At 46.0% G+C, this 72,089-nt stretch overlaps 2 protein-coding genes across 2 annotated transcripts; both read left to right on the forward strand.

The window, feature by feature from the left end:
• The first annotated feature begins 20,310 nt into the window (after positions 1 to 20,310).
• Positions 20,311 to 58,520, forward strand: LOC132897864 (interferon-induced very large GTPase 1-like). The gene is made up of 4 exons (XM_060939110.1): positions 20,311 to 20,357; positions 48,743 to 48,823; positions 52,948 to 53,025; positions 53,154 to 58,520. Exons 2-4 carry the CDS (start codon positions 48,758 to 48,760, stop codon positions 57,936 to 57,938), a joined length of 4,929 nt encoding a protein of 1,642 aa, XP_060795093.1. The 5' UTR covers positions 20,311 to 20,357; positions 48,743 to 48,757; the 3' UTR covers positions 57,939 to 58,520.
• LOC132897865 (general transcription factor II-I repeat domain-containing protein 2-like) lies at positions 33,355 to 42,782 on the forward strand. Its single transcript, XM_060939111.1, has 3 exons — positions 33,355 to 33,386; positions 41,850 to 42,011; positions 42,115 to 42,782. Exon 3 carries the CDS (start codon positions 42,201 to 42,203, stop codon positions 42,780 to 42,782), a length of 582 nt encoding a protein of 193 aa, XP_060795094.1. The 5' UTR covers positions 33,355 to 33,386; positions 41,850 to 42,011; positions 42,115 to 42,200.
• Positions 58,521 to 72,089: the final 13,569 nt, after the last annotated feature.

A 72,089-nucleotide genomic window follows, 5' to 3' on the forward strand; every position in this document is an offset into this window, starting at 1 on the left:
AGGCGCGTGCCCTTGTTGTACAGGTGGGCTTGCCGTTCCTGGGCCTGCCGCAAATTCTCCTGAGTTAGGTGGGTGAGCGTGTGGAGTTTTGCGCGCAGATCCATAACGTACTGAATTTCGTTTTTGCTCGGTGAAGGTCCCTCCTCCCAATTTTCCCACAGTACATCTAAGATGCCGCGCGGCTTACGCCCATATAATAATTCAAACGGGGAGAACCCCGTGGAGGCTTGGGGGACCTCTTGCACTGCAAACAACAAGGGTTCGAGCCACTTATCCCAGTTACGTGCGTCCTCACTTACGAATTTTTTGATAATATTCTTGAGGGTGCGGTTGAACCGTTCAACTAAACCGTCCGTCTGTGGGTGATAAACACTGGTGCAGATCGGCTTAATACCCAGTAGCCCATACAGTTCGCTCAGTGTTCGTGACATAAACGAGGTGCCTTGGTCAGTCAGAATCTCTTTCGGGATTCCAACCCGGGAGATGACGTGGAAGAGGGCCTCCGCAATACTGCGTGCTGAGATATTGCGAAGAGGCACCGCTTCCGGGTATCGCGTTGCATAGTCCACCAGAACCAATATAAAGCGGTACCCTCGTGTTGACCGATCTAATGGCCCGACGAGATCCATCCCAATCCTTTCGAACGGGGTCTCGATTAATGGTAGGGGGCGCAAGGGCGCTTTTGGAATGGCCGCTGGATTTACTAACTGGCATTCGCGGCACGCCGTACACCACTTACGGACGTCGCCGCGAATCCCCGGCCAATAGAATCGGGCCATTATCCGGGCGAGTGTCTTATCCTGCCCGAGGTGTTCAGCCATGGGATTAAAGTGAGCCGCCTGAAATACCAATTCCCGGCGGCTCTTTGGAATTAGCAATTGGGTGACTCGCTCTTTCGTCTGAGTGTCCTGCGTCACTCGGCATAACCTATCCTTCAAAATGGAAAAATAGGGGAAGGACGAGGTGGCGCCCGGTGGGAGCGTCTGACCATCGATTACTCTCACTTGGTCAAACGCGTGTCGCAGAGTCTCGTCTCACGATTGTTCCAGTGGGAAATCCGCAAGGGATTCCCCAATAGAAAGAGGAGGGGCCGGTGGCTCCTCACTCTGTCGCGGAGATGACGTAGACGGCTCTGCGACTGCAGCTCCAGCCAAAGCGACACCGGGACCCTCCCCTGTTAACCGGCAGGACCCACTCTTTATTAGGCGTGCCATTAAACCCCGAAATCCTGGCCAATCAGTCCCCAAAATCAAAGAGTGGGTAAGGCGAGGATTAACCGCCGCCTTCACTATCGATTTCTCCCCTCTGAAATGTATGTGGACCGACACCAATGGGTAGCTGTGAATATCCCCGTGCACACACAAAACCTTCACCCCTTGTGCTCCCCCCAATGCCTCGCCTTGCACCAGGCTTTGGCGGATTGAGGTCTGATTGCAACCTGAATCCACCAACGCCTGATATGTAGCCCCTTGTACACTTACTGGTATGCGATACGCTCCGGCCCGATCGAGGGCAGCCTCTGGCGCGTCGGGGATCCGCACCACCGCCCCCACTTCCATCGCTACACACTGTTGCTGCAGGTGGCCCGGTTCCCCGCAGCGCCAGCAAACCGGCCCGGGCCTTCCCTCTGCAGCTGTGCTCTGGGGCTCACTCACCTGAGGGGGGGGAGAGACAGACACAGAAGGGAGAAATGGGAGGGCACCACGGGTGCGGCGGGCGGGCTGGGGTGGAGCCGGCCCCCGCCTCCGCGGTGGGGGAATGGGGCGAGGACGGGACACGGGAGGAGGGGGGGGAGAAAGAGAGAGAGGAGAGGAGAAAGAAGATGCTGCCGTCTGCTGTCCTGCTGCCGGAACAGCCGCCAGATGATCCTCCGCCAGTCCCACGGCCTGATCCAGCGACGCCGGGCGGTGGCACTGGACCCACTCCGCGGTTCCAGCTGGTAAGCGGGCGATGAACTGTTCCAGCACCACCTGGTCGATGATTCCCTCGGCGTCGCGATCTTCGGCCCTCAGCCACCGCCAGCAGGCGTCCCGGAGCTGCTGGCCGAACGCGAACGGGCTGCCGACTTCCTCCATCCGCAGCGCGCGGAAGCGCTGGCGCTGCTGCTCCGGCGTGTGCCCCACGCGCTGGAGGACAGCCCGGCGAAGGTCGGCGTAGGCCAGCCTGCGGTCGGCGGGGAGCTGTAGTGCGGCCAGCTGCGCCTCTCCCGTCAGGAGGGGGAGGAGGCGCGCCGCACGCTGCTCCATCGGCCACCTTGAGGCTTCGGCGACCTGCTCGAACAATGTGATGAAGGCCTCGGGGTCGTCCTGCGGGCCCATCTTGGTCATGGTGAGGGGAGACGGGCCCGCGGCCGGGGCGCTGGTGGACCCCGCCGACGCGAGGAGACGCCGGAACGCCTCTCGATCTTCCTGCTGGGCCAGCACCAGGGCTTCAAAGCGGCGCTCCTGCTCCTTTCGGAGTGTGACGAGTGCCTGGTGCTGGCTCTGCTGAGCCGTGGCGAGGGCGTGGACCAAGTCCGCGAACGGGGAGGATTCCATGGGGCTGCTGGGTTGGTGCTCCACCTTATTCCCGGGTTTCGGCACCACTGTAGCGCGTATCGAGTGTGGGTGGAGCACAGAAGACGGCAGGACAGCGTTTGGAGGCAGACAGGTGATTTATTTTTACAACTTTTCAGTATAATCGCATTCATTCATTCACACGCACACACTTGTCTGGTCCCGGGTTGCGCTCCCTCTCCTCTCTCTCTGCCTCCTTAAATAGGGAGCGGTTACTGGGAAAACACACACACAAACACAGGTTAATTATCCTCAGGTGTCGCGATTCTGCCACTCACCTTCCCCGGCTCCACCCTCCTGTCACAGACCGGCGCTTGACCACACCCCCGCTGCCACAATAGTCTTCACACAGAACTAATAGCCCTACATTCTAATGTAATTTAAGATAATGAAATGTAAATAATGCCAATACTTCAGGTAGCTGAGCAATACACTCAGTTCAGTTCAGTTTTGACTTTTATGTCAGACAAAACTCCACAGTTATGATGGCACAGTTTTAGAATTGTTAAAGTAAATGTGTTGTGAGCCAAACTTACATTATAGGCAATGGTGAGAACACTCTGTTTCAGAGAATGCATGCAAATGGATCTCAATTCAAGACAGCCAGATAGACTGATGCCTTTACATTACTGCTCAGAATGTCTCTCCACATACAGACACACATAAATAACACACAAACTCCACACACAACACACAATCTCTCTCTCTCTCTCTCTCTCTCTCTCTCACACACACACACACTCACACTATTATTATAAGGTGTAATACTAAAGCTTACAATTCAGCAGTTCACACCCTTTCTGTCATGTGTATGCTGCAATGTAAATAATGCCAATACTTTAGGTAACTGGTACTTTAGGTATGTATACTCAGTTCAAGAGTTCACTACCTTTCTACTTTTATGTCAGATAAAACACCACAGTTAATGTGCCACAGTTTTAGAATTGTTAAAATAAATGTGTCCACCACCAAATCTATCCTTGCTTTGTTATTTATTTATTTAAGTTGTGCTGGTGGTGGTGTGTGTGTGTGTGTGTGTGTGGGGGCTTCAGTGCTGTCAGCCATGCTTGACCTCGGTATTTGAAAAATCCTGGCTACGGCCCTGATCAGGGGTTAATCTGTGTGTGTGTTTTGACCATTTTCTCCATTGTAGAATACTGTAGACATCAAAACTATGAAATAATATATGGAATTATGTGGTAAACAAAAAAGTGTGGAAGAAAATCTCTGACATTTTATATTCTTCAGCATATCCATCATTTACCGTGATGTCACTGTAGCAAATCCCTGATGTGGGTGGAGTACAGAAGCATGGCAAGCAGGAACTGAAGTTCTTACAAACTTTTATTTTTAACATAGATGTCAAGCTTTCCAGCTGACTCGCTCCCACACATGTGCACACACAGGCATTCTGGTCGGGAGCTTCTCTTTTCTCTGCTCTCCCCCTCCTTTTATGCTCCGTCCCTGTAACACACACACACACACACACACACACACACACACACACACACACACACACACACACACATATTAACTGACAGCAGGTGGAATGACTTAGCCACTTACCTTCCCCAACCCCACCCTCCATTCACAAACTGTCCCCGCTGCCACATGCCCCCACTGCCACATGCCCCCACCGCCCGACTCAAGCCGGGGAGTCATCCGGCCTGAAGCTGACTCCCCCCCCAAACAGGACAGGAAGTCCGCCACCACCATCTGTGCCCCCGGCCTGTGGATCACCTCGAACTTAAATGGCTGGAGGGCGAGATACCAACGGGTGATCCATGCACTGGCATCCTTCATGCGGTGGAGCCACTGGAGGGACATGTGGTCCGAACAGAGAGTGAAAGGGTGCCCCAGCAGGTAGTATCAGAGGGTGAGGACCACCCACTTGATGGCAAGACCCTCTTTCTTGATGGTGCTGTACCTGCTTTCCCGCATCGAGAGTTTCCAGCTGATGTACAGCATCGGGCATTCCTCACCCTCCACCTCCTGGGACAAAATGTCCCCCAGCCCTCTGTCTGATGCATCAGTCTGCAAAATAAAGGGGAGAGAGAAGTCACGGGAGTGCAAAAGTGGCCCCCCACACAGTGCAGCTTTTACCTCAGAGAAGGCCTGTTGGCACTGCTCCATCCACTGGACCTGATCTGGAGCCCCCTTTTTAGTGAGATCGGTTAGCGGGCTGGTGACGTCCAAATAATTAGGTATAAACCTACGATAATAGCCAGCCAGCCCCAGGAACCGTCTCACCTCCTTTTTGGTCTTGGGCCTCGGGCAGGCCGCAATTGCTGCAGTTTTGTTAATTTGGGGACGCACCTGCCCATGGCCCAAGTGGAACCCCAGATATTGTACTTCCACCCACCCAATTGCACACTTTTTCGGGTTAACTGTGAGGCCCGCTCGCCTCAGCGACTTTAGAATGGCCCTCAGGTGTTCCAGGTGCCGCAGCCAATCATGGCTGTAGATTATTATGTTGTCCAGATATGCGGCAGCGTGAGGGCGGAGGACCCTGCCCATAAGCCGCTGGAACGTACAGTAGCAGGCACCCCAAACAACCCAAAAGGGAGCATGACAAATTGGTGTAATCCAAACGGTGTGGAAAAGGCCGTTTTCTCTCGGGATAGAGGAGTCAAGGGGATCTGCCAATATCCCTTTGTTAAATCCGGTGTCAAATAAAAGCGAGCAGCGCCTAACCAATCAAGCAACATATCAATGCGAGGCATTGGGTATGCGTCAAATTTAGACACCATGTTGACCTTTCTATAGTCCACACAGAACCGGATCGACCTGACAGTCTTGGGAACCATGACCACTGGGCTGCTCCAGTCACTGTGGGACTCCTTGATTATGCCCATTTCGAGCATGGCCTTGAGTTTGTCCCGAACCACCTTTTTCTTGTGTTCGGGCAAGCAGTAAGGGCAGCTACGCACTACCGTCCCTGGGGCATTTTGATGTGGTGTTCTATGAAGTGGGTGCGGCCGGGTAGGGGCGAGAACATGTTGGAAAATTCCTTTTGCAACTTGACCACCTCCGTGAGTTGGGCCGGTGAGAGGTGGTCTCCTCAAGGGACTGGAGTGGTTCGAGATGTTATCTTTTTCACCTCCGGCCCCAGCTCCACCTTCTCCAGGACTACCGATGCCAATGCCATGGGGACCCCCTCATTCCAGTGTTTTAAAAGGTTGAGGTGGTAGATTTGCAATGCCCCACCCCTATTTGTTCGCCTCACTTCATAGTCGACGTCCCCAATTCGCCGTGTGACCTCGAAGGGCCTTTGCCACTTGGCAACTAATTTGGAGCTCGACGTGGGCAATAATACGAGCACTTTGTCTCCTGGTGTGAACTCTCTAAGGCACGTACCCCTGTCATCCAGCCGGATTTGACATTCTTGTGCCTGCCGCAAATTCTCCTGGGTTAGGTGCATGAGTGTGTGGAGTTTTGCATGCAGATCAAGAATGTACTGAATTTTGTTTTTGCTAGGCAAAAGTCCCTCCTCCCAATTTTCCCGTAGCATGTCCAGAATGCCATGCGGCTAATGCCCATATAATACTTCAAATGGAGAAAACCCCGTGGAGGCTTGCAGGACCCCTGGTACTGTGAATAACAGGGGCTCGAGCCACTTATCCCAATTACATGCATCTTCACTTACGAATTTCCAGATTATGTTCTTGAGTGTTTGGTTAAATCGCTCCACTAAGCCATCCGTTTGTAGGTGATAGACACTCGTGCGGATAGACTTAATCCCCAGTAACCCATACAACTCGCGCAGTGTGTGTGACATAAACGAAGTGCCTTGGTCTGTCAGGATTTCTTTCGGAATCCCAACCTGGGAGATAAAGCGGAAGAGCACTTCCGCAATACTGCATGCTGAGATATTGCGGAGAGGCACTGCTTCTGGATATTGCATTGCATAGTCCACCAGAACTAAAATAAAGCAATACCCCCGTGCTGACCAATCCAATGGCCCGACGAGATCCATCCCAATTCGCTCAAATGGGATCTTGATTAGAGGAAAAGGGCGCAAAGGTGCTTTTGGAGTGGCCACAGGATTTACTAAATGGCATTCACGGCATGCCACACACCACTGACAGACATCCCCATGAATCCCTGGCCAATAGAACCAGGCTATTATTTGGGCTAGTGTTTTATCTTGCCCTAAGTGTCCAGCCATGGGATTAAAGTGAGCTGCATGGAATACGAGTTCCCTATGGCTCTTTGGGATTAACAACTGGGTTATTCTTTCATTAGTTTGAGTGTCCTGCATCACTTGGTACAATCTATCTTTAATAATAGCAAAATAAGGGAAGATCGGTTCACTATTCTTAAATTCAAAATGTTTAAAATTCAGGGATATTATAGAATATAAAACTGCCTTAGTAATGTACAAAGTAAGGAATTATAAAGTACCAAGGAATATCCAAATAATGTTCTCAGATAGAGGGGGGGGGCTATAATTTTAGGGGGAAATTGAAATTTAAAATTCGCAGTGCTAGGACAACGTTAAAAATGTTCAGTATTTCTATTTGTGGAGTAAAGCTATGGAACAGTTTGAATGTGGAGCTCATGAAATGTACAACTATAAACCAGTTCAAAAAAAGGTATAAGGAACAGATCTTTATGAGGTATAGGGAGGAGGAATTACAATGACATTCTATTGATAATATAAGTTATGATATCCCGAGAGGCTGCGTCATCGAGGGGCGCTATGCCACACGCAGATGGCTCCAACTTCTGGCAGCTATAACTCCATCTGGTGGTGGAGTTAGGAACTGCACCCCTCAGCACACAACACGGCAGCACACCTGTGGCCAATGAGGGCCTAATGCGCAAGAGGGCTTTGTGAGAGCTCAAAAGCTCTCAGTGTGAAGGTGGAGGTAGAGGAGAGAGGTTCATGGACTCCCGTTGCTGAGTGGAACCTGCTGGGCGGAGTATTTGTTGGAAAGCTTATCTGGAATTCTTCCCTGAAGGATTTTGCACTGAGATACTTCCTTGTGTTACGGACGCTTGCTACTGGGCTGCCACCGGGCTAAAGACTACAGGGATTGTTGACTGGACTCAAAGTAAGGCAGAAGATTTTGGTTGTTCTGGGAAAAGGATATTGGGGTGAAGGAAACCTGCCTATAATTTTGTTGTTCTAAAGCCAGAGACATTATTTGAGTTTGACTTTTGGGAATCCAGCTTCATTTGAACATTGAACTTTGAGTTACCTTTCCTGTTTAATTTCCTGGCATCACATTAAAAATCTTGATTTATTTTAACCTTTTGCATCCTTGCACTGATTGAAGGGTCCCGCCGAGAGTCAGCCTGCCTCTTGTGATATCACATATGGTGGAGGATGTGGGCATTTCAATCAGCAACAATAGTGCATGTATGAGGAGGACACTGAACATTTGATTGCTCAATTTTCCCAGTTAACCATAGGCCCTCTGCACAACAAGATGGAGGAAATTTTGAAGACTCTTATTGCAGGCCAGCAAGCCCAAATGCAGGTGAGCGCGGCCTTCCTGGAGGAACAAAGGAAAGCCAACCAACTGAAGGCAGAGGAGTTGCAGCTACAGAAAAAGATGGCTGTTCGGAGCGTTGGCCCAATAAAGGCAAGTGATTTTATCTCTAGAATGGGGGTTACAGATGATGTTGAGGCATATTTGCACACCTTTGAAGCCACAGCCACTAGGGAAGGATGGCCCAAGGCACAGTGGGTTGGGCTGTTAGCCCCATTTTTAATGGGGGAATCATTAAACATTGTCCGAGACCTACCCCTGGACAAGACCACGAACTATGATGCCCTGAAGGCGGAGATCCTCAGCCGGCATGGGCTTACCAAGTTCGGTATGGCTCAACGCTTCCACAGCTGGACCTTTCAAGCTGACCAGGCTCCCTGTGCACAGATGGACGAGCTTTTCAGAATCACAAGGTGTTACGTGGATTTGTTATGTTTTTGTCAATGCCTTGTAATGCTTTTGCCGTTGGCTTGTGCTGCGCTCTCATTGTTTCCAGGTAGCCTATCCTGACTTTCCATGACCAGCTTTCCTATTGGTCTGCTGCAGCCAAGCCCTTATTTAAGGCCGCCCTTGTCAAGATGGTGGGGGCTCTCTCTGGTCGTTCGTTTGGGCAGACGCCGGCACACACGTTTCGCACCTTTTCTAATATTGTTTATTGTGTTAATTATTGCTTTAGTGTTGTTAGTTCTATTTTTGTTAGTCTTGTTACTTTGTATTCTTCGTTCCGTCCCAGGTGACTACTTTCCTCACGTTATTAGATCAGTTAGTGAGAGCAGGTAAGGTAGTGGACCGGAAGACCACATTTTTCTTTGCATCACGGCGCTTGTGCGGTGATGACTCGCGAGCGAGGGTATACTCTAAAATCTAGTCAGATAAATTGAGGTTTTCTTTTACTTTTTCCTGTATGCTCTGTCGTTAGTCACCTGGTCCTTTTTCTTTAGGGGTTTTTGCTTCTTGTTAATGTGTAACCATCTTTGAAGTAAAACAAAAGCTTTTTCCCCCTAAAGCGTGTCTTTGGTATTTGTTGTAGTGTCCATATTATTTCTTTCAAGTTGGACATTGTAACACAAGGAGATGGCTGGAACCTGAGAAAACCACAGCGGCTGCAGTTGTGGAGGCTGTTGTCGTGGATCACTACATTCGAGCCCTGCCATATGAGGCGAAGCGCTTCATCAGCCAACAAGCCCTAACCACAGCTGAACTGATGGTTGAAGCTGTGGAAAAGTACCAGGCCACAACCGAAATGCTCCGTGCTTCCAGGAAGGACTCCAGGATTGCGCCCCCACTGCTGACAGGGGGAGGCCACCCCTAAAAGCCCAAGGGGCCCAGGCTCCCCCCGATGGACCGAGGCGAAGCGGAAAACTGTCCCAAGGTCCAACAAATCAAAAGCAGAAACCCCCCTTCGAAAATCATGGACACCATGTCCTCCAGCCCAGCCACAGCCAGACCTGGCTATGCTCCAGGGGGAGCCAGAAGCCAGCCGGGTCCGGTTAGGATTCCTCATGAAGGTGACACCTGACAATGCTTCTGATGTGTGGGCAGGGGACGTCTGTCTTGGCAGTGTGGGAACCCGGTGGATGAGCCTATGCCCACCGCAGGGTCCTCCAGCTCACCCTCTGCCCAGCTGTTTGCATCACTCGTCAGGGCAGCAGACAGGCCCCCCGATCGACCCCCCACCTGCCCAGTGATGGTGAATTGCCATGATGTCAAGGCATTGTTAGATTCGGGTAGTCGGGTCACCTTGGTGCGTAAGGACCTGGTGGATCCATTGTGGCTGACCACGGACAAAGTTTTCCCAGTTTCCTGCATCCATGGGGACACCAAAGAGTACCCCACCGCTGAACTCAAAATGACCACCACCAGGGGGACTATACACACGAGGGTGGGAGTGGTTGATTCCCTCCCAGTTCCTGTTCTGATTGGGTGAGATTGCCCAATCTTCCACCTGCTGTGGAGAGAGGCCCAGCAGAGGCCAGCCTGGGTACCCTGCAGTCAGAGAGGTAAGACTCCTCCTGCAACCACACAAGTGCAACCCGCACCCCCGCTTTTGCCCTCGCAGGGATGACAGACACCCAGGCTGACACAGAGACTGGTCCGGAGACTGGAGAAGAGAATGGGGCCCCAGAAAGCTCTCTGAGCTCCGATGAGGAAGACACCCCAGGCATTGAGGAGCTTCCCCCTCTCACAGGCCAGTATGGCACTGCCCAGTTGCAGGATCCCACACTTGCAAATGCCTTAAGAAATGTGCAGGTGCTAGAGGGTGTGCTGGTAGGAGGTAGAGCAAGCCCTACATACCCCCATTTAGCCATTATACGGGGCCTACTGTATCAGGTGGCAAAGAAAGATGACAATGTGCTTGAACAGCTCCTTGTACCACAACCCCACTGGGCGACTGTGCTCAATCTGGCACACACACACATCCCCTGGGGGCCCACCTAGGTGTAGAGAAAACGAAAGAAAGGATCTTACAGCGTTTCTTCTGGCCAGGAGCGCACAAGGAAATGGAGAATTACTACCGTAGTTGCCCAGAGTGCCAGAAGGTGGTGCCTAAACCTCCATACCATAACCCGCTCATCCCCTTGCCAATTATTGATTCTCCTTTTGAGAGGATTGGACTGGATATAGTTGGTGTTAGGGTTTTGCTGGGATTCGAACCTGGTTAGTTGGTGTGATAATCCAGCAAACCCCCACTAGGCCACCAGGGGGATGACTCAAATGCAGAGGTGTGAGGCGGAAGTAGAAAAAGTATCAAAAGGTTTATTTATACTATATACACTCTATACAATCCAGGGCAAAACAAAAAACAAATAAAAAAAAAACCAAAGAGTATAATCCAACACTGGGGAGACAAAGGGAAAAATAAAATATCCAAAAGTTCAAAGTCCAAAAAGGAAAAGGCAAAAATGCAAAAGCTCAGAAGATCCAAAAACACAGTCACTACTAAATCCAAAAGAAAAGCAAAGTGCAAAACAAAGAACACAGTACAGAGGAAACTGGAGATAAACATAACAGCACAAAGACTCCGTGACAAGAGGACTGAACTCAGGGGGTATAAATACACAAACTAAATTGAACACAGGTGAAGATAATCAGGACTAAACAGGCAATTAACACAAACACAAAACACAGGAACAGTGGCGGCCTCTAGAGGCCAAAATAAACAAGACACGAAAAGGAAATAACAGCGGCCTCTAGAGGCCAAAACAGTCCTAGTCCTAACAGGACCCCCCCCCCAGGAGCGTCTCCTGACGTTCCCAGGTCGATCCGGATGGGCCGAATGGAAGTCCCGACACAGTTCTTTATCTAGGACATCCCGAGCAGGAACCCAGCAGCGCTCCTCAGGACCATAGCCCTCCCAGTCCACCAGATATTGCAACCCGCTGCGGACCCGGCGGGAGTCAAGCAGGTGATGCACAGTGAACACAGTCTGACCCTGGAAGATGCGGGGGGGGGGTTCCTAGGGGCAGGGGCATACATAGACGTCAGTACGGGCCGCAACAGGGAAACATGGAAAGTGGGGTTGATCTTCAGAGTCCAGGGCAACTGGAGCCGGTAGGAGACAGGGTTCACCCTGCGCACCACCTTGAAGGGGCCAATGTAGCGAGGAGCAAGCTTGCGGTTCTCCACCCGCAGCGGAAGGTCCTTAGTGGACAGCCAAACCCGCTGCCCAGGGCGGAAAGCATGTGCAGGTCTTCTATGGCGGTTGGCCTGAGTCTGGTTGGTTCTGGAGGTCTGTATGAGGGTCTTCCTGACCTTGCTCCAGGTCTTGCGACACCGTCTCACATATTGGTTGACCGAGGGCACCCCCACGTCCTCCTCCTGGTCTGGGAACAGAGGTGGCTGGAACCCGAATTGGCACTGGAATGGCGACAGCTTGGTGGCCGATGACTGCAGGGTGTTGTGGGCGTACTCTGCCCATGGCAGCCAGGTGCTCCACGATGTCGGGTTATCCATAGCCAGGCCTCACAGGGTGGTTTCCAGGTCCTGGTTGAGCCTCTCCGTCTGACCATTGGACTGTGGGTGAAACCCAGAGGAGAGGCTGGCAGTGGCTCCGATGACCTTGCAGAACCCGTGCCACACTCGGGAGGAGAACTGGGGCCCTCGGTCTGAGACGATGTCCTGTGGAAGACCAAAGACTCGGAAGACATGATTAAACATAAGTTTCGCTGTTTCAAGAGCAGAGGGGAGTTTGCACAGTGGTATGAAGCGGCAGGCCTTGGAGAATCTGTCAACCATGACCAAAATGACCGTGTTACCTTGTGACTCAGGGAGACCCGTGATGAAGTCGACTGCCATGTGGGACCAGGGATGCCGAGGAATGGTCAGAAGATGCAGGAGACCCTGGGGACGCTGTCGTGGGTTCTTGGTTCTGGTGCAAACCTCACAGGACAGGACAAATGACCTTACTTCCTTCTCCATGTTAGGCCACCAGAAGCGTCTTTTCAGGAAGTCTAGGGTCCTCCGAGCTCCCGGGTGGGAGGTGAGAGGTGAAGAGTAACCCCACTGGAGAACCTTGGCCCGGGCTTGATGTGGGACGTACAAGAGGCCCGGTGGCCCCGTCCCAGGACCGGGGTCCTGGCGTTGGGCTCGTCGGACAGCCTCCTCAATACCCCAGCGGACAGGGGCCACAATCCGAGACACAGGGATAATAGGCCCGACTTCATTCTCCCTGTTAGTGGCAGAGAACAGCCTGGACAGTGCGTCAGGTTTGGTGTTCTTGGAGCCGGGGCGGTACGAGAGGGTGAAGTCAAACCGACTGAAAAACAGGGCCCACCTAGCCTGTCGAGAGTTCAGTCTCTTGGCTTGCTGGAGGTACTCCAGGTTCTTGTGGTCAGTCCAAACCAGGAATGGATGTTGCGCTCCCTCCAGCCAGTGCCTCCACTCCTCAAGGGCCAGTTTGACCGCTAGCAGTTCTCGATCCCCCACATCGTACCGGGACTCCGCAGGACTCAGGCGGTGGGAGAAGTAAGCGCAGGGGTGCAGCTTTCCTTCCAAACATTGAGAGAGCACCGTGCCGACGCCACTGTCCGAGGCGTCCATCTCCACGATGAATGGTTGGGAGGTGTCCGGGAGGACCAGAATGGGTGCCGTGCAGAAGCAGTCCTTGAGGTCTTTGAATGCCTTTTCCACCTGAGGAGACCAGACATAAGATCCACCTGTCCCTTTGGTGAGGTCCGACATGGGTGCTGCTACAGAACTGAAGTTCCTGATGAACTTGCGGTAGAAGTTAGCAAATCCTAAAAACTGCTGAACCTCCTTAACGGACTTGGGAGCAGGCCAGTCCCGGACGGCCAGGGTCTTGGCAGGGTCCATTTGGAGTTGGCCTGTCCGTACAATAAATCCCAGAAAGGAGACCTCAGGAACATGAAATTCACATTTCTGGGCCTTGGCGAACAGATTGTTCTGTAGCAGCCTCTGGAGAACCTGGCGGACATGGTGGCGGTGCTCCTGCATGGTCTTGGAAAAGATAAGGATGTCGTCGAGGTAGACAAAAATGTACAGGTTAATCATGTCCCTTAAGACGTCGTTGATTAGGGCCTGAAAAACAGCTGGTGCGTTGGTGAGTCCGAAGGGCATCACCTGGTATTTGTAGTGCCCAAACGGGGTATTAAAGGCAGTCTTCCACTCGTCTCCCTGTCGGATATGGATGAGGTGGTATGCGTTCCGTAGGTCCAACTTGGTGAAGACGGTGGCACCTTGGAGCAGGTCGAAAGCAGTGGACATCAGCGGAAGGGGATATCGGTTGCGCACAGTGATCTTGTTCAGGCCCCTGTAGTCAATACATGGTCGGAGCCCCCCATCCTTCTTGCCGACAAAGAAGAAGCCGGCACCAGCAGGTAAGGTGGAGGGTCGAATGAACCCAGAGACCAGGGCATCTTTGAGGTATTCCTCCATGGCCTTGTGTTCTGGCTGAGAGAGGGAAAACAGTCTGCCACGAGGAGGGGTAGTCCCAGGGAGCAAGTCGATGGCACAGTCGTAGGCCCGGTGTGGAGGAAGAATGGCGGCCCTGCTCTTGCTGAATACCTCCTTGAGATCCCAGTACTCTGTGGGAACTTGAGATAACTCGGTGAGATCAGGGGGCTCGGCAGGAGACACAGGAGAGCTAGAGAGCAGACAAGAGGCATGGCATGCAGGGCCCCATTCCACAACCTGGCTTGTTACCCAGTCTATGCGAGGGTTGTGGCGAGTAAGCCAAGGAAGGCCTAGAATAACTGGGAACTCAGGTGAAGGAATCAGGTGCAGGGATATTTCTTCCTTGTGACCTTGAGACTGGAGGAAGACTGGAGAAGTAACTTGTGTGACTCTTCCATCACCTAACGCTTGGCCATCGAGGGCAGACACAGACAGTGGGACTTCAAGAGGTGCAGTCGGAATATTGATGCTTTGGGAGAAGTGAATATCCATAAAGTTCCCAGCCGCCCCTGAGTCTAACAAAGCTTGACAAGCGTGGACAGACTCACCCCAGGAGATGGAGACCAGGATGTAGATACCTTGGCCAGGGAGTCCGGGAGAGAGGGTAGGCCCCGTCACAACCCTCCCTCAGCTGGATGGGGCGGTCCTTTTCCCAAGAGTTCGGGACATGATGCTCGGAAGTGACCAGGCTTGCCACAGTAGATGCAGCACTTGTCCCTCCTTCTGCACTCCCTCTCAGATGCGGAGAGGCGAGTACGACCCACTTGCATGGGTTCTGGACAGTCACTGAAGGAGGTAGACGGTCTCCAGGTAGAGGTAGGGAGGCTGGGGGGGCTCAAGACTTGGCGGCGTTCTCTAATCCTGTTGTCCAGACGAATAGCATGTGAGATGAGAGTTTCGAGGTCACTTGGGCATCCAATAGAGGCCAGACCATCCTTGATGGGGTCAGACAGACCATGGTGGAAGGCTGACACCAGGGCAGTCTCGTTCCATCCACTTACTGCTGCGAGCGTCCGGAACGAGATGGCGTAATCTGCGACGCTTCCTCCTTGCCGGATGGACATGAGCTTTCAGGCTACGTCAGTACTAATGTCTGCCTGATCGAAGACCCTAAGCATCTCTTCAGAAAACAGCTGGAAATCAAGGCACTCAGGTCCCTGTCTCTGCCAGATAGCAGTAGCCCAGGCTCACGCCTTACCAGCTAATAAGGTTATCACAAAGGCAATCTTGCGGCGATCCGTAGTGTAGGTGGTAGGCTGAAGCTCAAAGGTGAGTTGACACTGGGTAAGGAACTCTCGGCACTCACTGTGCTTGCCGTCATACCTCTGTGGTGCAGGAAGGCTGGGTTCGCAAGGTGAAGAAGGCAGCATGGCAGGAGGCACTGGAGCAGGAGCAGGAGCTGGATCAGGATGAGGAGATGCAGGCAGAGATGTCAGCTGTGCCAGGGTATTCCCAATTTGCTGAAGCAGTTCCTCGTGGCGAGCAAGGGCCTCACGTTGGCTGGTGAGCGTACGTCCATGAGCGTCCATGGTCGCTCCAAAGCGTGTCAAAGCTGCCATAATTCCCTGAAGGTTGGCCGGGTAGACAGTTGAAGCAGCCTCTGCTGAGTCGGTCATGACGGAGTCTTTCTGTTAGAGTTTTGCTGGGATTCGAACCTGGTTAGTTGGTGTGATAATCCAGCAAACCCCCACTAGGCCACCAGGGGGATGACTCAAATGCAGAGGCATGAGGCAGAAGTAGAAAAAGTATCAAAAGGTTTATTTATACTATATACACTATATACAATCCAGGGCAAAAAAACAAGAGTATAATCCAACACTGGGGAGACAAAGGGAAAAATAAAATATCCAAAAGTTCAAAGTCCAGAAAAGGAAAAGGCAAAAATGCAAAAGCTCAGAAGATCCAAAAACACAGTCACTACTAAATCCAAAAGAAAAGCAAAGTGCAAAACAAAGAACACAGTACAGAGGAAACTGGAGATAAATATAACAGCACAAAGACTCCGTGACAAGAGGACTGAACTCAGGGGGTATAAATACACAAACTAAATTGAACACAGGTGAAGATAATCAGGACTAAACAGGCAATTAACACAAACACAAAACACAGGAACAGTGGCGGCCTCTAGAGGCCAAAATAAACAAGACACGAAAAGGAAATAACAGCAGCCTCTAGAGGCCAAAACAGTCCTAGTCCTAACAGTTGGGCCTTTACCAAAAAGCTCCAGGGGGCATCAGTACATTCTGGTCATCCTGGACTATGCGACCCGGTACCCTGAGGCCATCCCCCTAAGGAAGGCTACCTCCAAACAGATAGCCAAGGAGCTGTTCCTCCTCTCCACCAGTCTGGGGATTCCGAAGGAAATATTGATGGATCAGGGCACTCCATTCATGTCCAGGGTGATGAAAGAACTGTGTGCCCTGTTGAGAATCAAACAGCTGCGAACATCTGTCTACCAACCCCAGACAGACGGCTTGGTTGAGCGGTTTAACTGGACTCTGAAGTCCATGCTGAGGAAGGTGACGGAAGAGGATGGGCGGAACTGGGACCAGCTGCTGCCATACCTGCTGTTTGCAGTAAGAGAGGTACCCCAATCTTCTACTGGCTTTTCGCCTTGTGAATTGTTGCTTTCTTACAGACCCAGAGGGCTGCTGGACATTGCCAAGGAGGCTTGGGAGGAGCAACCCTGCAGGCAGCGGACCCTGATCGAGCATGTCGGGGCCATGAAGGAGAGAATGAGGGCTGTCTACCCAATAGTGCGTGAACACATGGAGACTGCTCAATGGCAACAGCAGGCCTCCTACAACCGACCTGCCCAGCCGAGAGAGTTTAAGCCGGGGGACAGAGTGCTGGTCCTGGTACCAACTGTGGAGTGTAAGTTCCTGGCAACCTGGCAAGGACCGTATGAGGTCATCGAGCAGGTAGGAGAAGTGAATTATGAGGTGAGACAGCCTGATAAAAGAAAACCTGAGCAAATATATCACGTTAACCTCTTGAAAAAATGGCATGCCAGAGAGGCGTTGTTCAGTTGGTTGCCCCCGACAGAGTCCAAAGAACCTGCCAGAGAGGAGGTTCAGGTGGGGCCAGGCCTATCCCCACACCAGTGGCAGATGACCCTAGAGCTGGTGGACCGCAACCGAGATGTCTTCTCCTCACTCCCTGGGCACACAGAGGTGGTCCAACACGAGATCCGCACCATCCCGGGCCGAACAGTGACCCAGCGTCCCTATCGTGTGCCGGAGGCTCGCAAGGTGGCTATCCAGGAGGAGGTGAGAAAGATGCTAGAGCTAGGAGTCATCGAAGAGTCCAAAAGTGCCTGGGCAAGCCCCATTGTCCTGGTTCCCAAACCAGATGGGTCGGTGAGATTTTGCAATGATTATCACAAATTGAATGAGGTGTTGGAGTTTGATTCATACCCCATGCCCCGTGTTGATGACTTAGTAGGCTCCTTAGGACACGCCCAATTCCTCACCACTCTGGACCTTACCAAAGGCTACTGGCAGGTGCCCCTGACCCCAGCGTCAAAGGAGAAGACGGCCTTTGCCACCCCAGACGGTCTCTACCAGTACACACGACTCCCATTTGGTCTGCATGGAGCACCGGCCATGTTCCAGCGCTTAATGGATCGGGTCCTGGCTCCCCACAAGAGGTATGCAGCTGCATTTCTAGATGATGTGGTCATTCAAAGTCCGGATTGGGACAGTCATTTACCCCGTGTACAAGCTGTGCTTGATTCCCTCAGAGATGCAGGCCTGATGGCAAACCCAAAAAAATGCAGACTGGCTTTTAGTGAAACCAATTACCTGGGGTACACCGTTGGCCGGGGACTAGTCAAGCCCCAGGAAGCGAAGCTGCGGGCCATACAGGACTGGCTGCAATCCCTCACCAAGAAGCAGGTGAGGTCGTTTCTGGGCCTAGCCGGTTACTACCGGCGGTTTATTGCCAATTTTGCCTCCATTGCTGCACCCCTGACAGATCTGACCACCAAACGGCACTCAAGGATGGTGAAGTGGAATCCCGCGGCAGAAGCAGCCTTCATTAACCTGAAGCAGGCCCTCTGCTCCAGTCCAGTTCTGGTGGCACCAGACTTCAAGCGGGAGTTCGTGGTGCAGACAGACACTTCAGAGGTGGGGCTGGGGGCTGTACTCGTGCAAGTACATGAAGGTGAGGAACATCCCATCCTGTATTTAAGCAGAAAGCTACTCTCCAGAGAGAAGAACTATTCTACGGTTGAAAAAGAGTGTCTCGCCATTACCTGGGCCCTGGAATCCCTGCGGTATTACCTCCTGGGCCAGCGGTTCACGGTGATCTCAGACCACGCCCCTCTGCAGTGGATGGCCAAGAACAAAAAGACAAAAAGTAGGGTTACCAGATGGTTTTTAAGCTTACAAGCGTTTAACTTCTCTGTTGTTCACAGGGCTGGCAGGCGCCATAGCAACTTGGATGCCCTGTCCCGGTGAGATGTCCTCTTCCCAACCTTCAGCCCGACGAGGACGCCGGTCCCAAGGGGGGGGATGTGATATCCCGAGAGGCTGCGTCGTCGAGGGGCGCTACGTCACATGCAGATGGCTCCAACTTCTGGCAGCTATAACTCCATCTGGTGGTGGAGTTAGGAACTGCATCCCTCAGCACACAACATGGCAGCACACCTGTGGCCAATGAGGGCCTAATGTGCAAGAGGGCTTTGTGAGAGCTCAAAAGCTCTCACTGTGAAGGTGGAGGTAGAGGAGAGAGGTTCATGGACTCCCGTTGCTGAGTGGAACCTGCTGGGCGGAGTATTTGTTGGAAAGCTTATCTGGAATTCTTCCCTGAAGGATTTTGCACTGAGATACTTCCTTGTGTTATAGACGCCTGTTACTGGGCTGCCACCGGGCTAAAGACTACAGGGATTGTTGACTGGACTCAAAGTAAGGCAGAAGATTTTGGTTGTTCTGGGAAAAGGATATTGGAGTGAAGGAAACCTGCCTATAATTTTGTTGTTCTAAAGCCAGAGACATTATTTGAGTTTGACTTTTGGGAATCCAGCTTCGTTTGAACATTGAACTTTGAGTTACCTTTCCTGTTTAATTTCCTGGCATCACATTAAAAATCTTGATTTATTTTAACCTTTTGCATCCTTGCACTGATTGAAGGGTCCCGCCGAGAGTCAGCCTGCCTCTCGTGATATCACAAAGTGTATATATGTGGGTATGGGTACATACGGATATATATTATATAAAATGTGAGTATATATATATATATATGCATAATTTATAATATATAAGCATAATATGCATAATTATAATATGGGTGTTTGTGTACGTATGGATATTTATAGTTATAGGTATGTGTATATGTGTATATGTATGTACTGTATATATGCATTGTATGTGTGTATATATGCATAACATAAGTATTTGCATATATATGATTTGATTCGGTCGATATTATACCATGTTGGTATGTCTTGGTATGTTGGTATGTTTTTTTTTGTTGATTTTGCTTTCTTTTGTATATATAGTTTATGATGGTGGAAAGTGACATTTGATTAGTGGTGATATAGAGGGTTAGGACTTGATAAGTTATTTACTTCTTCCTAATCCTTTCCGAACATTATTATGTTATTGCCTTGTGGCTATGCTATTCTGTTTGTTTATGATGATGTTTTGATGATTGCATTTTTTTATTTTTATTTTTTGTTGTTTTTTTTGTTTGTTTTTATATCTTCTTTACTGTTCGGAATAAATCAATCAATCAATCAATCAATCAATCAATCAATCAATCGGTGCCATGCTTGGCTGGAGAGTTTGACCATCCATCACTCTCACTTGGTCAAACGCATGCCGCAGAGTCTCATCTTGCGACTGCTCTAATGGGAAATCCCCAAGGGAATCCCCAAGAGAGGGAGGAGTGGGCTGCTCCTCACTCTGACGCAGTGCTGACGTAGACGGCTCTGTGACAGCTTCTCCAGTCAACGCCACACTGACCTTGAAAACATGGCAGCAAGCAGATGTCGCTGCAGATGTTCACACTGGAATGAAACTGTGGAGGAAAATTCTAAAAAAAATCTGCCCCTGAGTGATCCTCATAGAGGGACAATCATGTATTTCTTCTTAGTATAAGAATTATAAGAGCGTTTAGAAACAGGTAAAGGAGGTGCATTAAAATGTACCTCCTTTCTAGTCAGCTGGGATAGGCTCCAGCTTGCCTGTGACCCTGTAGAACAGGATAAAGCGGCTAGAAATAATGAGATGAGATTACATTACAGGCATTTCACAGATGCTTTAAACAGTGTCATGTGATTTCAGGGAAATCTCTTCTTCAAAGACCCAGGAATGCAGCACACCTGCGTTTCATTTGGAGGAAGCGCTTCAAGCAGCAGAGAGCAGAAATCTGAACTGCCTTTAGACAGGTAAATCCTTCATACTTCTGATAAACTGTAACACATCCATTTATTATGTACGTGTATCAGAGGTGGACAGTAACGAAGTACATTTACTTGAGTTCTGTACTTAAGTACACTTTGAGTATCTGTACTTTACTTGAGCATTTTTTTTTTGGCAACTTGTGATTTTAACTTCACTACATTTGAAAGACAAATATCGTACTTTTTATTCCACTACATTTCCGTCAAGGTCCTCGTTACTCGTTACTATGAAGTGGCTTTGGAACTGGATGTTTTTTTCTTTTCTAAAATGTGATTGGTTTTTTCGCAGGTGACACTGAGAGCCGATCAGTAATCACTAGGGCCACGTCACGTCCATAGACTGGATAAAATCAATATCAGTGATTTCTCCGCAGTATTATTTGAACACGATCAGTTGATGGCAGAATGGAAGGAGGCGGTTCTTCTGGAGAATGCACGCACTCATGGCCATACCTAGAACCCATGTTTCAGTTTTCTGAAAGGGTTAAAGATTTGTTTTAAATGTTTGTTTCATGGGCGGCACGGTGGTGTAGTGGTTAGCGCTGTCGCCTCACAGCAAGAAGATCCTGGGTTCGAGCCCTGGGGCCGGCGAGGGCCTTTCTGTGTGGAGTTTGCATGTTCTCCCCGTGTCCGCGTGGGTTTCCTCCGGGTGCTCCAGTTTCCCCCACAGTCCAAAGACATGCAGGTTAGGTTAACTGGTGACTCTAAATTGACCGTAGGTGTGAGTGTGAATGGTTGTCTGTGTCTATGTGTCAGCCCTGTGATGACCTGGCGACTTGTCCAGGGTGTACCCCGCCTTTCGCCCGTAGTCAGCTGGGATAGGCTCCAGCTTGCCTGCGACCCTGTAGAAGGATAAAGCGGCTAGAGATGATGAGATGAGATGTTTGTTTCATTTGCCTAAAACGAACCACATCACGGCCTACAAAAACTCACTGTCCGACCTGCGGAAGCATATTGAGGGATGTAAACGGTTTATTCCAAGAGAAAGCTTGCAGTGAAGTTGTCTGTGCTTTTAGAGCTAGCGATAATGTTGCAATCGCTGTGCAGTCTGGTTAGTCAAATGACTTTCTATGGATTTGCCCACCAAGTTGCCGTAGTCTTGTCCACAGCTAACGCTAACACATAGCTAGTTAACTTGGACACTGTTGGTTAGCATGTAAACATGGAGTTACGCTAACAGGAATAATGCTAACTTATCTGAAGTGATTTCAGAAATATGTTTTAGCATAATCTTGCCAAATAAACAGAATGTAAAAATCTTTATTTTCTAGTAGCATTAGCGACCCAATATGATTTCGAGTTTGAAAAGCGTTTGCTAGCATGTCAGGTGGAGCTCCACTGACTAGCTAGCTTAACATTAAGCCACCATGATTCCACAGGCAGATTCATATGTGCATGAATACATACACTTGTGTACGTGCGAGACCTGTGAGATGGACAGTATTGTACTAGTCAGTCACAAATTGTTGGCATTTTTTGTTTTGATGTCAGATGATGGTCTTGCACCTTTTTTTTTTGTCTTGCTTAAAGCAGTGTTGCTGTTGGGCCGTTATTAAGCTCGAGGTGTGGATCTGGGTTTTAATCTGGTTGGATTGTCACTTATTTTCTGAGGAAGCTGCATTTCCAGCTGTTCCACTGTCTTCCTGATTAACACACACATGCATGTGTGCACACTGCCAGAGCCGGGTCAGAACACTGCCAGAGCCGGGTCAGAACACTACCATGCTGCTTTGTGGGGGAGGGGAGGAGTGTGACAATTAAAAAAAAAAGATAACGGCTCTTTTTCAGTTTGGTTGTGTTTCATGTTGTAACGTTCTACCAGGCGTTTATTCTACAGGTTCTACAAGTTAGTCAGTGAATCCAGTCAGTTGTTTCAGAGACGTTAGGGTTTTGTAAGCGTTGTGGCAATAACACAACGATGCACTGACAGAAAATGTATTTTTAATACTTAAGTATTTTTAAAAGCAAATACTGCAGTACTTTAACTAAAGTAAAAATTTGACTGGACAACTTTCACTTGTATCAGAGTAACATTTGACCAGCGGGATCTGCACTTTGACTTCAGTAAAGTTGGGTTCTTTGTTCACCTCTGACGCGTATATGCATTATTTATGTGCCTAAAGAACTGCTGCAGGAAAAAGTTGTTCATCCCGAATATTGATTTGTTTTAATTTTTAGCGTTAACTGAATGTTAAATAAGTATTTTTTATATTCAGGATCATTTAATTCACTAATATTCAAAAAAGTATTTATATTACAGAATTTAAATGTTTGTACAGTGTGTGTGTGAGAGAGAGAGATCTATATAAATATCATAGAATGTAAGAGATATACCTCAGTGTTATTAGGGGTCAATAATCTCAGTACTGCATCTTAAATATTCTACTTAATTAATCAGTGTCATTTATTTTAAAAATTGAAATGATAAATGCAATATAAAACAGTAATGGACAAACTGGCAATAAATAACTAGAGAGAGATGGACCTGGAATACTGACTCATCTGAGCACAATGGACATTTATGTTGGTGTTGCTCAGCGTGCCTGCTCTCTTCCACTGCATCCATTTCAAAGGTAAAGTCTTCTGTCATGTCATGGGCAAGAGACGGATGTCAGTCTGGTGGTGGTAAATGTCACTGCAGAAGAGTTTATTAAAAGCCATGCAGGCAAACAATACAAATCTGCAGGAAAAACCATGAACAGTAAAGTTAAGGGTTTTTATTTGTCATGTAGCCTCCCACTCAACTCTAATGTGTTACAGAATTGTTATGGCCTACACCTGATAACCCCTTAAGCATGGGAGGCAAATTGGAGAGAGTCTACTAAAAATATTAAATTTGAGACGTGTCTACTTTAACTAGAGCATATGACCCTGACTTGGATGCCGAGAGGCCTAGTTAGCTGATTTTATAGCTATACCGTCACTGTGAGCTGACAGCCTCCCATGCATACCTTTCAACACACCATAGCCCAACCCGAACCACATTTATTGGACATAAAATACTGCAACTGCAGATCTACATTGCAACAACATGAAATGTTTAACACACAAACAGGCATCACCCCTTTAAAATGTCCTGGTGGCCCTTGAAATCAATAAAATAAAATAATACCTGACTTGATGCTCATGAGTGCTGATAAACTATCTGTTGCTATTAGTGTATTGTTCTGGTTGTTTTCCTCTACCCACAGTAATCCGAGCATTATGGCCACAAGCTCTACTGTGTATGCTGAAAGATGGTCTGTTGTTCTCCTTTTTATAGCTGTGCCATACTGTGGGATATATACTGCAGCACCAGTGCGTCCAGATTCAGGGCTCTTTGAACCATCTGTAAATATCAGTGTCTTACCTGGAAAGTGTTGTATGTAGCTTTGGACAATGTGACAAGCGGGCACTAGCTTGGACTTCTCTTTCATTTCCTTTTGTGGGTTCAGATCAACAGATGGCATCACAAACAGCCAGGGAGGGATCGCTGAAATTGGAACTGTTTTGCTGTACTGGTGACTGTGGACCTGCTTCACCTGGCTTGGCATTACCAGTCCATCCAAACCTGTAAAAGTTTGATTTGTTGTGTTCGCAGCACTCCTGCAGGATGGACTTTGTTGGGTGCAATTCATTGTGTCCCTGTAAGTTAACCCAGTATGCCAACATAAACTTAACTCTCCTAATATGTAATGGCATTTCTCCCATTTCTACCTGCGTAGCAGCTACTGGAGAGGTTTTGAATGCACCGCAGCATATTCTTAGGGCCTGTGCTTGCTCTACAGCTAATTTTTTAAGGTTGCTTTTTGTCGCTGACATATAGGCTACACACCCATAATCTAATGTTGCTCTCATGAGAGTGCCCAGTAAAGGTTTAGTCATGATGACCTTGCTGCCCCCCCGTCCCATCAAGCAATGCAAAAGATTGTTGATTTTCTTACATTTTCCTTTTGTTTGTTCTATATGCTGTCTCCTCATGAGTTTCTCATCAAAAATAACCCCAAGAAATCTAACCACTCTGACTTGCTCAAGTGTTTGACCATATAGTTTCGGTGAAAGTGATTTTTGCCATTTATGAATGAATGAATTTATTTTTATTTCGAACATGTATAAAAAATGTATGTAACTATTTGTACATACAAAAGAGAGAAAAACGAGAAATTAAAAAAAATAAATAAAATAACATAAAGAGCTAAGACATTACAAAACACTGCACATTGTTCGAAAAAGGAGTGGGAAGAAGTACAATACTTTTTTTAATTTCCCACCCCTTTTTAACTACCCCGAAATCCAAACTACATTAACCTTCATCCTACCAAGTGGGGTCCATCTGGACCCCGCACCTATATGTTTGTTTGCCATTTTAAAAATATGTGACATACTGCCTCACCGTTTTATGAATTTGTTGGAATTTATGTCTTAATTAAAACACTAAAGCACCGGAAGATCAGCTTTTTGCATTGTGAAGGTATAATTAATTTGTTACTGGGGTCCAACCGGACCCCAGAGTAAAGTTTATCCGTCTTTCATTTTATATTTGAATAGCACACTGAAAGTTAACTTCTTTTATTTCTTTTATGTTCCATAATGAAACTACCAAGGCATTCCTTCTTGGGGTCCGTGTGGACCCCACTGCTGCAATAAGCACAGGCTGCAAAACAAAAGCCCTAAATTATTTTACAATTACTTTTTTGTTTTAAATTCTGTAAGAAAAGACCTAAGTTGTAATCCAGAATGTTTTACAGCTGCATGAGCTGCAAAAATCATGTATATAATGCCAATTTTTTTTTGTGGTGCTATAATTTGCTACATGTATGCTAGTTATTGCAATATTATTGCAATGTTATTGCATTTATAATACATCATTGATATTCAGCCATAGTGGATTTTGTTCTTCAATAAAGTTATGTCTGTTTGCTGCATGGAATTGGTTCTTACTGCATTGATTTCAAGGTATTCCCTCCTGGGGTCCGTACGGACCCCGCCTGGTAGTTTGTGTATGTAAAATTGGCTGGTAGGATGAAGGTTAAGTGTGTTCTTTATGCCTTGGGCCCTTTAGTGTATTGCTGTTATTAATACAAGATGTTCTGAACAAAAGTTATCTGGTGATTTTGTCTTTATAAGCTTTAATTTTAAAGAAAAGTATTGGGGTCCAAACGGACCCCACATGGTAAGATTAAGGTGTAAAATAGCATGGTAGGATGAGGGTTAATACTCCCATAAAAATATATACCATATATACACTTCATGAATATCTATATAAATATATAATTACAAAAATAAATATCTACTACATACCTATCCCTGTAAATATAAATATATAAACTATCCCCATAAATAAATATATACCATATATACCATATATTGGAGGCTGCGCGAGAGCGGGCCGAGAGGTAGCGCGGGAACGGGCCGCGTAAAAACAACCAACGCAATGCCCCCGAAGAGAGCTCCTACGGTCGAGGAGATAGACGATATTAAAAAATCCCTCGACTTTCTGGGTGAAGAAATCTCTGCTGTCAGGATGCAGCAGAAGACCATCCTGGACCTGGTAGAAGAGGTCAAAGCTCTGAGGCTGCAGAACAAGGAGAAGGAAAAGAGGATCGCCATTCTCGAGAACCGAGTGGAGGAGCTGGAGCAGTACACCCGGATAAATGACATCATTGTGACCGGACTGCAAATTCAACCCCGCACATATGCTGGAGCAGTGGCGAGAAGAGACAGAGAGGAACTGAACGAGGAGGATGCTAACTCTGTGGAGAAACAGGTGTTAGCATTCCTGCACTCCAAGGGGATTGAGGTAAAAAGCACTAACATCAAAGCATGTCACCCTCTCCCACGGAGAAGCAACACAGACAAACCGGTGGTGATGAGATTTGCCAACAGAAAGCATAAGATGCAAGTGTTAAAACAAGGGAAGAAACTGAAAGGCTCAGAGGTGTTTTTAAATGAGCACTTAACCAAAAAAAATGCAGACATTGCAAAAAAGGCGAGACTCCTGAGGAAACAGGGGAAAATCCAGAACACTTGGACACAAAACTGCAAGATTTTCATCAAGCTGAAGGGATCTCCAGAAGAGGCCAAGATCCTGGTCATCCGAGATATTGGGGAACTGGACAAATTCTGAGGGAGCCAATCAAAGCAATTTACAATCATGACACAAGGACTGGACACTTTCCTTTATACTGAGCATAAAACACAAGATATGGAAAATAATATTGATCCGGAAAATAATCTTTTCAGCAACATCAATATCAGCTGCCGGTATTACACTGAAAATCAATACAATGCAACAATCAGAGACGGAAATAAGATATCAATTATTCATTTCAATACCAGAAGTCTGTATGCCAATTTCCATAGAATGAAGGAATATCTCAGTCAGTTCAATACTCCATTCAGTATAATAGCCATATCAGAAACTTGGATCAACGATGAGATGGGAGTAGATTTTGAGCTGAACGGGTATGAATTAAATTATATCAACAGAAAGAACAAAAGAGGAGGGGGAGTGGCAATATATGTTGATAATAGTTTGGAATATAAAATTAATAATAAAATGACGGTAGCTGTTGATGATTGGATGGAGTGTATTACAGTAGAAATATGTTGTAAAAAAATGAAAAATATAACGGTGAGCTGTATATACAGATGTCCTGGATCAAGCATAGAAGTTTTTATAGATTGGATGGAAAGTATGTTTATAAAATCAACACAGAAGGTCATGTACATCTGTAGTGATTTTAACATCGACCTCTTAAATCATAAGAAACACAAAATGACAGAAGAGTTCATTAACTCAATGTTCAGTATGGGACTGTATCCAACTATTACCAGACCAAGCAGGATCACTTCTCACAGCACCACTTTAATAGATAATATATTTACTAATATCCTGGAAAATAATACAGAGAGTGGACTACTATTAACAGACATCAGTGACCACCTACCTATTTTTAATGTTTATTACTGTAATTATAGCAAGAAAAAGGATACTAAAAATTATAAATATATGAGTGAAAACTGAAGAAACCATGATTGCACTAAAAAATGACTTAATAATACAGGACTGGAATGTAGTTTATAAAGAAAAAGATGTTGATAAAGCATATGAGGAATTTTTAATAATATTCAATGAACTATATAATAAAAATTGTCCTATAAAGAAATACAGTAATATACATAAATATACAAATAGTCCGTGGGTCACCAAGGGGCTACAAAATGCCTGCAAAAAGAAAAATATATTATACAGACAATTCTTAATGCATCGAACTATAGAGGCAGAGGAAAAATATAAAAAATATAAAAATAAATTAACTAATATTATAAGGATATGTAAGAAAGACTATTATAATAAATTAGTGGAGAAAAATAAAAACAATATTAAAGGTATATGGACTGTACTAAATGGTATTGTGAGAAATGGATCCAAAACTACAAATTACCCGGAGTACTACACTGAAAATGATAAGACCATAAATAATATGGAGGATGTGGTGAATGGTTTTAACCAATTCTTTGTAAATGTGGGACCAGATCTAGCAGCAAAAATAAAGGAACCCGAGACAACACAATGTGGGGACATAGAAGATATGGGGGACAGAAATCCAAGTACAATTTTTCTAACTGCAACTGATGAGGAAGAAATTATGCAAATTGTAAGAAAATGTAAAAACAAAACCTCTGCAGACTGGAATGATATAGACATGTTAACAGTAAAGACAGTTATTGAGGGAATTGTGAAACCACTCACCCACATCTGCAATTTATCTTTTCAATCAGGTACATTTCCAGACAAAATGAAAATTGCAAAAGTGATACCATTGTTTAAAACTGGAGATAGACACCATTTCACAAACTACAGGCCTGTTTCTTTACTCCCCCAATTCTCCAAAATACTCGAAAAACTTTTTTCAGATAGACTGGACAAATTCATTGAAAAACACAACCTCCTTACAGACAGTCAATATGGATTCAGAACGGACAGATCAACATCGATGGCACTAATGGAACTAATAGAGGAAATCACAAACTGTACAGACAATAAAAAAATAGCAATTGGAGTATTTGTGGACCTAAAAAAAGCATTTGATACCATTGATCACAGTATATTATTAAGTAAACTAGAAAAGTGTGGTGTTAGGGGAGTTGGGTGGAGCTGGCTGTCGAGCTATCTAAGAAACAGGCAACAGTTTGTGCAGATAGGTGACCATAAATCTGATTTTATGAACATTACATGCGGGGTACCACAGGGGTCAATATTAGGTCCGAAATTATTCATAATATATATCAATGACATATGTACAATTTCGCAAGTACTGAAATTTGTTTTGTTTGCAGATGACACCAATATTTTTTGTTCCGGTGAGAATTTGCAGCAGACTTTAGAAATAATCACGACTGAAATAAATAAACTAAAACTATGGTTTGACAAAAATAAATTATCATTAAATCTAAGCAAAACAAAGATTATGTTGTTTGGGAGACACAAAATAGATTGTAATGTAGAATTGATCATAGACAATACTAAGATAGAAATGGTACAGGAAATTAAATTTCTTGGTGTGATTTTGGATCATAAAGTCTGCTGGAAACCTCATGTAGGATACGTACGAGCAAAACTGGCAAAGTGCTCAGCAATTCTGTGGAAAACAAAACATATTCTTGATTGTAAATCTTTGCATACTCTATATTACTCATTATTTTTGCCATATCTGACTTACTGTGTCGAAGTCTGGGGAAACACCTACAAAACCACTCTGCAGCCGATATGTACAATACAGAAAAGAGCAATAAGGACAATAAACAAAACAGGATACAGAGATCACACAAACCCACTATTCATAAAATCACACATGTTGAAATTTATGGATCTGGTCAAATTCAGAACAGCACAAATAATGTACAAAGTGAGAAATAATCTATTGCCGAAAAATATACAAGGAATGTTTAGTGAGAGAGAGGGGGGATATAATCTAAGGGGAGACCTAAATTTTAAAAAACCAAAGGTTCGAACAAATATGAAAAGCATGTGCGTATCGAGCTGTGGGGTGACTTTATGGAACAGACTGGAGACAGAAATAAAACAAAGTGCAAATATAAATCTGTTTAAAAAAAGGTACAAAAAATATTTTTAAACAAGTATATAGAAGAGGAAGTATGTCAACGGAGGATGATGAGGGATAAATAGAATAGGGTTGATTGTTATATTAGAACTAACTTAGTATATGGTATATATTTATCTATGGGGATAGATATCTTCATATTTACAGGGATAGGTATGTAGTAGATATTTATTTTAGTAATTATATATTTATATAGATATTTATGAAGTGTATATATGGAATGAAGTATATATTTAATTTTGTAACTAAATATTTATATAGATATTTATGAAGTGTATATATGGTATGTAGTATATATTTATTTTGTAATTATATATTTATATAGATATTCATGAAGTGTATATATGGTATATATTTTTATAGGTGTATTAATGTAGTTTGGATTTCGGGGTAGTTAAAAAGGGGTGGGAAATTAAAAAAAAGTATTGTACTTCTTCCCACTCCTTTTTCGAACAATGTGCGGTGTATTGTAATGTCTTATCTCTTTATGTTATTTTATTTATTCTTTTTTTGTCACTTTTTTCATTTTCTTTCTTTTGTATGTACAAATAGTTACATACATTTTTATACATGTTCGAAATAAATAAATTCATTCATTCATTCATTCATTAATTCATTCATTCATATACTAAGTTAGTTCTAATATAATAATCAACCCTATTCTATTTATCCCTCATCATCCTCCGTTGACATACTTCCTCTTCAATATACTTGTTTAAAAATATTTTTGTACCTTTTTTTAAACAGATTTATATTTGCACTTTGTTTTATTTCTGTCTCCAGTCTGTTCCATAAAGTCACCCCACAGCTCGATACGCACATGCTTTTCATATTTGTTCGAACCTTTGGTTTTTTTAAATTTAGGTCTCCCCTTAGATTATATCCCCCCTCTCTCTCACTAAACATTCCTTTTATATTTTTCGGCAATAGATTATTTCTCGCTTTGTACATTATTTGTGCTGTTCTGAATTTGACCAGATCCATAAATTTCAACATGTGTGATTTTATGAATAGTGAGTTTGTGTGATCTCTGTATCCTGTTTTGTTTATTGTCCTTATTGCTCTTTTCTGTATTGTACATATCGGCTGCAGAGTGGTTTTGTAGGTGTTTCCCCAGACTTCGACACAATAAGTCAGATATGGCAAAAATAATGAGTAATATAGAGTACGCAAAGATTTGCAATCAAGAATATGTTTTGTTTTCCACAGAATTGCTGAGCACTTTGCCAGTTTTGCCCGTACGTATCCTACATGAGGTTTCCAGCAGACTTTAGGATCCAAAATCACACCAAGAAATTTAATTTCCTGTACCATTTCTATCTTAGTATTGTCTATTATCAATTCTACATTACAATCTATTTTGTGTCTCCCAAACAACATGATCTTTGTTTTGCTTAGATTTAATGATAATTTATTTTTGTCAAACCATAGTTTTAGTTTATTTATTTCAGTTGTGATTATTTCTAAAGTCTGCTGCAAATTCTCACCGGAACAAAAAATATTGGTGTCGTCTGCAAACAAAACAAATTTCAGTACTTGCGAAACTCTACATATGTCATCGATATATAATATGAATAATTTCGGACCTAATATTGACCCCTGTGGTACCCCGCATGTAATGTTCATAAAATCAGATTTATGGTCACCAATCTGCACAAACTGTTGCCTGTTTCTTAAATAGCTCGACAGCCAGCTCCACCCAACTCCCCTAACACCACACTTTTCTAGTTTACTTAATAATATACTGTGATCAATGGTATCGAATGCTTTTTTTAGGTCCACAAATACTCCAATTGCTATTTTTTATTGTCTGTACAGTTTGTGATTTCCTCTATTAGTTCCATTAGTGCCATCGATGTTGATCTGTCCGTTCTGAATCCATATTGACTGTCTGTAAGGAGGTTGTGTTTTTCAATGAATTTGTCCAATCTATCTGAAAAAAGTTTTTCGAGTATTTTGGAGAATTGGGGGAGTAAAGAAACATGCCTGTAGTTTGTGAAATGGTGGCTATCTCCAGTTTTAAACAATGGTATCACTTTTGCAATTTTCATTTTGTCTGGAAATGTACCTGATTGAAAAGATAAATTGCAGATGTGGGTGAGTGGTTTCACAATTCCCTCAATAACTGTCTTTACTGTTAACATGTCTATATCATTCCAGTCTGCAGACGTTTTGTTTTAACATTTTATTACAATTTGCATAATTTCTTCATCATCAGTTGCAGTTAGAAAAATTGTACTTGGATTTCTGTCCCCCATATCTTCTATGTCCCCACATTGTGTTGTCTCGGGTTCCTTTATTTTTGCCGCTAAATCTGGTCCCACATTTACAAAGAATTGGTTAAAACCATTCACCACATCCTCCATATTATTTATGGTCTTATCATTTTCAGTGTAGTACTCCGGGTAATTTATAGCTTTGGATCCATTTCTCACATTTGGATCCATTTAGAGAAACATATGACCTGGGACTTTGATATTGATAGCTTAAGCATCCCATTTCTTTCACCATTCCTCTACTGTTTTTATTGCTGTCTGCATTTTCTTCTGAATGTATCTTAAATTTCTACCCCTAATCCAGAGGGCCCCGTCATCTGCATACAGTGCTTTCCCAACGCCATATTCCACCTGCTCGAAAATGTCATTGATCATTATGTTAAATAACACCGGACTACACACACTGCCTTGTGGAGTTCCATTTTCTACTCAATACATGTTCGAATACTCTGCGCCTACTCTTACTTCTATAGTTCTGAATAGAATAGAAATAGAAAGTCTAACACCCAGTTATATAACCGATCACCTATACCTAATTTATCCAACTTAATAAGAAGTCCTTCTTTCCACAACATATCCTATGCTTTTTCTATATCAAACAGGAAAGCTACAACTATTTCTTTATTATTCTGGGCTTTCCTGATTTCTGATTCCAAGCATAAGACAGAGTCCAATGTGTTTCTTCCTTTACAGAATCCACTTTGATAAGGTGCAAACAGGTGTTTACTTTCCATGAAGTAATGAAGCCTCTCAGTTATCATCTGCTCCGTTGCTTTACCGAACTGTGATGTTAACGCTATTGGTCTGTAATTTGAAGGGCCAGAAGGGTCTTTTCCAGGCTTTAAAATTGGCACAATGATAGACTGCTTCCAGGTTGTTGGAATTATTCCTGTTTCCCAGACCGTGTTCCATAGTCTCAAAACTACACCAAGTGAGCTATTATCCATATGTTCTAGTATGCTATAGCTCAGCCTTTTTCAACCTGTGTGCCGTCTGGCTTCGTTAGGGGTGCCGTCAAAAAATTATATATTCTAACACTGAAATAAATAAAATGAATTAAAATTCCAAAAAACGATAGTTACACTAATGCAGATCATCGCCGCCTCATGCATCATCAAAATTTGTCTCACGGCCCCCTTTCCCATGTCACAACGTCACTGCCGGGGTCAGCGTGACTGCGTATATTTTATATGGGGGTGCCTTGAGAATTTGCATACTTCTGAAGGGTGACGTGACTGAAAAAAGGTTGAGAGATGCTGCTATAGCTAATACCATCTTTCCCTGGGGACGTTTGCTTTACCTTCATGATAGCTCTATTTAACTCAAATAGACTGAAGGGTAAGTCTAGACTATCACCTAATGTAGTTTTTCTCACCTCAACACCTGGATTTAATGCCAGTGTATTATCCCGAGATTGTCTAGCTGTGTTTGACAGATTCTCTAGGCTATGAATTTTAACAAACGTTTGTGCCAATAGCTCTGCTTTGTTGAAATATGTAACTGCTATTTTATTATTTTGGTTTAACACTGGTATTTCATGCCTTCTTGTACCACTCATTTGTCTGATCATTCCCCAGACATCCGATAGCTGTGTTCCCCTGCCTATGCTATTGCAGTAGTGTCTCCAATAGGTACGTTTTGTTATTCTAAGAGTTCTTTGAACTATTGCTTGTGCTCTTTTATACTGAATTAATGTTTCTAATGAATGATGTTTCTTTAATTGTCTGAAAGCGTCATTTCTTCTTTTGATAGCTTTTCTACAATTTCCATCCCACCAGGGAACCATCTTTTTCTCTCTGCCTCCTGCTGCCTTTGGAATTGTTTCCTCTGTATGATTGCTGTCACCCTCTAAATTGAGCGTAGGTGTGAATGTGAGTGTGAATGGTTGTCTGTGTCTATGTGTCAGCCCTGTGATGACCTGGCGACTTGTCCAGGGTGAACCCCGCCTTTCGCCCGTAGTCAGCTGGGATAGGCTCCAGCTTGCCTGCGACCCTGTAGATCAGGATAAAGCAGCTACAGATAATGAGATTGCTGTCACCAACTTATTGTTAAACTCATCTACACCTGTAATATCCTCCCGAACCAGTTCTTTACCTCTTATTTTATATTTGAAATTTGACCCAGTTGGCTTTTTTGAAATTCCACCTTGGTATTCCCACTGATATTTCCTGACATACTTCTGTACCAACTTTAATCACTATAGGATAATGATCACTACTGACAGTTGTTGTTTTTTTAAGCTTTTTCCACCTTTATTGGATAGGACAGTGTAGAGACAGGAAATGAGCAGGAGAGATCGGGAAATGACCTCGGGTTGGAATCAAACCCGGGTCCCCGGATTTATGGTATGGCGCCTTATCCACCTGAGCCACAACGCCTTGCTGACAGTTGTTTTATTAATCACTTTCCATGTTGTAATACCTGCTATTTCCTGTGATGTTAATGTGAGGTTAATTTAACTTTCTGTGTTTTGTATACAGTTATACAGTATCTTGTGCCTTAATCATCATTAATATACACTAATCATTTCTCATCAGTAAAATCTTCTATACTTGAACCATTAGCATCTGTATCCCTGCAACCCCACAGTGTACTATGAGCATTAAAGTCCCCACACCGTATTACTTTACCCTGCAGCCTTCCACCAATAATATTTAACATGTCTTTAGTCAACCTTTTACAAGGATTATAATTAATGATTGAAATCTCGTCTTGTCCTGTCCAGATCTTAACCGTTATTGATTCATCTTCTTTCCCTTTATTGATGACATTGTACCTCGTCCCATTCTGCACAAATGTTAGCACCCCTCCACCTTTACCATCTTTCCTGTCATTTCTAATAGCAGTGTATCCATGCAGAATAAAATCCCATTTTGGTTTAAGCCATGTTTCCTGTATGCAGATTATGTGTGGTTAATCTTGTAAATTTATTAAGAAATGTTTAAACTCCTGCTCATCATCAATGAGACTTCTTGCATTCCAGTGCAGAATGATCAGAGCCATGAATCACAAGCCTCGGGGGGCGAGGGGGCCCTTCCCCACTTCGCATTTCCTCAACTGCTTCCCACGCTGCAAAAAATGATATCTTAGCAAAGTGAAAATATCTTGAAAATAGTTGAAACGATCTAACATTTCCTATTACAAGAATACAAGACACCAATTCTGAGATTATTAAACTTAGTTCTGGATTGCAACCAACTTATTCTAAGATGTCTTATCAAGTAAAAATATCTGCCAGTGCAGCAAGATCATTTCACTCATATTAAGTAATTTTCTCCTCAAATTCAGTTTTCAATTTTTTGCAGTGCAACGCAAACCCTTAACCCCAGGATATTTTTCTGCTGACTTCACTATTATTTTGATTTTCTCAGTTTTCTTGTCTGTTTGTGCTGAGCAGTTTATCACCTTCACCATGAATAACACAAAATCACTTCTCCTTACAATCAGCACCTCCTTCTTTATTTTATCACAGCCTTCACATGGGTTTGTTTTGTAGCTTTCTGTGTTACTTTGTTTTGTCTTCTCTATCTAACCAGACGCTCTCCTTACTGCTTCTGCGTGTGTTACCCCTTGTGAGAGTTTCACTTTTTGCACCTCTGCTGCTCTCTTACTGGCCTCACATCCGCGATAGGCTGAGCTCTAGTCCCCTCCACAGTTACAGCACTTTAACTTGGCTCCATTTTCACACTTTCTATATTCATGACCTCCTGCACGTCTTCCACATCTCTGTTTTCCTTTGCATATGGCAGCTACATGTCCATATTTCTGCCATTTGAAGCCCCTCAGTGGTGGGGGAACATAAGGCTTAACATCATAGCACATATAACCTAAATATACTTTAGCTGGCAGCTTTTCCTCATCAATTTTTATCATTACCGCTAAACTATCACACGTCTCCCCATTTCTTGTCGTTCTCAGTCGTTTTGCCTCAATCACTTTTGTCCCTACTATATTCTCTTTAATCTGTTCCACTGATGCAGCTATGGGTCCCCCTGAAATGACTCCTCGTACAAACTTCTTATCCTTGACCAATGTTCCTTGCACTCTTTTGTCTTCAATTTTATTCTGTGTGATAGCTCTCCCTTGCTGAGTACTATCTCTGCAAACAATTAAAAGTGCTCCACTTCGTAGTATCTTGGCACTCTTCACATCACCTGCCAGTTTGTTTATCGCTTTAGTTCGTTGAATTGGGTTCCACTCACCAAATGACGCTCCTTCTTGAGTTAGTTTAATTATCACTTGATACTCTTCCACTAGTTTTCCTACATCTACCATGCTTTGATCACTGTCAGTGTCTTCAACACTTGAATTTTTCCCTCGTTACTTACGCTTCCTTCGTTTCCGACTATTTTTAAAAGTTGCAGTACACCAACCTTCATCTTTCCCGCCACCCTCAGTCACTCCTCCTAGCTCACTTACTGATCTGTCACTACCTTCTGCCATCCTCTGTCCATTCACAATCCAGTCGCATGCTGTGACCACCCTCCTTCCGTCTACGCCGGGATCCCTATAACCCCAAGGGGTACAGAAAAGGCGATGGCCAAAAAGTTCTTTCCATGGGAAATGCAAATAAAAATAACAGTAAATGAAAATAACTCATTGAGAGAAAATTCACAAATATTCAAAAGAATAATTAAATGACAAAATTTCACAAAAAGAAATTGAAAACAAAAATTAATAAAGTGCATTTTAACTCCATTACACAACACTGCACAAACATAAACAACACAAACAACATAAAGTGCAGAGTTGAGTGTGCACATTGAGGTAGTATATGAAAAGGGAATAAATAAATGGAAACCTTGTGTGTGTGAAGGACATTGTAAACATTGTAAAGTAATAGTGCATTATTGTCCACTGTGCAAAGAATGCAGTGTGAGTGGTGTGTTCAACAGTCCGTGAGAATCAGTCCAGTCCCTCAGAGTTGAGGAGTCTGATGGCACATGTGAAATAACTGTTACAGAGTCTGGCTGTGAAGGCCCGAATGCTTCAGTACCTTTTTCTAGATGGCAGGAGGGTGAAGAGGTTGTGTGTGGGGTCGGCCATGATGCTGATGGCTTTCCAGATGCAGCGTGTGGTGTAAATGTCTGTGATGGGGGGAAGAGAGACTCCGATGATCTTCTCAGCTGTCCTCACAATCCACTGTAGGGTCTTGGGATCCAAGATGGTGCAGTTCCCAAATCAGACCGTGATGCAGCTGCTCAGAATGCTAGCAATAGTCCCTCTGTAGAACTTTGTGAAGATGGGTGATGGGAGATGGGTTTTCCTTAGTCTCAGTAGGAAGTAGAGATGCTGCTGGGCTTTCTTGACTATGGAGCTGGTGTTGAGGGACCAGGTGAGGTTCTCTGCCAGATGAACACCAAGGAATTTGGTGCTTTTGGTGTTCTCCACATGTGAGCCATTGATATACAGTGGAGAGCGGTCATTCCATGTTCTTCTGAAATCAACAACCATCTCTTTTGTCCACGTTCAGAGACAGGTTGTTAACATTGCACCATTCCAATATCCATTGCACCTCCTCCCTGTATGCTGACTCGTCGTTCTTACTGAGGAGACCCATCACACTCATGTCATCAGCAAACTTCATGATGTGCTTTGAGCTGTGAGTTGTTAGGTAGGTCAAGTGAGGCACAAACTGAATAGACTAGGCAGAAGACAGAAGCAGAAAACAGAATACATATGAGAGTCAAATACCAGGAAGACAATACAAACATATGGCTTGGTAAGAGTCACTGGGAAACTCAATACCTCATAATGTGTGTGTTGGCAGTGTCATTTTAAGTGCACACTGATTGTGCTTTAATCCAGGGCAGGTGTGTGTAATTGGTCCTTGTTACTCAGAGCTCAAACGCGCACAAGTAGAAGTTTGATCTACATTAAGTGCAAATGCGCATGGATGCACGCAGATGGGACAGAAGCCACCACCCCCCCCCCCCCCAAAAAAAAGAGCTTCCTCAGGGAGCTAAAATCCTCCTTGAATGTCCCATGGCAGCAAGGATCTGGTGCTAGACACAGTCCCATCAGTGTTCCGCTCTGGCTCTGGGCAGACATGGCACCGGATTCTAACAGTTCCAGACAGGACATGGGCATGGGCTCCAGACAGGACATGGACTTGGGCTCGTACCTGGGCTTGGGCATTGGCATGGGTACGTGTGTGGGGATGGGCTCAGATCTGGACTCCACAGCAGGTCTAGACTTAGCTTCAGTGATAGTCTCATCATCAATGAAGCCTGGTAGTGGAGCAGTCATGTCCTTGAAGCCTGGTGGTGGAGTGAAGAGCTCATCCGCATTGAAGCCAGGCAGTGAAGTGAAGAGCTCATCCACATTGAAGCCAGGTGGTGGAACGACAACATCTTTGAAGCCAGGCGGTGGAGCGATGATGTCCTCGAAGCCAGGCAGTAGAACAATGAACTCCTTGAAGCCAGGTGGCATGCCAATGATGTCTTCGAAGCCAGGCGGCATGGAAAAGAGCTTGTTCCCACTAAAATCTGGAGCTGAGGTCACCCTGTCAGCCTCTGGCACCAGCTCTGGAGCTGGCAGTGAGAAGCCACCCTGTCAGCCTCTGGCGCTGGAGCTCACAGTGGAACAGAGGCCGCCCTGTCGGCCTCTGGTGCTGGCTCTGGAGCTGACTCTGGAGCAGATTCCTTCTCCTCTGCCAATGTGTTGCAATGGAGGGAGCTCTGGCATGAAGACCTCCTTGTCTGCCATTGCATTGGCCTCTGAAGGAAGCTCTGGAGTGAAGGTATCCTCCTCTGCCATTTCATTCGCCTCTGGACTCTCAGCCCCCAACCCCACCCAAAATTTTACAAGTGAGCACCATTTCCATTAGCCAGAGCTCTCGTTTGGAATGTAGCAGTCTTTTGCTCCCAGGATTAACGAATGGCCTGCACCCAGGCTCCTGAAAATTGTGTTCATAAATAGCATCACAGCTCCAGTCAGCACTTCCCTCAAGGAACTGTTTGTTGCGGGGGGCATCTGCATTGAGTCCCCAGCTGCAGATCTATTCAGCATCCCTACTCCTAGGGAAGCCACCGAAAACATAAACCCTGCCACACCTCTGCAGTCCAAGCCCCGGCTGCTCCGCCACCCAAGAGTGAGAGTCTAAGCCCCAGCAGCCGCACCTATGGACCCGAATAACTTCTTGTCAGCCTTGTCCAGCATCACTTGCCACCATGAACTCCATGTAACGCCTTTCTCCCTAGTGTCTCTACTATATACACTGGGGTCACACTCAAATAATATACAAACATAAACAGGATCCTAGGTCTCCAGCTAGTGATGATGAAATGACTACACTTCCCATTTACCACCTAGATGAGGGACTTGGTATTTATCAGGTTATACCCGAAAGAATAGAAAATACCCAAATGAGTTGACTTAACTAAATGTATATTTTAATCCATTCAGGGATATATCCATAAAAAAATGAATAATAACTTAATCTGCTTATTTCTTGACTTTCAACCTCATTGGAAAGAAAAAAAAGAAAATTAAATGGGAACACATTCTGTGATAGTGTACAGATAAAACATGTTACACAAAGACATATTGTCTAACATCAGACTCTTGATCTTAACACGTTTGCATTGAAACATCAAAGGAAAGTTATGAAAAAAATTACTACCTGTAACAAATACACACTACGTTTGCCACCATAATGAAAAGACATCACATTTTCAGTAAAGTGTACAGTAGTCAAAATTACCATCCTGTCAGCTAATCAAGCGCTTGAACTAATGCATGCGTTGGGGCCCATTCGTTGCGTTCGTGCACGTTTGTAATATTCCGAACTGTGGTGACTGATGCGTGAGCAAAACACACCTAGCACACGCTAACTCTTACTTAGTCCCAGGTTGCTGCCTTGGCTGACGACAACTCAATACTCACGAAACCGGGCGGGTTGTCCTAGCTGTCCATAGCACGTTTCAACACCCGTCGTGGAAAAAACAAACTGTCCAGGCGAGTCCCGCTGTAGGCTCGTTATCTGAATCGGCTCTCCCACTGGATTCAGCACTCCCACTGGATTAGATGTTGCCGTCTCGCTTGCTCTTTCCCCTCCTCTAATTCAGTCACTTTATATTTTAGGCTAACAGATGATAACTTGAAATCTGTCGAGGAGGGAAAAAACGCAGCCTCTCCCTCAGCCATCAAGTTCAACTTAGCTTCCGCTTTCCTCCTCGGGCAGTATGGGATACATCCCGTTTGGGAACACAACATATATATATTTTTTTACAACATATGCAAATTAAATTCACATTGACTCTACATATTAACTTTTTTGTAAATGATGTAACTAACAGGCAGGTTGATCTAAACAGTGCCATTTTAAAGAAAAACTACAATGTGACAAAGGAAAAGGAAAACACAGAATTCTGGGAAATTGAGTCCCAGTACATAACACAAGGTGTAAGAAGGCACAATTTTATAAGAGCCCTACACACTCCCCCCACCAAATTACAGCATGCCCCCATGCTGTTCTACAGAGTGTCTTGGACTACGTGGGTTCACACAGTGCAGAGAAACATAGCATCTAACTAAACTATACATCTAGTATATGTGTAAGGTCAGGCCACTTTACTACAGGCTCTACATAGAGCTTGGGGGTTGCACCACCAGACATGAGACTCATTAAAACCAGCAGGAAACGGAACTGTTTCTGCTATCAAGCACACATTACAACTGTTGGTGGTCAACACAGTCTCGGTTGTGGGTTCCTCTAATGTGTTGTAAGTAAATCTTTCAGCAGGCTTTCTCACCCTTTGTGATGTTCTACCCACACATGGGGTATCATCAATCTCTACAGGGGCTTCTAGCATTGACAAACCTGCTGCATCACAATCTTGTTTCCCTATAGTTTTATCAAAAGTTCCTTCAGCATCTTCATGTGCATCACCAACGCAGTTAAGTCCCATTACTGAATTTCCCATAGGAGCTTCTATAACCTCTGGCGCTACTATCTCAAAGGTGGAGTCATGTGGCTCCTCACGGGCAGGCTCTGACTCCTCAAAATCTGTTGCATCAGTCTCCATCAAGTCCAAACCTCTAAAATAATAACCAAAGTCAGACTCTGAATCAGAGGAACCCGAGTCTATTTGAGGCTCATGAGACTTTGGGTCTGAATTCTGAGCAAGATTGATTGAGTTTTCTTTAGCCTTTCTTTTTCTTCTAACTCTTGGGGAGCACACAGGCTGTGAGTCATTCCCAGCACTCAGTCGAACTTCTTGTCCTAAAGGCAGAATATGATTTCAGTGGATGACTTTCCCTGGCCCACTGCCCCCAACCGGTTTCAGACGATACACAGGAAGGTTAGGCATCTGGCTCTCAACCATATAAAGACATGAGCTCCAATGGTCAGCAAGCTTGTGTTTGCCCTTTAGGCCAAAGTTAGAATGAGAACTTTGTCTCCAGGATTCAAGCAATGGTAGCGCACCTTCTGATCATATCTTTTCTTATTGCCTTGGTTCAACTTAGCAGCACTGCTATTGGCTAACTCACTGGTGCCATGGTGGCGGCCCGTGGGCCGGATCCGGCCCGAATGAACATCTAATCCGGCCCCCTTGCCGATGGCCCTCTAATCGTTCGGCCGGCAGAGAGCCATCAATGTCTGCCGCACCCCATCGAACAATTATTACAGAACAATTACCTGTCTTTCACTGCCGATCGCATTGACGTCAGAGGCCGAGATTTGCCTGATGGCGCCTGCCATTTGCATCGGTCCAATTCGCGCCACAGACTGTTTAAATTTTAAACAAAAGCAGCGGCCGAACAGTGAAAGTCAGATCACAACATCGGACGGGGACTCCATACTTCTCCAGCGCAAGATTAATTATTGAATCCATCTCTGCTTTCTCGCTTGCTCTCGCTCTCGTTTCTCTGTTCTCAACTCTATCTCCTCGTTGCCTTCTCTTCGTCTCTGTCGCAGCGCGTGCACTGACCAAGGGACGAGCCACTCGCTCACTATCAGTCAGTCAGGATGTTATCAAAAAAGCGGAAGATTGACGCTGAATGCTGTATCTTTCAGGAGAGATGGAAAGAAAAGTATTTCTTTTGGGAAGTGGCGGGCAAACCAGTATGTTTAATTTGTTCACAACAAGTGGCTGTGCCAAAGGAGTACAACATCAGACGACATTACAAGACCCACCAGGAGAAGTACAACGAATACACAGGGGAACGTCGGATACAAAAGCTAAACGAGCTCGCCTCATCCCTCCAAAAACAACAAGCAGCTTTCTCAAGATGCCGAGATACACATGAAGGTTCGTTTTAATTGTATATCTTATTCAAGTCTAATTTTTATGTTAACTGCAGCTGTTTTTGAATGGGAATTCTATATAACTTTTCATTTTATTTCTTGTTTAGGGGCAGTGAAGGCGAGCTATGCCATCGCATGGGAGATAGCAAAAGCATCCAAGCCTTTCTCTGAGGGGGAATTCGTGAGGAACTGCATGATAAAGGCAGCGGAGCTAGTGTGTCCAGAAAAGCGACAAGCTCTAGCGAACATCAGCTTATCCCGACCTACAGTGACCGAGAGAGTGGAGGAGCTCTCCAGCGACTTGAACAGCCAACTGAAAGAGAAGATTAAGTCTTTCATCGTGTTCTCCATTGCTCTCGATGAGACCACTGATGTGACTGATACAGCCCAGTTGGCGATATTTATTTGCGGAGTGGATGCTTCCTTACATGTCACCGAGGAGTTTGTTTCCATCGTGCCTTTGACAGACACCACTACAGCTAATGACGTGTTTGTTAGCCTTGTCGGGGCCCTTGACAATCTGGAGGTGGACTGGAGTCGTGCTGTCAGTGTGGCTACGGATGGTGCACCTTCCATGGTAGGGAGAAAGGCCGGAGTGGTTGTTAAGTTGAGAGAAAAGGTACGAGAGGCCAACCCAGAAAAGGTATTCTGGAATTTTCACTGTATATTACACCAAGAGGCTTTGTGCTGCAAGAGTCTGAAAATGGAGCATGTTATGAGTGTTGTTATTGCCACTGTCAATTTTATCAGAGCGAGAGGGCTCAACCACTGGTAATTCGATGCATTTTTATCTGAAAATGACATCCACCAGGGCCTTCCCTATCACACCGATGTGCATTGGTTGAACCGAGGCGCAGTGCTCAAACAGTTCTACAAATTGCGCAAAGAGATAGCCGAGTTCATGCAGGCTAAAGGGAAGCCTGTGGAGGAATTGGACGACACCGAATGGACCAGGGACCTTGCCTTTTTAGTGGACATTACCGAACACCTGAACTTATTGAATGTTAATATGCAAGGTCGCAACAAACTCGTTACCGAGTATTACGACGGTGTCCGTGCGTTTCAACGTAAACTTGCGTTATGGAAGGCACAGCTCTGTCAGCGCAATGCAGCCCACTTCCCCTGTTTGAAATCTCTGTCTGTCAGTCATCAGAGCATGGACAAGTATGCAAACTTGCTTTCCGGTCTCATGCACGAGTTTGCCAATCGATTCACGGTTTTCACTGAACTGGAAAAGGACTTTGCGTTTTTTGGCTCTCCATTCACCACGGATGCTTCCGAGGTCCCCGAGGCGATGCAAATGGAACTGATAGACTTGCAATGCTGCACGCGGTTGAAGGACATGTACAAATCTGTTGGTATTGAATCATTCTACCAATCGTTGCCACCTGAGTACCCGACTATCACTGCATTTGCAGGTAAAATACTCTGTATGTTTGGGACAACATATTTATGTGAGCAGGCATTTTCAGTTATGAATATTAATAAATCGAAAACGCGCAATCGTATGACACATGGACATCTCAATGATGTCATGAAAATAGCCACGGCCCAGAGCCTGTCCCCCAATGTGGACAAGCTGGTGAAAAATAAAAGGCTTCTGGCTTCGACATGTAAAATGTAGCTGGCTTGTCTGCCCATGTAACATAGTGCTGTGAAGTAATGATTGGGAGGGTATGTTTGTGGGAGTGGGAGTTTGTGGGAGTTGTTTAAGTTAATGTACCATCTGTTATGTCTTATTATTAAGTTCTAGTGAATATTTAGTCACTTGGCCTGTTGGTGGAGTACTTAACCTTGGCACATCTTTTGACTTCTTTAGGGCTACTTAGGGCCATCTTTTTTAATTGGCCTAATTAGGCCTGTGTATTGACATGGTTTTATGTGCAAGTTGTCAATAAATCTGATCAAAGTAATTTACAGTTTAGTTGTGTTTTTATGTGTCCTTGTCCATTTTGTTGTTTTTTTATTATTTAAAAAAACAAACATTTATAAATAATATTTATATTCATAAATGATATCAAATAGTATGTCTATTTGTTTAGTGTTTGGTCTTGTCACGCTGGTAATGCGGCCCCCTGAGGTCCCACTTGAAAACAATCTGGCCCCCTCACCAATTTCACCCTGGCACCCCTGGGCTAACTGATATGCTGCTTGAAGTTCCCGCTTCATTCTTGACACATATTTGGAGTAGGAGGCAGTTGATCTACCATCAGCTGACACACCAAAACAAACATCCACTGGCAGCCTTGCCTCCCTTCCAAACATGAGAAAGTATGGTGAGTCTCTGCTCTCAGTTGGGGCACTAGTGCAACCAGAAAAACATGAGCAAGAGGAGTTCCTCTTTTCAACACTATCTCTTTAGATGAGATGTTCTTGACAGTCACTGTAATGCGTTTGCTGCGCAAAACTAATGCCGGGTGCACTTCCGGCTGGATCTGGAGCTCAGGCGACTGTGATATATCCTCAGGTTGATCTATGAGCACCAATTCACCATTGGTTCCACCAGGGACTTTGACTACACCTGTAACGTGTAGCAGCTGGCCTGGGTTTAGTGCCCTTGGATTTCGTTAAGTAAACCACACTGTGCCATGCTGTTCTGTCTCTTTGGCCAAGATATCGGTCTTCTTGAGGGTCTGATAAGCTTCCCTAACCATGGGGTGAATAGTCAGACTGCTTAAAAATTCATCCTCAGCTTTCTCTCGACAGGAGTCAGACAGTTTTTTCACTAATCTGGTGTTTGTCCCTACCAGGATAGCTATACCCTCCTCTTTCACAGGATTGGGACAGACTAAAGCCAATGTATCCACTTTCTGGGGCACACCCGCGACATTTTCAGTAAATTCAAGTCTTATAGGAAGATAACCATCATAAGGATATTTGTGTGAACTTAACCCCCATATTTCGAGGTTCTCAATGGGCTGAATAGCCAAATGTTTCAAGTATGCATCATAAAAACTCCTGTATAAAATAGTAACTTGTGAGCCACTATCTAATAGAGCTTTGGCATAAATTCCCTCAATCTGTACAGGTACAACAAATGTAGGTCCCACCAACCCCACAGGGAAACCAGCACTAGTCGCAGAAGAGCAATTTGTGGAATGTGACGCTCTTGGAGTCCTGTGCTGTTCCATCATAGACTCCCTGGTGAGTTTCCCTGCCTCTTCTGCATTTTCAACAACTTCTGATTAACTTTCCTTAAGTCCTCAGTGCCCTGACATTCCCTCCGTGTGTGCCCATCTTCGCCGCACTTGTAGCAAAATATGCCCTGGGGAGGAGGTTTGTTTGGTCTACGTGAGGCATTCTGGGTAGTTGTCTCTAACACTCGAACATCAGGGACTGTATTTGCCTTTGCTGGTTCAGCATTAGGTGTCACTTTCACTGCACTCAATAATCTGGACACTTGAGAAGACAACTCTCTGACTTCTTCTCTCAAACTGTCTAATCCAGAAGTTGTTGATGTAGTATTGGACATGGCCACTTTTGCTGTTGCTCTAACACCTTCTCTGGCACTGATCCAGTTCTCCTCTTCTCTCACCTCTTTCATAAGCTGAGAAAAAGACGGGGGATCTTGCAAAGTTTGGCTCATCCGAATCCGCAAAGCCACCATATCATTTGGCAATGCACCCTTTATCAACTGCTCCATTCGTGCTTTATTCATGACTGGAGCCTCAATACCATCCTTTAACAAAGCTCGATGAAGTAGCTTATCTAGGCGATACAAGAACACTGAGAGCTTCTCCCCATCCTCTTGATAGGTGTGTCTGAACGTGGCCATGAGATTGGGTCCACTCTCAGTCGTGCCATAGGCTGTCTCCAACCCAACTAAATAATCTGTGGCAGTAGCCTGGGGATTACTGGCCTTTAGAAATCGGACGATGTCAGCAGCAGGCCCCTTCAAGCTTTCCAAAATGTGCTGCTTTTTAATTGCATCACTGCACTGCCATTTGCCAATCATTTGTGTAGCCTGCTCCATCCAAGCGTCATATTCCTCTTCACCAGCAGGCACAGGTTTCACTCCAGAAAACAATCTCAACTTTCTGTAACTAGGCCCATCTGTGGGCCCTTGAGAACATTTGTCAACTAATTTCCCTATAGCATTCCCTAGCTCCATGTTCACATCAGGTGTTGAACCCGGGTCATCAGCGACAATTGCTTTCACATCCTTAAGGGTTTTCCCTTCTTGTTGCAATAATGACAACAGTTTTAAGTGAAAATCTAGGTTATCGCCAGGAATCAGACGGTTAACTACGTGCACAGTCTAAGGCCCTACTTCTCCCTCAATGCCAATTTGCTGCGGCACAGTGAGAGATTCTAAATCTGTGCTAGTTTCCACTAACACAAAGAGCTTACGGCCAGTAGTGTCACCCTGACGGCCACAAATCTTGGTGCGACCAAAAACTTTTACTGTATTCAACACCTTTAAGATAGTGTCATCCGGTACAGCTAAGGGGACATCCCCAACTACAATGGCATGTGTAAGAGAAATATTTTCCTCTTGACTCCATGCAAAAACTTTACAAAGCTCCATTCTAGGCTATGTAATATATACCAACAAAAGGTGATACAGGGAAAAAAAATAAGGAAAGAAAACTTACCATTAACTATAAGGCTAATTTATACGGCATGTTAGCTCACCAATATTCCCCAACTTGGGTAAACGAAACAAAAAAAAATCCCAGCGGTGCCTCCAAAATGTAACCCCTTTCTCCCGAGTGTCTCTACTACATACACTGGGGTCACACTCAAATAATATACAAACATAAACAGGATCCTAGGTCTCCAGCTAGTGATGATGAAATGACTACACTTCCCATTTACCACCTAGACGAGGGACTTGGTATTTATCAGGTTATACCCGAAAGAATAGAAAATACCTAAATGATTTGACTTAACTAAATGTATATTTTAATCAATTCAGGGATATATCCATAAAAAATGAATAATAACTTAATCTGCTTATTTCTTGACTTTCAACCTCATCTCATCTCATTATCTGTAGCCGCTTTATCCTTCTACAGGGTCGCAGGCAAGCTGGAGCCTATCCCAGCTGACTATGGGCGAAAGGCGGGGTACACCCTGGACAAGTCGCCAGGTCATCACAGGGCTGACACATAGACACAGACAACCATTCACACTCACATTCACACCTACGCTCAATTTAGAGTCACCAGTTAACCTAACCTGCATGTCTTTGGACTGTGGGGGAAACCGGAGCACCCGGAGGAAACCCACGCGGACACGGGGAGAACATGCAAACTCCGCACAGAAAGGCCCTCGCCGGCCCCGGGGCTCGAACCCAGGACCTTCTTGCTGTGAGGCGACAGCGCTAACCACTACACCACTGTGCCCATGGCATCGTTTTTTCATTAATTGTGCGGTGGTCTCTAGTATGAATGAATGCCCTGTGAGCCGGTTTTGGTGAAAAAAATGCTGTGGTTCTCCTGTTTCAGGCTGTTCTAGTTTGGTGGAGGAGCGGGTGGCGGAAGAGCGACAGGATTTCAGCTCTTATCATTAATATTCATGACATGTAAACGTGTTACCTCTGATTGCCTAACAGCACTGTGACGCTACCTCCAGTGGGTCAGAACAAGCGGATGTGGGTGTCTTACTATGGCAAGAGAGAAGGAACAAACCACGAAGGGAAAAATACCGCGCGCTGACGTCATTAAGGTGCGACGCGAGGAAATAAAATAAATTCAACAAATGTTTGGGTTTTTACTGAACAAACAAACAAACAAATAAAATGAACGAGTGACTTAAAAAAAGAATGTGGGTGTCTTTGTAAAAACTGTTTTGATTGGCTATTATAACAGAGCATGCTGCATGCTTTTTGGTTTTGTAGCGCAGAGTACCTGGCTAACTGCAGGAAGCGGTTAGCTGCACAGCTAATGTAGCCATTGCAAGGCTAACGCACTGATTTTAAAACACGGCAAAACGACTTAACAGTTATACACTTACTTGTTCGGTGTTTGTGGCTGATGCGGCAGGGATGCTTGGTACGGAACCAGGCTTCAGTGACAGTTGATGTGCAAAACCTGCCCTGTACTGTCCCAAGTTGTGGAAACATTCATCAGGAAAATGCTTCCGACAAACATACACTGTCTTAGGTAGACTCGACGGCGTATTATTGGAGTAAATAAAATTAAGCCACTGCGTCTTCAGGGGCTCTCCCGTCGGCAGTAAAAACAGACTCCTTTCTGTGTTGTCACATCCATGTACAGTGCAACTTCCATGTTTAGTGGCAACTTTTGAGCTGGGCGGGCAATCCATACAGTGGGTGGGAATCCAGAGGGGGGGTGTGGGGATCATCTCCCTTGCTGACGTAGTAAAGGGAAGAGCCTATCAACGTGCAATTTTGACGCGCCATTCTCAAATGTTGACAAAGGGTGGGCATAGTTTGGTTTACACATTATGAAATTTCTAGCCACTGGGGTGACTTAAGAAGGTCAGAGGAACTCATTTTAACGTTAAAAAACCTCCGAAAGTGAAAATTTCATGCCATGGGACCTTTAAACATTTCAAAAATTTTCTCATGCATTTGTTGATAAATTGGAGATCCTTGGCCATATTTACTCTTCAAAGTCTCGGCCTTTCCTGGATGCTGATTTTGTACCAAATCATGATTACAGTCACTGGCTGATATCACCTGTTTCATATCACATCATTATTTAATTGTTTTACTTCATTACGAGCAACTAAACTGCCCCGTCCCAACTTTTTTGAAATGTGTTGCAGGTCTGAAACATAGGAATGGATGTACGCTGTAGCGGTTCTTATGTATGGGTGAAGCACAGAAGACGGCAGGACAGAGCTCAGGTTAATAATCTGGTTTATTTGCACTTTTCAGTCGCAAACACTCTCTCACACACACGCACACACATCAGCCGTCTGGTTCGGGAGAGAGCTCCTCTGCTCTCGCTCTCCCTCCTTAAGTAGGGCGCGGTCACTGGGAAGACACACAAACACAGGTTAATTGCTCTCAGGTGAAGTGATTCTGCCACTTACCTTCCCTGACTCTGCCCTCCTGTCACAGACCGGCGCTTGACCACGCCCCCGCTGCCACATACCCCCACCGCCCGACTCAGGCCGGGCAGCCGTCCGGCCTGCAGCCGACTCCCCCCCCCCTTGACGGGAGAGGAAGTCCGCCACGACCATCTGCGCCCCTGGCCTGTGGACCACCTTGAAATTAAAGGGTTGGAGTGCCAGATACCAACGGGTGATCCGCGCGTTGGCATCTTTCATGCGGTGGAGCCACTGGAGGGGCGCGTGGTCTGAACAGAGGGTGAAAGGGCGCCCCAGCAGGTAGTAACGGAGGGCAAGGACCGCCCACTTGATCGCCAGACACTCCTTTTCAATGGTGCTGTAGCGCCCCTCACGCACTGACAGCTTCCTACTGATGTAGAGGACGGGGCGGTCCTCCCCCTCCACCTCCTGGGACAAAACTGCCCCCAGCCCTCTGTCCGACGCATCGGTCTGCAACACAAAGGGGAGAGAAAAGTCAGGGGAGTGTAAAAGTGGCCCCCCACACAGTGCAGCCTTTACCTCTGAAAAAGCCTGCTGGCATTGATCCATCCACTGGACCGGATCTGGGCCCCCCTTTTTAGTGAGATCAGTCAGCGGGCTGGTGACGTCCGAATAATTAGGTATAAACCTACGGTAATAGCCAGCCAGCCCCAGGAACTGTCTCACCCCCTTTTTGGTCTTGGGCCTCGGGCAGGCCGCAATCGCTGCCGTCTTATTAATTTGGGGATGCACCTGCCCGTTGCCCAAGTGGAAGCCCAGATACCGTACTTCCACCCGCCCAATCACACACTTCTTTGGGTTGGCTGTGAGCCCCGCTCACCTCAGCGACCTAAGGATGGCCCTCAGATGTTCAAGGTGCCTCGGCCAGTCATTACTATAGATGATTATATCATCTAGATACACGGCTGCATAAGTGGCGTGGGGGCGGAGGACTCGATCCATCAGCCGCTGAAACGTCGCGGGTGCCCCAAACAGCCCAAACGGAAGTGTGACGAATTGGTGTAAACCAAACGGTGTGGAAAAGGCCATTTTCTCTTGGGATAGTGGAGTCAAGGGGATCTGCCAATATCCCTTCGTCAAATCCAGTGTCGAATAAATGCGAGCTGTGCCAAGTCGATCGAGCAACTCATCAATACGAGGCATTGGGTATGCGTCAAATTTAGACACCGCGTTGACTTTTCTATAGTCCACACAGAACCGGACCGACCCATCGGCCTTGGGTACCAAGACCACCGGGCTGCTCCAGTCACTGTGGGACTCCTCGATGATGCCCATTTCGAGCATGGTCTCAAGTTCTTCCCGAACCACCTTTTTTTTGTGTTCGGGTAGCCTGTAAGGGCGGCTATGCACTACCACCCCTGGGGGCATCTCTATGTGGTGCTCTATGAGGTTCGTGCGACCGGGCAGGGGTGAGAACACATCCAAAAACTCGGTCTGCAACTGGGCGACCTCCGTGAGTTGGGTCGGGGAGAGGTGGTCTCCACAGGGGACCGGAGAGGTACGGGATGCCAATGCCCCTTTTTGAACCTCCGGCCCCAGCTCCGCCTTCTCCGGAACCACCGACACCAACGCCACGGGGACCTCCTCATTCCAGAGTTTCAGCAGATTGAGGTGGTAAATCTGTCGTGCCCCACCCCTGTCCGTTCGCCTCACCTCATAGTCAACGTCCCCGACTCGCCGTGTGACCTCAAAGGGTCCTTGCCACTTGGCGATCAATTTGGAGCTCGAAGTGGGCAACAGTACGAGTACTTTCTCTCCCTGTGTGAACTCCCTAAGGCGCGTACCCTTGTTGTACAGGCGGGCTTGCCGTTCTTGGGCCTGGCGCAAATTCTCCTGGGTTAGGTGGGTGAGTGTGTGGAGTTTTGTGCGCAGGTCCATAACGTATTGACTTTTGTTCTTGCTTTGTGAAGGTCCCTCCTCCCAATTTTCCCGCAGCATGTCTAGGATGCCGCGCGGCTTACGCCCATATAATAATTCAAATGGGGAGAACCCCGTGGAGGCTTGGGTAACCTCTCGCACTGAGAACAACAAGGGCTCGAGCCACTTATCCCAATTACGTGTGTCCTCGCTTACGAATTTTTTAATTATATTTTTGAGGGTGCGGTTGAACCGTTCTACTAAACCGTCCATTTGTGGGTGATACACACTGGTGTGGATCGGCTTAATCCCCAATAACCCATACAGTTCGCGCAGTGTTCGTGACATAAACATAGTGCCTTGATCAGTCAGAATCTCTTTCGGGATTCCGACTCGGGAGATGACGCGGAAGAGTGCCTCTGCAATACTGCGTGCTGAGATATTGTGCAGAGGCACTGCTTCTGGGTATCGCGTTGCATAGTCCACCAGAACTAATATAAAGCAGTACCCCCATGCTGACCGATCTAATGGCCTGACGAGATCCATCCCAATTCTCTCAAACGGGGTCTTGATCAATGGAAGAGGGCGCAAAGGCGCTTTTGGAATGGCCGCTGGATTTACTAACTGGCATTCGCGGCATGCCGTACACCACCTACGAACATCGCCGTGAATCCCCGGCCAATAAAATCGGGTCATTATTCGGGCTAGTGTCACCGTTAACCACTACACCACCGTGCCGCCCCCATGCTAGGGGCAATCCAGTAATTCACACCTACTCAATTTTATGAGATGCACAACAATTCTAAATTCCACTACATTGACCCACACAATACTGTAGCCCCAGGCACTGCAAAATGAAGCCATCCATGTTGGCTCGGGCCCCGACTGGGTGATGCTCCTGGAACAACCAAACAACAATTACAAATTTGATCATTCCAGTTGGTAAGACAGTAGAAGAAAATGTTTGCCTTTGTCCTATTGAGAGAAGCCAAACATCCAGTCAACAGGAACATACTGAAATATAATTACTAAAAATATTTTTAAGGGAGGGTGGTGTCATGGTTAGTGCTGTCGCCTCACAGCAAGAAGGTCCGGGTTCGAGCCCCATGGCCGGCGAGGGCCTTTCTGTGTGGAGTTTGCATGTTCTCCCCGTGTCCGCGTGGGTTTCCTCCAGGTGCTCCGGTTTCCCCCACAGTCCAAAGACATGCAGGTTAGGTTAACTGGTGACTCTAAATTGAGCGTAGGTGTGAATGTGAGTGTGAATGGTTGTCTGTGTCTATGTGTCAGCCCTGTGATGACCTGGCGACTTGTCCAGGGTGTACCCCGCCTTTCGCCCGTAGTCAGCTGGGATAGGCTCCAGCTTGCCTGCGACCCTGTAGAAGGATAAAGCGGCTAGAGATAATGAGATGAGATGAGAAATATATATGAATTTTGTTTTCAGCAAATATTTTTATTCTGGTCACCATGCTGCAAGTGTGCTGTGAAAGTCAGAAGCCCTGTAGAACAATTTACTATACTTCAGGAGGCTCTCCTTCCATGCTAACTGGAATACTACCAATTTAGTTTGATGCTGTTTACGTTCTAATTTTTCAGTGGTCTGTCTTCAGGTGTAAGTGTGATCATTATACCAGGGTGCAAGTTGAAAAGTAAAATAAGTGAAAAATTTCCCCTCACACAAACTTCGTGTTGCATCCTGTGGGATCCCAGCCCTGATGATCAAGTCTGGTCTTATCTAGATCTCCTGTGAAGCTTTGGAAAGCTTCATTCAAAAAAAAAGCCCACAACCTCTTTGTTTCTGCATTTGTATTTGTTTATAAAGCATCACCTGTTCAATCTGGATCAAGTATTCACACTGATTACATCCCAAACCTCAAACATTACCAGTGACTCTCTTCATTGGGATTGCAAGCTGAGAACTTGCTAGTGGTGGAAGATGTTTATTATTATTTATTATTGGTGGTGACAGACATTAATTAGTGCATTTCGTTGCTTTAGTACTTGTCACTTGTCAAATGACTATCAAGTTGAATCTGATCTGATCTAATCTAATCTGTTCTCAGCATCCAGGAAAGCAGTCTGTCCAACACTATAAGTTGAGACCGCAACATTCACTGGAAGAAAACAAAGAGCACCAGATGGTGAGCAACACCACAACACAGAAAGATGTCCATCCTCAGCTTGGCTACATGTCTAGCATGTGGAGAAAAAGGCATTTCGGTTATTTATTTTAAATGCTGGTGATATTTTGTGTGATTTTTTTTCTCAGGAGAGAAAATCAAATGGAGTAGAAGACCTGTTGCTTCGACTTGGTCTGAAGAAGAAATATGAAGACAAACTTACCAGCACACACTTTCTTGAAATATCCAAATCCACTTTAGAGTACAAAGAGCCCAGTAAAGAGAACGAACTGGTTCATGTTTTCATGCAGCGGCTTTTGACAGGAGATTACAGAGCAAGACACATCTCTGTCAGAAACGAAACCAACGTACCTAAATCTCTGACAGGAGCTAAAGGAGGTGCTTTTGCTGCTCTTTTTAAAAAACAGAATGTAAAGACTGAAAGGAAACAGGCTGAGATTCACCCAATGGATGTTCAGATGGCAGTGTTCCTTTGTGCAGATCATTTTCTTCAACAAATCATGGTGACTAAACTGGCACAGTGTCAGTATGCGATCCCTCTGCTGGTACCCAATCCCTTTAGTGATAAAATTGAATTTCCTCTCTGGACAATGCAGCAAATCAACAAGAGCTGGAAGTCGACTGATGCTTCAGGACAAATCATCAGCGAGACTCGACCTGTTTCCAAAGCAGAAACTCCAATGGTGGCATTCTTCAGGCTTGGGTCTGTTTCCTCATCCAAGTCTCAGCTGATCAACAACCTGATTAATGAGAGGCACAACACATTTTTCCACAGACACTGTCCAGGCAGCAGCAGAAACCGTCTACTGATGGATGGAGTGGTAGAGATCGCTTGGTACTGTCCATCTGGGAGAAGCTCTGATCATTTCACTGAATGTGTTGCTTTCTGTAATCTTCATGGTGATTCCAGCAGAGCTGTAACTCAGAGAGAGATACTTACGACCACGGCCTCTGTAAATATTGTACTTTTGCCTAAGCTTGATGAGAATGATAATAATATGAGACTTGTAGAGGAGCTTTGCAAATCTCCAACACCTCTCATTGTTGTTCTTACTGATGAAGAGAATGATGATGAAGATGATGTGTGTGAGATCAGTACAGGAAAATACAGAGTGGAACTAAAAAGTAGAAGTCAGTCTAATGCGTCTAATGTACTCAGAAATATTATCAGGAAATGTCTCTCACAAAAACACAGGACCTTCAATCTTGAGAAAATGACCAACAACTCAGAGGTCAGTGTGGATGAGCACAATGAGGCCTGTAAGAGAGGAAAGGAAGCTGCACAAAATATAATGGGTTTTCTCAAAGGAAAAGATCCACTGAGGGTAAAAGAGAAATATCTGCCCTGCCAGGGAAAACTGTGGCACGACTGGTGCCAAACGAGCAAAGACTTACGGCGACTTCAAAGTAACAACATAGAAAAAGAGCTCAGCAACAAGAAAACTGAAATGAAGGATCTCAGAAGGAAACAACAGGAACATGGATTCAGTGACCTCATGAAGTTATTTGTCGATGGTTTGATCAGTGAGAAATTAAACCTGTCAGTCAGTGAGAGAGTGTATTTCCTCAGATGGACTGAAATTGGGCTGACTGAATTCACTTCAGAGAAACTCTCTACCATCCAACAAGAATATTACCAAAAATGGATAGATGTGCATGACTTGAAAAAAAAGCAAGACAAATCTGAAAAGCAAAAAACTGAACGAATAAATCTGGACGAACTGAAGGCTGAAGAGTCAAAGTTACAAAAAATATCAAAAGAACTGAATGCTGCTAACTTTGGCTTGGAGCACATGCTGAGAGAGATGGGCCAGATTTATGAAGCCTCAGTCTCTGAAGAAAAAAGCATGAGAGGGAACCGGGTTGGAAACGTGAATAAACTGCCTGAACTTGCTGCTAAGCTCATGATATCTGGGCACCCGATGGAGCTGATGGACGGTGATGCAGCTTATGTTCCTCTAACCTGGGTTTCAGCTGTTTTAGATGAAGTCATCAGGATACTGGGAGACCAGAGAGTTTTTGTGTTGTCAGTTTTGGGAATTCAGAGCTCTGGGAAATCCACCATGCTGAACACCATGTTTGGGCTCCAGTTTGCAGTCAGTGCAGGCAGATGCACCAGAGGAGCCTTTATGCAGCTGGTTAGAGTTTCTGAGGACATGAAGGAAGAGTGGAAGATTGACTATATTTTGGTTGTTGATACTGAAGGTCTCAGAGCTCCAGAACTGGCTGGAAGCAACACCATCCATCATGACAATGAATTTTCCACATTTGTGGTAGGATTAGGAAACATGACTTTGATTAACATCTTTGGAGAGAACCCAACTGAGATGCAGGAAATACTTCAGATTGTTGTTCATGCATTCCTGAGGATGAAGAAGGTCAGGCTAAACCCCAGCTGCATGTTTGTGCATCAGAATGTTTCTGATATTACAGCTAGAGAGAAAATCCTGGATGGAAGGAGAAATTTGCAGGAAACACTGGATAAAATGACTAAATTAGCAGCTAAAGATGAAGACGACTGTACAGAAAATTTCACTGATGTCATTGCATTTGATGTAGAGCGTGATGTGAAGTATTTTTCACAGCACTGGGAGGGTTCTCCACCCATGGCACCACCAAACCCATGCTACAGCGAGAACATCCAGGAACTAAAGAGAGATATTCTTTCTCGTGCAAAAACTATAGACGGCCTGAAATTATCACAGTTTCAAAAGCGTGTGGAAGATCTGTGGAATGCTTTACTGGACGAAAATTTTGTTTTCAGTTTTAAAAATGCACAAGAGATCTCAGTGTACAGGAGACTGGAGCAGAAGTATGGGAACTGGACCTGGAGTCTGAGGAGTGAAATGATGACTGTAGAAAACAAAATGCTGAACAGAGTAGCCAGTGGAAACATAGAAACAGACCAGATGAAAGTTCTGGAAGAAGAAATGGCAGGAACACTAAAGGATGTCCAAAATGCATTTAAACAATATTTTGAAGAAGACAATGAAAAGGAAACACTGATTCAGTGGAAATGCAGATTTGAGACCCAAATCCAGAACCTCCATGATGATCTAATAGAGGAAGCAAAGAGGAAAGTGGATGATAGCATTCAGCAGAGAAGCATGAGACAAAACCTTGATCAGCAACGTGTGAGCTATGAGAAGACACTCTTTGAAAAGAGCAAAGAGCTTGCTTCAAGACTTAAAAGACAGATGAACTGTAAAACGGGCACAAGTAAGGAGTTTGATTCCATGTGGGAACAATGGGTCTCTGAAATAACTAAACAAGCTCCAAAAATCAAAGATGTTAACATCTCAAACGACATAACTGAAGTTGTGGGAGAGGTCTACAAACATGACTTGGTTTCAAATCGAAAGCGTTCTTCAGAGTATAGAGGAATTGGAAGTGTCCATGATTACAGCAGCTATATCCCAACTTCCAAGGGCGCGATGGAAAAGAATATCAACAACATTTTGTGGCAAAATCCTCTTACACCAGAGAACTTAACCCAACCCATACGTGATCTCATTAATCAGGTCACTGAACAAACCAAAAAACAGGTGGAGTCATTTCCGTTCTCAACACAGGGATACAATTCACATTATATTCAACGCATTGCACAGGACGTCAAAACCCAGGTGCAGGAATTTGAAACAAAATTCAAGAAAGATCGAAAGTTATCTGACGATGTCTCTGTCCTTACCCAAGATTTCTATGTCGATCTCTCACTTTATGTGTGTGAACAGTCAGCACAAAGCATCTCAGAGCTTCACAGGAAATTCAGAGAAGTAAATGATCCACTTAATTATTTTAAAAAGAAAAGGGAGGAGTATTTTAACATCTTTCAGAAATACTATGAAGGAGCAACATCAGCAGCGATACTTGGAGACCGGGTTTGCGGTAAACTGAAAGAAGCGATTCTTCAGAGTGTCTACAACAAGATCGCTCCATTTGTGTCTGGACAGATGAGAGAGAAAGCACCATTTAATGGGAACAGAGCTGATCTGGAAAAACACATTCTCAAGTCTTTAGCAGAGCAGAAGGGAGATAAGGATGAGAGGTTTAAAAACTACTTAATGTACATGTACCATCCTAAAGTCCACTTTGAGGAGTTCATCAAGGCCAGGGTTAAAGAGTTCATGGCAGCTGAAAACCCAAAAGCAGTTTCTGTAATTGAAGAGTGCATTGATCAGAAACAGACCAGCATCATCACTGCTGCAACAAAGACGACAGATGAAGTCAAACGTGTCAAAGGTGATGCAAATCAGTGGCTGGATGTTTTTACTAAGAGCCTTGCAGATGAGTTAGGAGATACAAGAGTTCAGTTGTGTGATGAAGAGTGTAAAGATGGCATTGACTTCGATGTTCTTGTGGAAGCCATAAGGAAGGAACTCCCAGCTGTTGTTGAAGAGTTAAAGAAACGTCTCAGTAAGATTTCACACTTTTCCATGGAGAAGTTCAGAGAAAGACCTGATGAGATTCTAATCAAACATTTCTGTGGGTGCTGCTGGAAACAGTGTCCTTTCTGTGGAGCCGTCTGTACCCACAGCCAAGAAGATCATCCTGGAGATCACAATGCTGATTATCATTGCTCCACTGCAGTGAGAGGAATGTATTATAAGCGCACAACAGAATTCCGCATAGAGTTTTGCACAACAGATGTAGCAAGTGGCCGCTCCTTTTACCCATCCAGTGAATCTGAGACTCTTGTTCCTTATAAAGATTACAGGAAAGCAGGTGGGGTGTTTGCTGAATGGGGAATCTCCACTGATTTTTCCACGTTAGCTTACTGGAAATGGTTTGTTTGTGAATTTCAGGAAAATCTTGAAAAACACTATAACAAACAGTTTTGTGGTGACGGGGAGATTCCTGCTGAGTGGAAAGAGTTTACCCTGTCAGATGCTGTTAAAAGTTTAAGAATACATTAATACATTTTAATGAAATGGCACTTTTCTCTGCTTTCTGACACAAAAAACATCTGGATCTGATTGAAGAGAGTCCGGCTTACCTGAATGAGAAGACTTCATCCACATCCACATCCCACAATACCCAACAACACATTCAGCTTCACAACCAGATTCTAGTGATATGTACGAGTATCACAGTGGCTGATAATTCATTTCACGAGACATTACTCATTTAACAGGACGACAGTTTTCAGCATTCTTTGCACGTGTTTTATTTTGGATTAATCTATTAATATATGAGTGACTAATTTACTCTAGATAGGAAACTGAGGTTTATTGATTTGTCAAAGATTCTCATAATTATTTTTAATGTAAAGTGGATATAAACATCTACATGAACTTGTGATTAAAAAAATAATCTCATCTCATTACCTGTAGCCGCTTTATCCTTCTACAGGGTCGCAGGCGAGCTGGATCCTATCCCAGCTGACTACGGGCGATAGGCGGGGTTCACCCTGGACAAGTCGCCAGGTCATCACAGGGCTGACACATAGACACAGACAACCATTCACACTCACATTCACACCTACGCTCAATTTAGAGTCACCAGTTAACCTAACCTGCATGTCTTTGGACTGTGGGGGAAACCGGAGCACCCGGAGGAAACCCACGTGGACACGGGGAGAACATGCAAACTCCACACAGAAAGGCCCTTGCCGGCCCCGGGGCTCGAACCCAGGACCTTCTTGCTGTGAGGCGACAGCGCTAACCACTACACCACCGTGCCGCCCTAAAAAAATAATTAAAATCAAAAATTGAGAATGAAATTTCCAACCTTTTACATTTATATAGAAACCAACAAAAATGCAACCAATTTATTCTTTTTTCCCCCTAAAACATTTTGATTTGTTTTTCACTTGGTGGTGTTTACTATATCACATTTAAAGGTGGAAAAAAATCAGACATAATTTTTTTTTGTTTTATTTATTTTTTTAAATTTAAAAACCCTGTGATTTTAACAGGGGTGTGTAAACTTTTTATATCCACTGTAACTGTATTGTGAAGAGGCTTTTTGGGTTCCAATAATTACATATTTTGAAATTATAGAATGTTTATCAGATATATTCTCTAATCTTTAAACTAATAGCACAAACTGATTCCTCTGCTTATAAATCTGTCTTCAAAGCTTTACCTGCAGTTTCACTGTTTGTCCAGTAGATGGAGCAGAGAAAGTTATTCTCCATGGCAGGACAGGAAAGGGTTAAAATCACTGACCAACTTTCTAACTTGCTCTGTGAAATATATCTTTCTGCATTTGTTTTTTTCATATAATATTTTCCTTCTCATGTATCTGTAAGTTTAGTGATCATCAGTGTTAATTAGCCTTTTGATTGTTTTGGAGAATCTGAACCTTGTGAAATAAAATCTGGAATACTTTACATTGGGCGTTTAATCCTTTTAATCATGTTGTTATCATTCACAATGTCATTCTCTGTGTAATGCAGTCAGATTAATACAGTGGTGGTTTGTCGATAAGGGCAGGTTGTGCAGAGCCCCGCCCTTTATATCATCCATTTAACCGGGGCGCAGATAGGATTTTTGAACTGGGGGGGACTGAGCTGTCAGCAAATGATTCCATTTTGTGTGTGTATATATATATATATATATATATATACACACACACACACACACACACACTACCGTTCAAAAGTTTTGGGTCACTTTGAAATGTCCTTATTTTTGAAAGAAAAGCACTGTTCTTTTCAATGAAGATCACTTTAAACTAATCAGAAATCCACTCTATACATTGCTAATGTGGTAAATGACTATTCTAGCTGCAAATGTCTGGTTTTTGGTGCAATATCTCCATAGGTGTATAGAGGCCCATTTCCAGCAACTATCACTCCAGTGTTCTAATGGTACAATGTGTTTGCCCCTTGCCTCAGAAGGCTAATGGATGATTAGAAAACCCTTGTACAATCATGTTAGCACAGCTGAAAACAGTTTAGCTCTTTAGAGAAGCTATAAAACTGACCTTCCTTTGAGCAGATTGAGTTTCTGGAGCATCACATTTGTGGGGTCGATTAAATGCTCAAAATGGCCAGAAAAAGGTCTCGACTATATTTTCTATTCATTTTACAACTTATGGTGGGAAATAAAAGTGTGACTTTTCATGGAAAACACAAAATTGTCTGGGTGACCCCAAACTTTTGAACAGTAGTGTGTATATATGTTGTTTCACCTCCCTCACTGCCATCACCAGGAACTACCTGCAGGCCAGGACAATGATAACATTTTAACATAGCCTATGGAAATCCAAAGTTTACACATTATCATCACGCACAGAAATTGCAAAACTGCAAAACTAGTTTTAAAACTGCTAAGTTCCAACTGTTAAACATAGCGAGAGGCTGGGCTACGTGTGTGTGTGTAAAGTGTAAACCAGTGCATCCTGACTTTCTAACTATGCCTGTGTGTTGCGGGAGCGGCAGTCAGTCAACAACTCTTCACAAAGTTTCCTTATGAAACAATATGCTCGCTGAAATTATGGCAGGGAACGCCAGATTAAACATTAAAACTGCCTTCTGAGCACTGTATCTACAGGCTACCACCGAAAGAAGGAGGCTACCAGAAAGGCATCTCTACTCCGTACGATTTTACTTTCACTACGACATTACTTTGAACAGACTATCAAAAAATTGCAAGGTGATATGATAAAGTAAGGCACAGTTTACTTACAGTCTTTTTTTTTTTTTTAAACGATGCAATCGTTTTCTGCCTTTTGGCACCCTTCATCATGCCGTGTTGGGGTCCTGAACTAGGAGGAGCTGTCCCCGATATGCCTGTCAAACTTGTGGGTAACCATAGCAACCAAGCTCGAGCTCGCAACCTGTGCAGTCTGCACAGTTGCAACTATGTCTGTACTGCTGTGCACCTCAATAAACCGAATGGTAATTAGTCTTTTGATTTTTCCGTGAGGTTTGCCTTATGCAAAGAAAGACAGCATAGACATTTTTTTCCTCCCAATAAGTGGGGGGGGGGGGGGGGGGGGGACCGAACGAGGTGAATTTAAATCTGGGTGGGACGAATCCCCCCCGTCCCCCCCTCTATCTGCGCCCATGCATTTAACAAATATTAATCTTCCAGTCCTCATTCACAACTCCATACATTTTAAACTCCACTGAAATATTAATTACCTTATGAATGACGAAAGATTTTTAAAATGTTGCTGTTTGACAGATGTAAGCTCGTGTTCTGTCGATTTTCTCGTCTTTCTCAGCATTGTGTAATCATTGTGCACTGCGTTCACAGCCCCATTTAGAGTGATTATTGCATCTGGGGTCAAAAATGGGAATGATCTGAATCACTAATGGAGGTCTATTTGGGAGCGAATCCCAACACCTGACCATCACACCTGGATGAACTTGTTGGACATCCTGTTCCAAAACTACGGGCATTAACGTGGAGTTAACTCATAACCCACAATCACACGCCCACACCCCCATAACCCACACACCCCATAATGCACACCCACACAACCATAACCCACACACTCATAACCCACACACTCATAACCCACACACCCACATAACCCACACCCACACACCCATCACCCACACACCCAAAACCCACACACCCATAACCCTCACACCCACACACCCATCACCCACACACCCATAACCCACACACTCATAATCCACACACTCACACACCCATTACCCACACACCCATCACGCACACACCCATAACCCAGACACTCACACACCCATCACCCAAACACCCATAACCCACACACTCACACACCCATCACCCACACACCCATAACCCACACACTCACACATCCATCACACACACACCCATGACCCACACACCCATAACCCACACACTCACACACCCAACACCCACACACCCATAACCGACACACTCACACACCCATAACCCTCACACCCATAAACCACACACTCACACACCCATAACTCTCACACCCATAACCCACACACTCACACACCCATAACCCTCACACCCATAACCCATAATCCACACACTCAGACACCCATCACCCACACACCCATAACCCACACACTCACACACCCATAACCCTCACACCCATAACCCATAACCCTCACACCCATAACCGATAACCCACACATCCATAACCCACACACCCACACACCCATAACCCACACACTCACACACCCATCACACACACACCTATAACCCACACACTCACACCCATGACCCACACACCCATAACCCACACACTCACATACCCATCACCCACACACCCATAACCCACACACTCACACACCCATAAGCCTCACACCCATAACCCACACACTCACACACCCTTAATTCTCACACCCATAACCCACACACTCACACACCCATAACCCTCACACCCATAATGCATAACCCACACACTCACAAACCCATAACCCTCACATCCATAACCCACACACTCACACACCCATAACCCTCACACCCATAACCCATAACCCTCACACCCATAACCCATAACCCACACACCTATAACCCACACACCCACACACCCATAACCCACACACTCACACACCCATAACCCTCACACCCATAACCCACACACTCACAAACCCATAACCCTCAAACTCATAACCCACACCCATAACCCTCACACCCATAACCCTCACACCCATAACCCACACACCCATAACCCACACACCCATAATCCACACACCCATATCCCACACCCATAACCCACACACCCATCACCCACACACCCATAACCCACACACCCATAACCCTCACACCCATAACCCTCACACCCACACACCCATCACCCACACACCCAAAGCCCACACACTCACACATCCATCACCCACAAAGCCATAACCCACACAAGCACACACCCATCACCCACACACCCATAACCAACACACTCACACCCATGACCCACACAACCATAACCCACACACTCACACACCCATCACCCACACACTCACACACCCATAACCCTCACACCCATAAGCCACACACACACCCATAACCCTCAGACCCATAACCCACAAACTCACACAGCCATAACCCTCACACTCATAACCCATAACCCACACAATCACACACCCATAACCCTCACACCCATAACCCATAACCCACACACCCATAACCCACACACTCACACACCCATAACCGTCACACCCATAACCCACACACTCACACACCCATAAGCCTCACACTCAAAACCCACACCCATAACCCTCACACCCATAACCCTCACACCCATAACCCTCACACCCATAACCCACACATGCATAATCCACACATCCATATCCCACACCCATAACCCTCACGCCCATAACCCACACACCCATCACCCACACACCCATAACCCACACGCCCATAACCCACACACTCATAACCCATCACCCACACAACCATAACCCACATGCCCATAACCCACACACTCACACACCCATCACCCACACACCCATAACCCACACACTCATAACCCATAACCCACACACCCATCACCCACACACCCATAACCCACACACTCACACACCCATCACCCTACACCCGTAACATAATCATCCATGAACCAGACAGCCATAACCCACACAAGCACACACCCATCACCCACACAACCATAACCCACACACTCACACCCATGACCCACACACCCATAACCCACACACTGACACACCCATCACCCAGACAGCCATAACCCATATACTCAAACACCCATAACCCTCACACCCATAACCCTCACACCCATAACCCAAACACTCACACAACCATAAATCTCACACCCATAACCCACACACTCACACACCCATAACCCACACGCCCATAACCCACACACTCATAACCCATCACCCACACACTCACACACCCATCACCCACACACCCATAACCCACACACCCATAACCCATCACCCACACACCCATAACCCACACACTCATAATCCATAACCCACACACCCATCACCCACACAGCCATAACCCACACAAGCAAACACCCTTCACCCACACACCCATAACCCACACACTCACACCCATGACCCACACACCCATAACCCACACAATCACACCCATCACCCACACACCCATAACCCACACACTCACACACCCATAACCCTCACATCCATAACCCACACACTCACACACCCATAACCCTCACACCCATAACGCACACACTCACACACCCATAACCCTCACACCCATAACCCATAACCTACACACCCATAACCCACACACCCATACACCCATAACCCACACACTCACACACCCATAACCCTCACACCCATAACCCACACACTCACACACCCATAACCATCACACCCATAACCCACACACTCTCACACCCATAACCCTCACACTCATAACCCATACCCATAACCCTCACACCCATAAGCCTCACACCCATAACCCACACATCCATAACCTGCACACCCATAACCCACACAAGCATAATCCACACACCCATATCCCACACCCATAACCCTCACACCCATAACCCACACACCCACACACCAATCAGCCACACACGCATAACCCACACGCCCATAACCCACACACTCATAACCCATCACCCACACACCCATAACCCACACGCCCATAACCCACACACTCATAACCCATCACCCACACACTCACACAACCATCACCCACACACCCATCACCCACACACCCATAACCCACACACTCATAACCCACACACTCACACACCCATAACCATCACACCCATAACCCACACACTCTCACACCCATAACCCTCACACTCATAACCCATACCCATAACCCTCACACCCATAAGCCTCACACCCATAACCCACACATCCATAACCCTCACACCTATAACCCACACACCCGTAACCTGCACACCCATAACCCACACACGCAAAATCCACACACCCATATCCCACACCCATAACCCTCACACCCATAACCCACACACCAACACACCGATCAGCCACACACGCATAACCCACACGCCCATCACCCACACACTCACACACCCATCACCCACACACCCATAACCCACACGCCCATAACCCACACACTCATAACCCATCACCCACACACTCACACAACCATCACCCACACACCCATCACCCACACACCCATAACCCACACACTCATAACCCACACACTCTCACACCCATAACCATCACACCCATAACCCACACACTCATAACCCATAACCCACACACCCATCACCCACACACCCATAACCCACACACTCACACACCCATCACCCACACACCCATAACCCACACACTCACACATCCATCAACCACACAGCCATAACCCACACAAGCACACACCCATCACCCACACACCCATTACCCACACACTGACACACCCATCACCCAGACAGCCATAACCCACATACTCAAACACCCATAACCCTCACACCCATAACCCTCACACCCATAACCCACACACTCACACACCCATAACCATCACACCCATAACCCACACACTCTCACACCCATAACCCTCACACTCATAACCCATACCCATAACCCTCACACCCATAAGCCTCACACCCATAACCCACACATCCATAACCCTCACACCTATAACCCACACACCCATAACCCGCACACCCATAACCCACACACGCATAATCCACACACCCATATCCCACACCCATAACCCTCACACCCATAACCCACACACCCACACACCGATCAGCCACACACGCATAACCCACACGCCCATAACCCACACACTCATAACCCATCACCCACACACTCACACACCCATCACCCACACACCCATTACCCACACGCCCATAACCCACACACTCATAACCCATCACCCACACACTCACACACCCATCACCCACACACCCATCACCCACACACCCATAACCCACACACTCATAACCCACACACTCACACTCTCATAACCCTCACACCCATAACCCACACACTCATAACCCATAACCCACACACCCATCACCCACACACCCATAACCCACACACTCACACATCCATCACCCACACACCCATAACCCACACACTCATAATCCATAACCCACACACCCACACATCCATCAACCACACAGCCATAACCCACACAAGCACACACCCATCACCCACACACCCATTACCCACACACTCACACCCATGACCCACACACCCATAACCCACACACTGACACACCCATCACCCAGACAGCCGTAACCCACATACTCAAACACCCATAACCCTCACACCCATAACCCTCACACCCATAACCCAAACACTCACACACCCATAACTCTCACACCCATAACCCACACACTCACACACCCATAACCCACACGCCCATAACCCACACACTCATAACCCATCACCCACACACCCATCACCCACACACCCATAACCCACACACTCACACATCCATCACCCACACAGCCATAACCCACACAAGCACACACCCTTCACCCACACACCCATAATCCACACACTCACACCCATGACCCACACACCCATAACCCACACAATCACACCCATCACCCACACACCCATAACCCACACACTCACACACCCATAACCCTCACATCCATAACCCACACACTCACACACCCATAAACCTCACACCCATAACCCACACACTCACACACCCATAACCCTCACACCCATAACCCACACACTCACACACCCATAACCCACCCACTCACACACCCATAACCCTCACACCCATAACCCACACACTCACACACCCATCACCCACACACCCATAACCCAGACACTCTTAACCCACATACTCACACACCCATAACCCACACACTCACACACCCATAACCCTCACACCCATAACCCATAACCCATACACCCATAACCCATAACCCACACACCCATAACCCACACACCCATAACCCACACACTCACACACCCATAACCCTCACACCCATAACGCACACACTCACACACCCATAACCCTCACACCCATAACCCATAACCCACACACCCATAACCCACACACCCATACACCCATAACCCACACACTCACACACCCATAACCATCACACCCATAACCCACACACTCTCACACCCATAACCCTCACACTCATAACCCATACCCATAACCCTCACACCCATAAGCCTCACACCCATAACCCACACATCCATAACCTGCACACCCATAACCCACACAAGCATAATCCACACACCCATATCCCACACCCATAACCCTCACACCCATAACCCACACACCCACACACCGATCAGCCACACACGCATAACCCACACGCCCATAACCCACACACTCATAACCCATCACCCACACACCCATAACCCACACGCCCATAACCCACACACTCATAACCCATCACCCACACACTCACACAACCATCACCCACACACCCATCACCCACACACCCATAACCCACACACTCATAACCCACACACTCACACACCCATAACCATCACACCCATAACCCACACACTCTCACACCCATAACCCTCACACTCATAACCCATACCCATAACCCTCACACCCATAAGCCTCACACCCATAACCCACACATCCATAACCCTCACACCTATAACCCACACACCCGTAACCTGCACACCCATAACCCACACACGCAAAATCCACACACCCATATCCCACACCCATAACCCTCACACCCATAACCCACACACCAACACACCGATCAGCCACACACGCATAACCCACACGCCCATCACCCACACACTCACACACCCATCACCCACACACCCATAACCCACACGCCCATAACCCACACACTCATAACCCATCACCCACACACTCACACAACCATCACCCACACACCCATCACCCACACACCCATAACCCACACACTCATAACCCACACACTCACACACCCATAACCATCACACCCATAACCCACACACTCATAACCCATAACCCACACACCCATCACCCACACACCCATAACCCACACACTCACACACCCATCACCCACACACCCATAACCCACACACTCACACATCCATCAACCACACAGCCATAACCCACACAAGCACACACCCATCACCCACACACCCATTACCCACACACTGACACACCCATCACCCAGACAGCCATAACCCACATACTCAAACACCCATAACCCTCACACCCATAACCCTCACACCCATAACCCACACACTCACACACCCATAACCATCACACCCATAACCCACACACTCTCACACCCATAACCCTCACACTCATAACCCATACCCATAACCCTCACACCCATAAGCCTCACACCCATAACCCACACATCCATAACCCCCACACCTATAACCCACACACCCATAACCCGCACACCCATAACCCACACACGCATAATCCACACACCCATATCCCACACCCATAACCCTCACACCCATAACCCACACACCCACACACCGATCAGCCACACAGGCATAACCCACACGCCCATAACCCACACACTCATAACCCATCACCCACACACTCACACACCCATCACCCACACACCCATTACCCACACGCCCATAACCCACACACTCATAACCCATCACCCACACACTCACACACCCATCACCCACACACCCATCACCCACACACCCATAACCCACACACTCATAACCCACACACTCACACTCCCATAACCCTCACACCCATAACCCACACACTCATAACCCATAACCCACACACCCATCACCCACACACCCATAACCCACACACTCACACATCCATCACCCACACACCCATAACCCACACACTCATAATCCATAACCCACACACCCACACATCCATCAACCACACAGCCATAACCCACACAAGCACACACCCATCACCCACACACCCATTACCCACACACTCACACCCATGACCAACACACCCATAACCCACACACTGACACACCCATCACCCAGACAGCCGTAACCCACATACTCAAACACCCATAACCCTCACACCCATAACCCTCACACCCATAACCCAAACACTCACACACCCATAACTCTCACACCCATAACCCACACACTCACACACCCATAACCCACACGCCCATAACCCACACACTCATAACCCATCACCCACACACCCATCACCCACACACCCATAACCCACACACTCACACATCCATCACCCACACAGCCATAACCCACACAAGCACACACCCTTCACCCACACACCCATAATCCACACACTCACACCCATGACCCACACACCCATAACCCACACAATCACACCCATCACCCACACACCCATAACCCACACACTCACACACCCATAACCCTCACATCCATAACCCACACACTCACACACCCATAAACCTCACACCCATAACCCACACACTCACACACCCATAACCCTCACACCCATAACCCACACACTCTTAACCCACACACTCACAGACCCATAACCCACCCACTCACACACCCATAACCCTCACACCCATAACCCACACACTCACACACCCATCACCCACACACGCATAACCCAGACACTCTTAACCCACATACTCACACACCCATAACCCACACACTCACACACCCATAACCCTCACACCCATAACCCATAACCCATACACCCATAACCCATAACCCACACACCCATAACCCACACACCCATAACCCACACACTCACACACCCATAACCCTCACACCCATAACCCACACACTCACACACCCATAACCATCACACCCATAACCCACACACTCACACACCCATAACCCTCACACTCATAACCCATACCCATAACCCTCACACCCATAACCCTCACACCCATAACCCACACATCCATAACCCTCACACCTATAACCCACACACCCATAACCCTCACAACCATAACCCACACACGCATAATCCACACACCCAGATCCCACACCCATAACCCTCAAACCCATAACCCACACACCCACATACCCATCACCCACACACCCATAACCCACACGCCCATAACCCACACACTCGTAACCCATCACCCACACACTCACACACCCATCACCCACACGCCCATAACCCACACACTCACACGCCCATCACCCACACACCCATAACCCACACACTCTTAACCCACACACTCACACACCCATAACCCACACATTCACACACCCATAACCCTCACACCCATAACCCACACCCATAACCCTCACACCCATAATCCACACACCCACACACCCATCACCCACACACCCATAACCCACACGCCCATAACCCACACACTCATAACCCTTCACCCACACACTCACACAGTCACACACCCATAACCCACACACCCATAAACCACACACCCATCACCCACACACACACACCCATAACCCACACAATCATAACCCATCACCCACACACCCATCAGCCACCCACCCGTCACCCAAACACACTCAAACCATAACCCTCACACCCATGACCCACACACCCATAACCCACACACCCATAACCCACACGCCCATAAACCACACACTCACACACCCATAACCCTCACACCCATAACCCATAACCCTCACACCCATAACCCATGACCCACACAACCATAACCCACACACCCACACACCCATAACCCACACACTAACACACCCATAATGCTCACACCCATAACCCACACACTCACACACCCATAACCCTCACACTCATAACCCACACCCATAACCCTCACACCCATAACCCTCACACCCCTAACCCACACATCCATAACCCTCACACCCATAACCCACACACCCATAACCCTCACACCCATAACCCACACACGCATAATCCACACACCCATATCCCACACCCATTACCCTCACACCCGCACACCCATCACCCACACATCCATAACCCACACGCCAATAACCCACACACTCATAACCCATCACCCACACACTCACACACCCATCACCCACACGCCCATAACCCACACACTCACACACCCATCACCCACACACCCATAACCCACACACCCATAACACACACACTCATAACCCACACACTCACACACCGATAACCCACACACTCACACACCCATAACCCTCACACCCATTACCCAGACACTCATAACCCATAACCCACACACCCACACACCCATCACCCACACACCCATAACCCACACACTCACACACCCATCACCCACACACCCCTAACCCACACACTCACACATCCATCACCCACACAGCCATAACCCACACACTCACACACCCATCACCCACACACCCATAACCCACACACTCACACACCCATAACCCTCACACCCATAACCCACACACTCACACACTCATAACTCTCACACCCATAACCCACACACTCACACACCCATAACCCTCACACCCATAACCCACACACTCACAGACCCATCACCCACACACCCATAACCCACACACTCACACACCATAACCCTCACACCCATAACCCACACACTCACACACCCATAATCCTCACACTCATAATCCACACCCATAACCCTCACACCCATAACCCTCACAACCATAACCCACACACCCATTACACTCACACCCATAATCCACACAGCCATATCCCACACACTTAACCCTCACACCCATAACCCACACACCCATAACCCACACACCCATAACCCACACACTCACACACCCATAACCCACACACCCATAACCCACACACCCATCACCGACACACTCACACACCCATCACCCACACACGCATAACCCACACACTCACACATCCATCACCCACACAGCCATAACCCACACAAGCACACAACCATCACCCACTCACCAATAACCCACACACTCACACCCATGACCCACACACCCATAACCCACACACTCACACACCCATCACCCACACACCCATAACCCACACACTCACACACGCATAACCCTCACACCCATAAGCCACACACTCACACAGCCATAACCCTCAGACCCATAACCCACACACTCACACACCCATAACCCTCACACCCATAACCCACACACTCACACACCCATAATCCTCACACACATAACCCACACACCCACACACCCATAACCCACACACTCACGCACCCATAACCCTCACACCCATAACCCACATACTCACACACCCATAACCCTCAGACTCATAACCCACACCCATAACCCTCACACCCATAACCCTCACACCCATAACCCACACACCCATAATCCACACACCCACACACCCATCACCCAAACACCCATAACCCACACGCCGATAACCCACACACTCATAACCCATCACCCACACACTCACACACCCATCACCCACACACCCATAACCCACACGCCCATAACCCACACGCCC

Source organism: Neoarius graeffei, chromosome 14, assembly GCF_027579695.1.
Source record: "Neoarius graeffei isolate fNeoGra1 chromosome 14, fNeoGra1.pri, whole genome shotgun sequence".
Classification (NCBI taxonomy): domain Eukaryota; kingdom Metazoa; phylum Chordata; class Actinopteri; order Siluriformes; family Ariidae; genus Neoarius; species Neoarius graeffei.

Coding starts and splice junctions, on each gene's coding strand:
- LOC132897865 (XM_060939111.1), top strand. CDS start 42,201: ATGATAAAGGCAGCGGAGCTAGTGTGTCCAGAAAAGCGACAAGCTCTA.
- LOC132897864 (XM_060939110.1), top strand. CDS start 48,758: ATGGATGTACGCTGTAGCGGTTCTTATGTATGGGTGAAGCACAGAAGA. Junction 48,824..52,947: donor GACGGCAGGACAGAGCTCAG/GTTAATAATCTG, acceptor ATCTGTTCTCAG/CATCCAGGAAAGCAGTCTGT. Junction 53,026..53,153: donor AAAACAAAGAGCACCAGATG/GTGAGCAACACC, acceptor TTTTTTTCTCAG/GAGAGAAAATCAAATGGAGT.